The 72,089-nt window shown below is 36.1% G+C and overlaps 1 protein-coding gene across 4 annotated transcripts; it reads left to right on the forward strand.

Annotated features, from left to right (window-relative positions):
* Positions 1-19,857: 19,857 nt before the first annotated feature.
* LOC115223363 (innexin unc-9) lies at positions 19,858-46,278 on the forward strand. Of its 4 annotated transcripts, XM_029793870.2 has the most exons (4): positions 19,859-20,230; positions 25,067-25,072; positions 29,416-29,473; positions 43,200-46,278. In XM_029793870.2, exons 3-4 carry the CDS (start codon positions 29,469-29,471, stop codon positions 44,362-44,364), a joined length of 1,170 nt encoding a protein of 389 aa, XP_029649730.1. In that variant the 5' UTR covers positions 19,859-20,230; positions 25,067-25,072; positions 29,416-29,468; the 3' UTR covers positions 44,365-46,278. The 4 variants fall into 4 exon arrangements, with proteins under 4 accessions (XP_036354388.1, XP_029649740.1, XP_029649730.1 ...); XM_036498495.1 differs by lacking the exon at positions 29,416-29,473 and having other exon boundaries at positions 19,858-20,230; XM_029793863.2 differs by lacking the exon at positions 25,067-25,072.
* Positions 46,279-72,089: the final 25,811 nt, after the last annotated feature.

Consider the following 72,089-nt stretch of genomic DNA (forward strand, 5'->3'; position numbering starts at 1 on the left):
TTATATACATTTTCATATTCTGAAGTGGCAGTGGTAGTGGTAGTGGTGTGGTGTGGGGGGGGGGGGCGGAGGAAAAATGTCTCCGTCATTGTTTTTCTCATCCGTACAAACATTCATATACATATGGACGTACGTGCATACACGCGCACACGCACACACACACACATTCACTTACATACATGCATACATACACAGAGGCACAGTAAAACTTTGTAAGACATCTCACAGATTCTCCATTTGAGATTCTTTAAGTGACTATATGTACATATTCGGTCGTGTGCGTCTGCAGAAACTCATATAAAAAGTAATGATGCGCGCGCACACACACACACACACACACACACACCACATACACACACTTCTACGCACACGCACGTACGCACGAACATCCAAGTGCTAAAGAGATGTCTTCCGCCTGTCTCCACCCCAGAAAAACCACTCTTTGAAAAAAATTTTTTTTTTCGACACAAACAATCCCTTTTCGGCTACGGGAAATACGAATCTGCAAAAAAAAATTGGCAAAAATCGGCATTTTAAAATTACCCCCACCCCTATTTCCTTCATTTTTCTCTTTTTTCAGAATTATTTTTTTCAAAATATGCGGAAAAATATGGAGATTATGATGATTCTGAAAAACATTTCAAAAAATTTTTGTAAATTTTTTTCTTTTTAAATATGCGGAAAAATACGGACATTATGATTCGGACAAAAATTTCAAAATATTTCTGGAGTTACGGTTACGGTTAGGGTTAGTGTTGGGGAAAAAGTTAAAATTGATGAATTGGGGAGAGGGGAAAAAATTTAACAATGCCGATTTTTGGCAATTTTCCGGAACCTCCGAGTCCGAAAACGGGGTTTTTTTGGCAAAAAAAATTAGATAAACAAATTTTGGAGAAATTGGCGTGAGGGATGGGCGGAAGTCTTTCAGAAATATCTTCACACACTTTTTTAAGTGTAGGCGTATACACCTGCATATATGCAATCAATCACATAAAAAAACGGTGACAGTTCTAACTTAGAAGTTTTGTTTGTTAGTGACTGTACTTACATAACCACATAAACAGGGTGCGGTGAATATATTGTAGTCTAAATTACGCAAAAACGAAAAGAACACTGTCATCTCATTTTAACAGATACTTTTACCAAAATTACATTAAAATATCTTGAAATACTAAGCGCTAAATTTATTCCATAAAATCACCATTGGCTTCACAGCCTCCAGACGACTTCTGGATGGTCTCCTTGTTTAAGTTGCTGAATGCTGTAATGATCCTTGCTTTCAGTTCAACTTTCGTGTTACAGGGAGTTTTGTTGGTCTGTCGCTCAACTGCGCCCCGCACATAATGCAGTCTGGGGAGTTAGGTGGCTAAATGTTAGTGGTTATATAGTCGCAGAAATTGTTCGACAGCCGTGACTGGGTTTTCCTGCTTGTGTGACATGACGCAGAATCCTGTTGCCAGACATGCAAGACACAGGGTCTTCTAGTAGCCACCCTCCTGATCCAGGACAACATTACCTCCTGCGGGCACTTGATGTAGGCCTCCGTGTTGAGTCTGAGGCCGTGTGGGAAGATAAATGGAATCATAACATCACCATCACTAGTGATAACTCCAAACACCAAGATGTTGACTGAATGTGTGTGTATATGTCAGGTCATTTTCGAGAGCTACTATTAACATGTAACCCAGTACAACCTTTTGCATGGTCGGGTCGTTGGCGACTAAACCGGCAACCCCACCAAGCTTGCTTGGTGAGAAGGGTGTTTATTGGACACCATGCGGGATGAAAAACAAAACTCGTCAAAGGGAGGAGGAACTCTTGAGAGTCAACGGCCATCCAATAAATGTCTGAAGGCTGTATCATGCGCGGGGACATAAAAATAATCGGACTGAATACCCCGATTGCGCGGTTAAACCATTGGGAGTGAAGGACTCCTAGCCTTTGTTAGGGCATCCTTCTAGGAGAAGGTACTCAGGTAACTGGGATAACTCCGACATAAAACCTGCGGCTCAGTGGTTACCGATGATGTTGACTTGTTCTTCTTTTCGGATTATGGCTGCTGTTGCTTAGTGAGTGGGATTGACTCAGTACACAGCCTTTCCTCACTTTAAAAAAAAATCTTCTTGCACAGGCATTGCACGATGACAACATTGATTAAGCTTCGTGCAATGGCCATACTCGATAACGAGGGGGCAACCACCATGTATGTATGTATGTATGTATGTATGTATGTATGTATGTATGTATGTATATATATGCATACACAGATGTGTACGTATAAAGAGAGAATGGGGAAAAGAGTGAGAGAGTGAAAAGAGAGAGAGAGAGAAAAGAAGTTTTAATGTCTAAGGCCAACATTATGCATGGACGTTACAGCATTCATTGACTCAAAATACCAGTTAACGCTCCAATAATTTCTTAAGCGAACTGGCAGCCTGAACTACCTTGCATGCAACTTACTAAATCTCTTTGTGACAGTCGGCTCATAAGCAGTATCTCCAGGGACAGTAAAGAGGGTACTCTGTTGCTGATGAAATACCAGTACAATATTAAAACAAGTCATTATGAGCCCTTTCAACACGCATTTCTTTTTCTTTATTCAAATTTTGACGCCAGGCCAACAGTTTCGGAGGAGTGGGTAAGCCAACAGTTCCGGAGGAGTAGGCAAGTCGATTACATCGACCCCTGTTTTCAACTAATACTTATTTTTAATCAATTCCCGAAAGGACGAAAGGCATTGTCGACCTCAGTGGAATTTGATCTTAGAACGTGAAAACGGACAAAATGCCGCTAAGCATTTCGCCCGCCATGCTAACGATTCTGCCAGCTCGCCGCCTTATCATTGTCTAAGCATATTAGTTATAAACTTATAAAAACTCTTGTTGTACAGTGTAGTGTATGTCTGTGGACGTTATGTGTTTGTGGACGTCTATGTGTGTGGTATGTGTATACGCGCGCTATGTGTGTGTGTGAGTGCGTGTATGTGTGTATGTTTACTAAGTTCACACGATCGAAGATATTGTGAGTCTACATTCTCGAAGAACTATCTACAGTTATGTTACTCACTACTAATTTTGGATTAAGAGCAAAAAGCTTGATCTTTCGCTACCTTAAAAAAAATTATAACGACCGTATATTACAATTTTCACCTTGCAAACCTGAGGCATCTGTTTGAAGATAGTTTTGTGCTAAAAATGTCTAGGATCCAATAATTATGTACAGTAGACCTCCTCTAATTTGGACTTTTTCATAATTCAAATTTTATTTGTATATTCGATGCAGAGTTGCAGTGAGACACTTTAAATACTCTTAGTCAGGTATTGTACTGAAATGCTAATCTAGGTTTTGTGCAATTGAAGTAGATTAACTAATGATAATTCCCATTGACTGTATATTCTATTTGTTTTCAGACTACCTTATTGTATTGAAAATAGTGTAAAGCAACCCCCATCATAATGGCATATGATTCTAAATGAAAACAAGTTACACTAACGTTACTCAAAAAACGTCAAATTGTAAAAAAATTAGATACAGGAATTGCAAATAGTGATATATTGAAAGATTATAAGATTGGAAGGAGCACATTGTTCTACATGAAAAAGAACAGGGAGGAAATATTGAATGCTGCTCCTCTCTCTGAGAATAAAAGAAGACAAATCAAAAGAAGGATCCTTCATGGACCAAAGCAAATTTGAATTCGATAAAATATTACATGAATTGTTTTGATCGAAGCGAAATGAAGGTAAAGGACCAACGCTAATTGCCAAAGCAAAGACTCTAAAGAAAAAGTTGAATATCACAAGGGGGCATACGGCAATTAGCAATTTCAGGTGAACTACGTCAATTTATTGTGAAAAATAAAAAAAAATAATTGAGTACTATGCTTTAACACCAGATAATATTTACAATACTCTTTACTCTTTACTTGTTTCAGTCGACGGGGACGTAAACACACCAGCATCGGTTGTCAAGCAATGCTAGGGGAACAAACACACACACACAAACACACACACATACACACACACACATATATATATACATATATACGACAGGCTTCTTTCAGTTTCCGTCTACCAAATCCACTCACAAGGCATTTGTCGGCCCGGGGCTATAGCAGAAGACACCTGCCCAAGATGCCACGCAGTGGGACTGAACCCGGAACCATGTGGTTGGTAAGCAAGCTACTTACCACACAGCCACTCCTGCGCCACTCCTTCATCACAATGCTGATGAAACTGGTATAAATTGGAAGTGCTTACCCACAAAAACTTCTAGATAATGTGTACCATAAAATCTGAGGTGGTATTTCAGCCTCTAAACTCAAAAGAGCAAGTTACAAGTGATAGAGGTTTGTGATCATGAAAATGCTGGTGTCCCAGCATGGCCGCAGTCCAATGACTGAAACAAGTAAAAAAAACTTTAGAAAATTTTTAGAAAATATAAAAAACAGAAAATAACCAAAAAATATAACCAAAGAGGTTTTGTCCGCTTTCGCACTTTAACTAAGGGGTTTTTGTTTTAGGGGCTTTTGTCCTATGGGGTGTTTGTCCGGATCCCAGAAAATATATCCCTCAAAAAGCAAAGCTTTTATTTAATTCTGTAGCCTGAAGCTTGAGAAAGTATATCAACTAAGTTCTGTCTTTGGGTTTAACATAAAGAATAAGTCTTCAAATGAGACTTTATAATATAAGAACATTTCTTCAGAGTGTATATGAACGTCCCGTAGACATTTAGACTTTCATTTGCAAACAACCATGTTAGCAAATAAAAGAGAACTTTGAGTGAAATCTTCTGTTTAAATTTTACCAAGTATTTTGAAAAGAAAATATTTACTTTAGCATTAGTTCGTTCAGATATTTGAAACGGTAACTTCAAGTAAGATTTGCTATTTGGAATATAACTTCATTTTAAATTTCATGACCTTCAGCTGACATTTGGTGGAAATTTCGGTTAAAACTCTATTCGTATTTACTGATTTACAATGTTATCGCGAATATAATATGACGTTCAACATGTATTTTATCCTCTTCTATAATGCAACCCCATGTACAACCATAGTTAAATTAATATTTTCTAACAAAACAAACGAAATATCGCTGCAAATTTTGTAACAAAACGCAAAACCCTAAAAACTAAAAAAAATGTAGCCTAGTGGTGTTATGGTAAGAATTTTGATTCCGAACCACATGGTACCGGATTCAGTCTCATTGTGTGACACCTTGCCCAAGTGTCTTCTACTACAAACTCGGGCCGATTAAAGCCTTGTGAGTAGATTTAGTAGACTGAAACTGAAAGAAACCCGTTGCATATGTGCATGCATATATATATATATATATATATATGACATTAAAACTGAATTACTCTCTCCAAACACATCAATATATATACATATATACATATACATACATACACACGCATACACACACACACACACACACATACATATATATATATATATATATATATATATATATATTATATATATATATATATATATATATATATATAGAGAGAGAGAGAGAGAGAGAGAGGAGAGAGAGAGAGAGAGAGATAGGTAGATAGATAGATAGATAGATAGATAGATAGATAGATAGATAGATAGATAGATAGATAGATAGATAGATAGATAGATATGAGGACAGGAGGGACGGACGTTTTTGAAATGGCTATTACTCAGCCTCAGGGGTAGGGACATATGTCCGACAGGTAACATTCGGTCTGTGATGTCTTAGTATGTCTTTATTTTTTCATTTCAGGTAAAGCTATGGCGCTGTGTACGATAGAGCATCGCGTGTTTGCCTACGACAGTAACGTGAAGACTAATGAATCTGTCGTGAGTTTTAGCGCCACTTCAACATTCACCGAAATCAGTCTTACGTTGGGGGAATGCACTTCGTACACGAGGTACACTAATGAATAGGAGACCGGTGGGGGCGCCACGAACAGTACGGATCCGGAAAATGTAGAACACGTCAGACAAGCTTTGATTCGGATTCCGAATCGATCTGCTCGGAGACATTCCACTGGATTTGACATCGGTAATCGATCGATAAGGTGTATTTTGTATGAAGACCTGCATTTCCACCTGTACAAATTGGTCATTGGGCAACAGTTAAACCATGAGACTATGCACAGAGCAATACTGGAGAGAATGGAGATCAAATGCTAATTCAATACGAACACATTGATGTCAATAAAATTTGTTTGCAACTAAAATTAATGATTTTGTGAATTTTTCAAAAACGTCCCTCCACTCTGCCCCACCCTGTGTGTGTGTGTGTGTGTGTGTGTGTGTGTGTGTGTGTGTGTGTGTGTGTGTGGTGTGTGTGTGTGTGTGTATGTGTGTGTGTGTGTTTACATTGCCGTAACTTAACGAAAAATACTGATTGAATAAGTTTTTTTTTTGTTTGTTCCTTCTCAAGCCATGCCTGGCTCATAAGAGCCGGTTTCCTTGGCGTATAGGTTCCCCACCTGCACAGGACGCCGGTCTGTCACAGATGAGCTGCAAGATGCAGCAGGAAAGAGTGAAAGAAAGTTATGGCGAAAGAGTCTGTTACCTTCTGCCGGAGTCGCATGGAGCTTAGGAGTTTCGCTCATAAACACACACATCGCCCGGTCTGAGATTCGAACCCGCGATCGCGAGTCTGCTGCTCTAACCACTAGGTCATGTGCCTCCACTGATTGAAAAAGTATCAGGCTTTAAAAAGTACTTGAGTTGATTTGATCGACTAAAATTCAAGCATAGCCACAGTCTTATGAAATAAGTAAAAGATAAAGATAAAAGAAGATAGTAAAACTTAAACGCTAAAGTTGGCATGGTTCCTATTTGGAGTCATTAACATTTCATTCAAAACAATTTAACGAAGGTTGTAGCACAGGTTAAAGAAAAAAGGTCATTGCTTATAAAATGAGTTCATCCCTTAAATTCCCCTCAAAGTTTGATCCATTTTAAATAACTCGAGCGATTGTTCTTGATTTCAGTCTATCACAAATGTCCCATCCTATATCTCATGACTTTTGAAACAATTGTATCTATGGCTACATGGCGATCCTTCCACAGCAGGTTATCTTCTGGCATTTAAATTTTCACTGATGTCAATCTTTAAGATCGTGTGGAAACCATTTGTTTAGGTATAGCTTTTCAAAACTCAACAAGGTCAGACTTTTTTTTTTGTTTTATAGAATACTTCCTGCTGTTATTTCCGCTTCATCAAACGCTACCCATGATGTACTAAACTCGTCCTTAACCCTTTAGCATTTAAACTGGCCATATCAGGCCCAAATATTCTACGTTTTTTATGTATAAACTGACCAAATTCAGTCTCTCACACCTACCATACAATGTCATTATAAAAATATACTAAAATATATATTTCTTTATTGCCCACAAGGAGTTAAACATAGAGGGGACAAACAAGGACAGACAAACGGATTAAGTCGATTACATCGACCCCAGTGCGTAACTGGTACTTAATTTATCGACCCCGAAAGGATTAAAGGCAAAGTCGACCTCGGCGGAATTTGAACTCACGACGTAACGACAGACGAAATACGGCTACGCATTTCGCCCAGCCTGCTAACGTTTCTGCCAGCTCGCTGCCTTATTCTAAAAATATACTAAAATATACTAACACGTCACTGAAATCTAGAAGCAATGAGATAATGCATGATTAATTCAAACCAATTTGAATAAATAAACATTATGTTTGACAGAATAATCTGAATGCTAAAGTGTTAAATGATTTGTTAGAATCAAAATCAAAGCAGTTTTCAAACCACATGGAATTACCATAAGTAAAAAGGGCTGATTTGCTCGACTACAAATTTTCAAGGCGATACTCCAGCATCGCAACATTCCAGTGGCTGAATCAAGTAAAAAATAAAAGATCGGGACTGAGTTTCGTTTCATATTTGCTGAGCAAAACGAAACTGCAATAAAATGCTTCTTTTCTCTTTTGTCCTGTTCATCTGACAAAGATTGTTTGATTTCCTATTTCATCCAGAGGTCTGTTCCATGGCACACGAGAGAAGAAAAAAATATATGCTTTATCCGTCTTTCCAATTTGACACAGTTCAAAGTTATCTTTTAGCTTATCTTTATCACTTACATGTTTTAGTCATTAGACCGCGGCCATGCTGGAGCACCGCTTTGAAGGCTTCTTAGTCGAATGAATCAACTCCAGTACTTATTATTTTAAAGCCCGTTTCTTATTTTATCGATGTCTTTTGCTAGACCGCTAAGTCTAAACACACCAACATCAGTTGCGAAGCGGTGGCGAGGAACACACACACACGCACGCACACACGCACGCACACATGCACGCACACACGCACGCACACACGCACGCACACACAGAGGCTTTTTTTTTCAGTTTTCGTCTACCAAATCCTTTTAAAAGGCTTTGGTTAGTCCAAGGCAATAGTAAAAAGCACTTGCCCAACGAGCCACTCAGTGGAACTGAACCCATAACCATATGGTTGGGGAGCACATTTCTTACCACAGTCACGCTTGGTTTCTTGCTTTGAATTTACAGTTGTGAAATAACACAATCTTTGTATCCAACTCCGAGGAAAGATTCTGTGATAATTTTGTTTTCTGGAGTAGAACTAAACAATGTCTTCTGAAGAATCTCCAGCATCACCCATTTGAAGATTTGAAATACTGCCTAAATTCATATTTCTCGTCTATTTGCACTTTCTTCGCTTGTAATTTTACATGTAGTTTTCTTTCCCAGTATGTCCATCTCTTCAAACAAATCTTTTCCCTGTTTTGGATAGTAAGTTTACTTTCTCATTCGAGATTGTTTACTGCTTAGCATTTACTGCAATATTTCTACCAATAGTTTTATGCTGTTTTTAACAACAGCAAATTTCTAGAAGCTGGACACTTGTTCTTTTTAGGAAATTGTATGATTGTGCCAACATTTGAAATCATTATTATTATTATTATTATTATTATTATTATTATTATTATCATTATTATTATTATTATTATTATTACTATTATTATTATTATTACTATTATTATTATTATTATTATTATTATTATTATTATTATTATTATCATCATCATTATTATTATTATTATTATTATTATTATTATTATTATTATTATTATTATTATTATTATTATTATTATTATTATTACTTTGGTTTGGCTCAGGTTCGGTCTTATTCCCGGTAGGATTCATGTGGGTAGCGGGTTACTACATGTAACCTTAGGTATCCACAAGTTTTCAGTAGTCTTTCTAGTGCTTAGAACCCTCCTAATAATCCTTGCTGTCTCTAAGAGATAAACTTTCTACCGGGTATTCTATCCCAATCTCCTTCAATCATTTGTCTATATCTTTGCTTACTGTTCCCAATGCACCAATTATTATAGGCACGACCTTTACTGTTCACATGCTCCAACTTCTTCCTATTTCAAATTTTAAGGGATTGTATTCAATTTCTCGTCCTCTTTCTTTACGATCCTGGAATCAAACGGGAATGATAGATTGATCAGCAAGCAACTTCGCTTTTCCTTATCTATAATTGTTATGTCCGGCTTATAATTTTCTAACTTCTTGTCCTTTTGAATAGGTAAGCCCTACAAAATCTTATATTTCTCCGACTCAAGAACTCTTTCCACTGGGTGATTGTACCACGTGTTTCCAGCTTTAAATCCCCATTTCTAGCAATTTCCAGGGTAAAACTTTTACAATCTTTTACAACTTTAATTGATTTATTATTTTACATCTCGTCCTCTGCAATTGTCCGCCATATCTTGGGCCCTTGTGGCCAATAAAAGAAATCATCATCATCATCATCATCATCATCATCATCATCATCATCATCACCATCACCATCATCATCATCATCATCATTATTATTATCATTATTATTATTATTATCATTATTATTATTATTATTATTATTATTATTATTATTATTATTATTAATGGTAACCTGGCTTCATGACATTGACAAAAACATTTTGGCATATTTGTCAAATAACATTTCCACGTGAGAAATGTCATAGTGCACCTGTATGAGACACTCGATTGTAACTTGTCATAACTATAACTTTCGCCATCATATCAAATTGCCCTCATAGCACGCTCACTCACAAAATTACCAGTTTATTTAAGTGTTAATAACGAATGACAGACAACAACAGTGTAACCTTGAAACGTCTGAAATATCTTGCCAGGTTTCATTTTTACGGTTACTGTTATTATGCAAGGAAAATAGATTCAAAGTGATTTTACTAAGAGCTTCTCAACAATTAAACGACAATTGATTAGTAAAAAAAAAAACGTGTTTGAAGGTCTATTGTTCTATGCGGGATAACTACGGACAGAACTATCTTCATATTGTCAGCACTGTTGGAGCCATCATGGTGGCTTCGTTTGCTAGGAAACAGTAGGCAAGATTTCCTCAAATCATAGTTTAGTCTTAAAATGCTATAAATACATTGGAAAATGTAATTATAGCAGAAGTACGTCCGAACAGAAGTCGAGATGACCAAAGTTTTTCATTAGAGTCATACTCAGTCAGTGCTGACTTAGAACTAAATACCAGCTGCAACAGCAACAACAGCAGCAGTAGCAGCAATATCATCACCACCACCACTACCACCACCACCAACAACAATAGTAATCAATTCTAATATAGGTGCAAGGCCTAAAATTTGGGAGAGAGCGTTAATCAACTACCTCGACCCTAGTGCTTCACTGGTACTTTATTTTCTCGACCCTGGAAAGATGAAAGGCAAAGTTGACCTCAGTGGGATTCGAACTCAGAATGTAAAAAGCCAGAACAAATACCTCAGAGCATTTTCATTTTCCCTGACGTTCTAACGATTCGGTCAGCTCCCTGCTGATTTTACCAACAATATACTAATAGCATGAAGGCGGCGAGCTGGCAGAATCGTTAGTACGCCAGGCGAAATTCTTAGCGGTATTTCGTCTGTCTTTACGTTCTGAGTTCAAATTCCACCGAGGTCGACTTTGCCTTTCATTTTATCGGGGTCGATTAAATAAGTACCAGTTACGCACTGGCGTCGATGTAATCGACTTAATCCGTTTGTCTGTCCTTGTTTGTCCTCTCTGTGTTTAGCCCCTTGTGGGTAGTAAAGAAATAGGTATTTCGTCTGTCTTTACGTTCTGTGTTCAAATTCCACCGAGGTCGACTTTGCCTTTCATTCTATCGGGGTCGATTAAATAAGTACCAGTTACGCACTGGGGTCGATGTAATCGACTTAATCCGTTTGTCTGTCCTTGTTTGTCCTCTCTGTGTTTAGCCCCTTGTGGGTAGTAAAGAAATAGGTTTGCGTTCTGAGTTCAAATTCCGCCGAGGTCGACTTTGCCTTTCATCCTTTCGGGGTCGATAAATTAACTACCAGTTGCGTACTGGTGTCGATGTAATCGACTGCCCCCACTCCCCCAAAATTTCTGACCTTGTGCCTAGAGTAGAAAAGAATATACCAATACCATGAACAACTGCTAAAGAGTTGCTGAAGTAAAAACCTCAACAACAACAACAACAATAGCAGCAGCAACAACAACAACAACAACAGCAGCAGCAGCAACAACAACAACAACAATAATAATAGCAATAGCAACAGCAATAGCAACAGCAACAGCAACGACAATTAAGGTCTGAATAACACAACTTAAAAAACTACGTCTAATGATAATAAAGGAAATTGAACGAGAACTATTATGTTAATGCTGAATCTCATAACTACTGAGCCTTGAAATGTCATGTGATACTGTCAGTATGGAAAATGTTTATTCAGATTGCCTGAAACACGGTCAGAGAACGTATTAAATTGAGCAATTTCATTTAACAGGTTATCCAAAAGACCAGCAGGAAGTGTTTCATCTCTAAAGGCAATGAATGTCCCACAGAAAGCTACAGAGATTTCCAAAAAAAATATGACCACCTAGTAAAACTCGAGCAATCTTTGCCTCAACAAGAGAAGTTCGACCTGTTAGAAACAGCAGCAAAATCTCTCTATGATCATTTTCCATGTCGTCTTAAAAAAGACAACAGAAGGATGCATTTGCATATGCAACCCTAGTAACAAAAAGGCGGGGAGATCATAGTTGGAATGTCTTTGATCATAGGCCTTGATGATCAGGGTTAAGGTATTAACTTTAAGGGACTCAACTGGTTTCAAATTTTGGCACAAGGTCAGCGATTATGGGGGAGGGTACAAGTTAATTAATCGATCCCAGTGCTCAACTAGTACATATTTTGTTCTATATTTTAGAGATGAAGAATTATATACATAATTTACATTTGACGGATATTTGTCCTCATCTTGTTTGTTGTTAACACAACGTTTCGGCTGATATACCCTCCAGCCATCACCAAGTGCATATGGCGTAGTGTTTAAGAGAGCGGGCTACTACCTCCAAGATTCCGAGTTCGATTCCAGAAAGGGACCTGAATAATAATAATAATAATAATAATAATAATAATAATAATAATAATAATATCGAAAAATACTTTAGGAATGAGAGCCCAGGTTCAAAATTTCCCCAAGACACCTGAAGAAGGTTGGAGGGTATATCAGCCGAAACGTTATGTTAACAACAAACAAGATGAGGACAAATATCCGTCTAATGTAAAGAAGATTCAAGGGATTCAATTTCCTAGCTGAAATACATTAAGCCTACACCTAGCCTCTCGTTTTACATACATATGTGTATGTGCACATTCTAGAAATGTCAAATATGAATTTAGGAACTTTACTTTATTTACATTATTTACAATTGACGGATATTTGTCCTCATCTTGTTTGTTGTTAACACAACGTTTCGGATTATATTATCTCCAGCCTTCATCAGGTATCTTGGAGAAATTTCGAACCTGGGTTCTCATTCCTAAGGTATTATTATTATTATTATTAATAGTATTATTATTATTATTCAGGTCACTGCCCGGATTCGAACTCGGAATCTTGGAGTTAGTTGCTCGCGCTCTTAACCACTACGCCAGTGGGACTGGACTGAACCCGGAGCTATGTGGTCCGTAAACAAGCTACTTACCACACAGCCACTCCTACGCCTATATATATATATATATATATATATATATATATATATGAGATGAAGTGTAAAGCCAATCCTTGGTATATTCTAACTCGGAACACTGATATTTCGAATTAGATATATTAAAGCATTTAACTCTTTCTGTCGTGGTCCATTTGTAACATAATCAAGCAAAAAAGTGTTTGATGGTGAAAATCTTGTCGGGTGATAAAATTAACACGTTTTTCTTTTATCTTGTGTTTTTATGATCGATCATTTTAACACAAATCAACGAATTTTGGACTGTAAACTTTGATATCAAGTTCTAGTTTCCGGTAAGAAAATGACGTAGTTTACAAAGTAAGCTCCTGCTTTGCCAGTTGCACCTGCAGCTTGGTTTTGATCCCTGTTGTAGAGAATTCATATGGGATGCTAGTGATTTTTCCATTACAAAGTAAGCTCCTGCTTGGCCAGTTGCACATGCAGCTTGGTTTTGATCCCTGTTGTAGAGAATTCATATGGGATGCTAGTGACTTTTCCATTGCACCACTTAAAGGAGGTGACTGAATGTTAGACGATGATGTTGATCTGTCTCCCCGTTTAACATCAGCACTTGGCCGTTGGGTGCCTTTAGTAGAATCCACTTTGTTAGTAACATTCGGACCAGATCTGCAGTTTGAGGAGGCATTTCTCCTTCACCCCACCACATCAGTTTCAGAGGCTCTTCTTTCTGGAAACTTGAGACGGTTTCAGTATATCCGCGCTAAAGCAGAAACAATATACGTTTTAAATTGCACCAGGAAAATTTCCCGAAAGCAGAAAGATAAAGTTACATCATAACTGTTTTATTTCATCGTTTCTTCGTGCTCAGAAAACTAAATATATACAGTACCGTAGAGTATATATACAGTACCGTAGAGTATATATACAGTACCGTAGAGTACGTAATTGTTTTGATGCTTTACGGCAAATTCTTGCTTACATTCTCTACGAATAGCAACTCGATGAATTAATTGTTATAATTGACTAAACGTGGTCAGGTTATTGTCTTTGAACGTGTAATGCTAACTTCTGCAATGACGAAATATTAGCTTAGATATAAAGTGGGGTGAAAACTTTTTGCGCAATAATGGGAATGGATTTTAGGAACATGAGGCATGATGAGATCCATAAAGCTATAGATAAGATGAAAGGTGGCAGGACTAGACTAAACGAGTATCCTCATAGAACGGGAACGCTAAACCTCTACGTACTCCACTGTTTCCACCACTAATTTTAATCTCGATAAAAATGAAACCTCTTGAAACTACCGTATTTGGTGAGATAAAAAACGCACGGACATATTAGACGTACTCCAATTTCAGAAGGGCATGTTCAGGAGAAAGAGCGTCAGGGACAAAATAGCTTATGAGAAGCCCAACTTTGCATAGAGGGCCCGAGGCATCTTACATGCCATCATATACACTATTTGATATTCACTTTCGTTATAATTGCTCGTAATTTTAGTAGTTTTAGTAGAGGAGAACGTCATGCTGACGAAGGGAGTAATGAAGTCGTTAAACTGAAAATTAAGCGAAGTTAATTTTCAGGCTTGGTTGAATTTTTGAGAAGATTTTCGAAATCTGAGATAAATATCAAATGTAGAGCTTAGCCTGTTCATTATATGTGATGATGAAATACAATGGAAGGTTTCTAAAGCGTACATTATGTACTCATGTATATTAGAGTAACAAGTTTCTATTAGTAATTTGGCCGTCAGAGCAAACAACAAAGATTTCTCATTCTGTCAATTGTTTTCTCACCGTGGCAGTCTGAAATCCGTGAAATGTGATGAATTCTTTGATGAATCAGCTAAAACAACACTTTTTTCTCATAAAGTCATTGGTTTAAGCCTCGTAGCAGGAGGTGTTACATATCACCTGGATCAAATTGGCCGCCCGGCTTCTCTGATTCCGGAATGGGAGGAGGAAGTCCGGGATAGCTCAGTACATTACGATATTATTAAGTATCAAATAGAGGACAGCTCACGTCTATAAGTAACCAGAGGCTTTAATGCACAATTTTTATTCCTATATAGGTATATCCCACAAACAGGATACCAAACAATTCCACAGGCAATTCTACAAGCAACTCTCAGCCCCATCCAAAACCTCCAGAAAATAATCAAATTAATTTAAGAAACAAGACCCTCTAATTAAAAAAATATGAATTACTCCGAATTGCATTATCTTTATTTCCCCCAAATTTAAATAAGGCTGATGTTATTGGGGTTATCTACTTTGACTACTGTCATTTTAAGATTTTAGACACCCCCAGAAATGAATTTTTACCTTCTAATCTCAGAGACAGTATCAGTGATAGAGATTCTACTGTGTATATGCTTGTATATATATATATATTCGCAATGATAGATCGTTAGCCACTATACTTTTTTCTATTTCCTCTCCCTGTTTATTTCAGTTCCTTTCTGTCGAAGAGTAGGCTCGAAACATAAAAGACTTTCTCATTTCCCGAACGTTAAACTAATACACCTGTTTTTTGTTTACACACTCGTCTTCGTCTTTTATTTTTTTGTGTAAATTCTCACTATATAATAATAATAATATTAATAGTAGTAGTAGTAGTAGTAGTAGTAGTAGTAGTAATAACAATAATAATAATAATAATAATAATAATAATAATAATAATAGTAATAATAATAATAAAATGACAATAAAAGAATGAGACTTCGATATTAGGTAAATAGAGGAATTATATATGTGTATATGTGTATGTATGCATATATTTTTTATATATGTATGTATGTGTGTGTGTATATATATATAATTTAAAATGAGGGTGAGAAATTAGATATTAATTTAATTAACATCGATTTCACACCAGTGGTCTAGCATATAAAAAAAACTGAAGGTTCAGTAAAATTGTATTATATATATATTAGAGGGAAACCTCTACGTGGACACCCTTATGCTAGAAATAGATCCGCTACGGTTTCACCACTAAGAAATGTTTTGGTTGTTTTGCTGAATTTTTCTTGAGAACATTTCTTAGTGGTGAGACCGTAGCGGATCTATTTCTAGCATAAATGTGCCCACATAGTGGATTCCCTCTAATATATATATATATATATATATATATATATATATATATATATATATATATATATATATATATATATATAATGTATGTGTGTGTATACTTGCATATATATACACTGATAGTTTGCCAATTAAAGCACTTTTACTGTCTATGGCTTCCTGATGTCATCCATAGTATTGATATAAATGCCTCTGGATCTACCTCAGGAATTCCTTAATGTCCATCGAGAATATACCAAACGAGAGAAGCAGAAAATGGGATTCACAAGATTCTTTTGTTAATCATAAGGGTCATATCGACGTATTTTGCGAGGTACTTTTTGAAAAGTTACTTGATGAGACATAGCTACACTGAAGGATGCACCACTACCAGTTGTGCAGTATCTCAGCCGCGAATGACCGATGCAAGATGGGTTGAAACGATCGTATGGATTAATAAAGCACCTTGAAGGGTTTTTTGTCGAATGACCCCAGTACTTCTTAAAACCTGGTTCTTATTCTATCGGTCTCTTTGGCCGAACCGTTAAGTTACGGGGACACCAACACTGTTTGACAAATGGTGTTGGTGGAGAAACACAAACACAAACACACACACATACACACACACACATACATATATATATATATATATACAACGGGTTTCTTTCAGTTTCTGCCTACCGAATCCATTCACAAAGCTTTGGTTAGTCCGAAGCTATTGTAGGAGATTTTTATTCAAGGTGCCATGCAGTGGAACTGAACATGGAACCATGTGGTTGGAAGCAAACTTCTTACCACAGAGCCACACCTACACATATGTGTGTACCTATACGTATGTTTGTGCGTGTAGATATATCGATTTGTCGTAGAATGTTGTTGTTGTTGTTGTTGTTTAGGCCAAGATCAATCCAGTTAGACCAAGCAAAAGATCAAAAGTCGTTCTCAAACATAATGATCATCCGTTCTCATTTTAGAATGGATTTTTCGTTTCTTTTACTTTTGCAGAAATCGAGTAGAGAAGCTAAGCTCTCGTCATCTTAACGTATAGATAAGTCAAGTTGATCTACGACTTTCCTGTCGTTTTTCTATTTTTCAGACATTATAAGTGGGACTACATTATGCAAAGCCTCCCTGGTTTAAGACAGTTGGGTGCGATGAGAAAGATTTGGTTGCTATTTCTAACAGCTTGAACGACCACCTTATGGCTTCCACTTTCACTTGGTGCATAGAGTCTGGTGTATATCGTTTGTGATTGATGAACCAAACTTAGTATATATTAGCATATACTGCATTTTCCAGCAGACAAATGAAATTTTTCAGGCCAAAATTTTTAACCAAAAGATGGTAGGTTGACTTATACACCAAAACGACTTCGGAGGACCAAAAATTCCATGTGAAATGCAACGGTAAATACGATATCCATTCACTAAGATAAGGGTTTCTAATTTTGGCAAAAGGCTAGCAGCTTTCAGAGTTTGGGAGTTTAGTTGATTACATCGCCCCCGGTCGTTAGCCTGTACTTTATTTTATCGACCCAGAAAGAACGGAAGGCAAAGTTGACCACGACAGGGTCTGAATTCAGAACGTATAGAGCTGAAAGAAATGCTGCTAAGCATTTTGTTCGACGCACCAACGATCCCGCCAGCTCGTTACCTTATAGTTTCTAAACTAACTATTGTTTGTTAAGCTTCTAAACTAACTATTGTTTGTAAAGCTTCTTCTCGTATAATAATAATAATTACTTCTAACTTAGGCACAATAGTGGTAATTTAAAGCGGATAGGTTAGGCGATACCATTAACCCCAGTACTTTACTTTGTACTTCATTTTATCGACTTCCAGGAGAATCTCGGCGGAATTTGAACCCAGAATGTAAAGAACGAGAGAAAATACTGCAGAGTAATTTTTTCCCGGCGCTCCAGTAATTTTGCCAGTGTTTCTACAGAAGTGAGGACACCGCAGCTTAACTTCACCTAAGTTCTCTTGAACATGCAACGATGTATTCTTTTTCTACTACACTATCATAAAAGGTAAAAACCTCACTGAAAAAGTACTAAGAATACATGCTCACCTCCTGTTTCTCTTATGTCTTTACTTGCTTCAGTCATTGGACTGCAGCTCTGCTTACACACCACCGAGAATGATTTCAGTCGAAGAAATCGATCATCGTGCTTTTTTAATTCTTTTTAAGTCTAGATCTTAGTATTTTGGTTAATTTTGCCGAAACGCCAAGGTACGGGTATAGTTTCCGTCAACCAAATTCCTTCACAAGGCATTGATTAATCCGTAACTATAGCCAAAGACACTTCCTGAACTCGCAACGACGCACTTGCAAGACGGACTTATCAACCAATCAACCATACATGCAAATAATAACAATGCTCCTTTCTACTAAAGGCACAAGGGCTCAAATTTGGGGGAGGGGGTAAGTCGATTGCATTGACCCCAGTCCTCAATGGTGCTTATGTTATCGACTCCCGAAAGGATGAAAGGCAAAGCTGACCTGGGCGGAATTTGGACTCAGAACTTAGAGACGGACGAAATGCCGGCGAGCATTTCGTATGGCATGCTAACGATTCTGCCAGTCTAAATAATAATAATAATCCTTTCTGCTATAGGTACAAGGCCTGAAATTTGGAGTGGGGGACAGTCGATTACATCGACCTCAGTACTCAACTGGTACTTATTTCATCGACCCCGAAAGGATGAAAGGCAAAGTAGACCGCGGCAGAATTTGGCAAATAATAAAAAAAATAGTAAATGACTTTTAAACGAGTCACTGCTCTTTCTCTCTTTCTCTCTCTCTCGCACACACACAGGGCGTCTCATAATGTCGTAATGATGGGGCACAACACAGGGAAAGAAACAGCGCAAACCAGCTGATCTGTGGCATCGTACTATTATGGCCATGAAAGGGAGAGCCCGGAGATGCTCTCTTGGAGTTGGTAGCCGTCTGAAGGACCTAATATTTATTTCTTTACTACCCACAAGGGGCTAAAGATAGAGGGGACAAACAAGGACAGACATAGGTATTAAGTCGATTACATCGGCTCCAGTGCGTAACAGGTACTTAATTTATCGACCCCGAAAGGATGAAAGGCAAAGTCGACCTCGGCGGAATTTGAACTCAGAACGTAACGGCAGACGAAGGACCTAGTATTCAAACCTTGAACTCCTGTACCATGGTTATGTAGTATATACTTTTCTTAATAAATGTTTGTTTCAGTCCTAGTTACTTGCGTTCGAAATGTGCCCATCCGTTACGAGACACCCTGGATGTATTTACCTGTGTGTGTGTGTGTGTGTGTGTGTGTGTGTGTAGTGCAACCACAAGGAGGTTCAAATATAAACAAATGAATTAATGTAATATAATTTAACAAAAAAAAATAAATAAATGAAGCAGTTGGTCACTCGACCTGCTGCAATTAGTATTCAAATTTCCTTCAAATCACACACTTAACAGTCTGAAAAAAAAAAGGAAGGAGATATTAGATTATGTCGTTTTACAGAAACTTATGTTCGAAAATAAAAATATAAATGACACTGTCACGACTGGAACGCCTGTGATATTGGGTCTACTAGATAAGTATAGACAGTAACAAACGTGGAAAAGGCCGGAATGAAACAAATAGACCGAAAGAAGAAATAAGAGGAAGAAAGACAGGGGTGGTAGAAACTTTTAAAGAGGGTAAGAGGAAAGTTGATAAAAGTGGAGGTCTGATAAAAAAGCTGAAGGAAATGAGAGAGGGAGTAGTATGAGTAAGAACATAACAGAAGTAGTAGTATGAGTGAGAAATGTCATTGTTAACAAAAAGTGTCGCTTGCAGAGAAAGAGAGAGCTGATCTGTCTTCGTCGTCGACGAGCGTGTGTTTTATCTACGAACTACTTTCTGTTGTGGGTTCGTTCTTCTAATGTTTACAAGCAACGTGCATAGACGATATTCTCTGAGGGGGGCTTTCCAAACATGTGCACTTTTCTGAAACTCCAAGCCAGAAGAGAAAGAAGCCGCGATATTGATGAAGGAAATTTATGAGATAGCATTTATTCTCAGCCATCCTTCTTAACATAAAAGTTTTCTTTACATAGTTTTATAAAAGAAACTTGCGAGTTTAAACATCAGTAAGAAAACATGTAAGTACAGTTTGTATACCAAAGACAATACATTTAACGTATGGAATGTTCTTTATTACATGCATAGACTAAAGTTTTTGTTTTGTTTTGTTTTTGAACTTATTAACACCGCCGCTACAGTTCTCTTTAATCAATTAATTTACCTGAGCTCTGACTGAACTAACATTTTAGTACCATTATTCCTATAAAAGAAAACGTTAGAATTTTTTTTTTAGCATTCGACTATATAGTATCGAACGATTAATCCCAACAAATTAAGCGAGTTCTATGAAGAAGAATGCTTAAAGCTCAAAGATCCATCTTTCCATTTTATTTGTATCTGAATATAAAATTAATTATGTAGCATGTAGAATATTCTCCACACGCATACATATATATATATATATTTAATATAAAATTGTACTCCCACGAAATCACAAACAATATTACTATCAGGACAGTTAATTGGTGAGTTTATTATTTACAAATCTATAGAATTTTGTACAAAATCTCAGAGTTATAAATTTAGTGATTTATTGGAGAAGGAGAGGGATTTCCTGTTAGTATGGCGTTTAAGGGTCAAATATTTCATCGGGTTCTGATTCTCAATAATAGGTAGATGGAAACTTATGAATGTAAATATTATAACACGTGTCTGACGTTTTTAATTTGGCGTAGTTTGTATTTTTTACGTTGAAGGTTAATTACTATTTTATTGGCACTACAAACTCAGCTCATTTTTTTTTTTCGATAATTTCTTAAAAGTATTTTTGACTAGGCTTTCATTTCTCACATTTTAAAATATTTTTTTATACATACTTCTCCGTCTTTTTTAAACTATATTTTTGAAATAAAGAATCTGAACAGTAATGGCGATGACGATTCTTAAGGGCTGCAAGTCTGGTTATTGCTGCCTTCCTCCCCTTAAAAGTTTATCAGTATTTATCTGATAACCAAATCTATTGTATCTCATTGATAACAAAATATTCTTTGATAATGGGATATTCAAGGTTAAGAAGAGATCTGAATAGTATGATGTAAGCATGTTCAGAACAATAATGGTATTTTCAGAGAATGTCCTGTTAGTTGAATTATAAATCGATTTTTTCGCTCCCTCCTCATGCATTTCCCGCATGCTTCAGCAATGACTGAGATGAGGGACTGAGTCGATATATTCCCCTCTTTCCACCTGCACCTAGGGATTTCTGTCAATTTTTAGAGAAGCTCTCTGAGCAATGTAGACTGACAGTAGAATTAATGAAGAATATTCGGTTTTACTGTCGTCTACATGTATCGCTTTAATAGCAAAATAGCATTTTCGTTTTATTCTTACTATGCTTAATAATTCCATACTTTGTTTTTTCTGGCGACTTTCAGAAGTTTGATAAACAAATCCTTGCGGAAAATTTTCCTCCCATGTAAGGGAAGAAAGAATTTTCATTACCATCATTTTAAAAAATGCCATTATTTTTATAGAAAATTGTTTTTAGAAATTTACATTTATAATAAAGTTTTTGTCAGGCTGCAGCTCTTTCCTGAATTCCGTCTCCTTTGTATGATTGATAATGGTAAATATCGTGAATCTGGAACATGTTATAGACACTTAACAACGTGGCGGTGGTTAAAGAGCTTTGTGAATGAAAGGGATTTGATTTTCACGGTTGTTGTATGCCACTGTATGTACCATTTGCGATATAGACAGTCAGTTGTAAGAAAAATTCACTTTTATCATACAAGTACTGTAGCCCAGATTTTTGTTTTTTTAATTTTTTATTGTTCTGACAGTTAAAATAGACTTCTCCCTAAAATGGTGTCATATTGACAATGGCGCCCGGCAAATAAGTGGAGGGTAGTAACAAAAGATTAGGGTCTAGTCTTCATCTATTTTCAGCTTTTAAGTTATGTGTGCGAATTATTTTTTTTGCGATTTGTTAAATCAAATGGAAGTAAACGTAAGCTATAAACTGTATAAAAATGTACATTTACAATGCAGTTTCCTTAATAAACTTTTTTTTAACGTCTGTACTTTTTGGCGCGTTTTTCTATGCAGTATTATTGTAAAATTAGTTTTATTTTCAATTTTTATTTAATTTCATGTAACCTTATTTACTTCTCGCTCTAAAATGCATTTAGAGAAATTCTGTCCCGATCACATTGATTTTAAGTTATTTTAAATAATTAAATGTGTTGAAATTTAAATATTTTCAGCATAGTCTGAAAAATTTATTCCTGTATTTTTTCCTATAATTTACTTATATCGTTGTTGTCCCCTCCGTCCAATCAAATTTATGTCCGAATGTTAATTAAAACTGATTTCTAGAACGGCTACAACACGTCTAAATATATGGACGTATTTTGTATCTAAATGTAAATGCATTGTGATGATGCAGTTAACGTATCCTGGAAGTAACTTTAAAACTGCTCGTTAAACTGGTAATATCGCAAGTTTGTCACGTTCCTATTCAAAACTATTAAAAGTCCAGCGTAAAGTTGTAAAAACACTTACAAAACATGACAAAGTTTTAGATTACGAACTGGAGATCTAACAACATAGCAAATCGTCTCTAGGGTCATCTTTTTCATGTAGAGTGTATCTGTTTTAAATAAATAAACCATAGGCTCGGGAACGGGGGATACAAACGCAGTCCCTAAATTTTTTTTTTTGGTCGGTGGGCAAAAAAGACAGAAATGTTTTAAGCATCTTAGGTTGGACCCGTGTTTGCAAATTCGTCCCTGCACTTGCGAGCATTACAGAAGCCCTACAATGTTCCTTGTTTTAAAGAGAGAATAGTAGAAACTATACTGGAGGGATTTGATTATTTCGTCCCTTTGCGGGCGGAGTTTTGGAATACCTATATTTCGAAGTACCAGAGAAAAGCAAGAGTTGTTTTCTTTACTTTCCTGTATACTTCTTCCATACAACGGAAATAATCCTGGAAAAACGATTATCCAAAAATTTCTATTATGCATTTTTGCCGTCTCCCGTGCTCCTTTCATGATGTATGGGGCTTCGAGGTGGGGGCAGTTACTTAAAAACTGTTATCTTTTAAGAACTTGGGTAACTAGGGTTGACTCATTGATCGTCACCCATATGTAGTTTCATGTCTGTTAAAAATTCATCTTCATAAAAAATTTTCCAAGTCAGTGATAGAAACAATTCTGCCCAAAATGCTTCATGGTATTGAAATACATCTTTTCAAATCTTGGCGAGGTCGACTTACCTTCCAAAATTTTTCGAATACAGAAGACGAGTAAATCGACATCCTCCCATGTTGCTGATTGTGTTAGAAATATCGACCAATGTTCGAAAAATTGTAATCAAAAAGATTTTCTTTTGATTTGTTTCATCTTGCTAAGATTTTACTTTATACCCGGAACAACCCCAGGCACAATTATATTCATCAACATAGTATTTTGAAGCCTAGTCAATTTTTCAAATATGACTGCAAAGTTCAGAATTTGTCTCAGTTTCCTCCTGTTTAGAATTAACGATCCTAAGTTTACGAGATTCGATTGTAAACAAGATTGCTTATATAGGCCTTGTGATTAAGAACTTAGTTTTAGGTTCTGTTTCGCTATCCGGCATCTTGGGCAATGTCTTGAGCGAATTTTGTTGGCGGAAACTGTGGAAGCCCGGCGTTTGTATATGTTAGTGTTTACCCCACCCCACTTGACAACTGATATTGGTTTGATTACGTCCCCGTAACTTAGGGTTTGGCGAAAAGATTGATATAATAAGTACTAGAATTTATAAAAAAAAAAAACTGCCTAAACCCGCGAAGGCGGTGCCCAGCTTGGCCGTAGTCTGTGACTGCAGCAAATATAAAAGATATCTTGCTGTGATAGCGCCACGAAGGCAACTTCATGGCACTCCTAACATTGCGTCGTTATTTGCTTAGCTTACTATACATCTTTATCTTGAAACAAAGGGTAAACCCCTTTTAACTCTAATTTAGGACGCTAGATTTGTTTCATTCTCAAACTATTTGAAGGTAAGACAGAAGTTGCAAAGTTCTGCCGTATTGCGTCTTCCAATGCCCTGACAGTCATTGTTATCGTATGTATGCCTCGCTCGTTCTAGTTTTGTCGAGCTTGAACTTTAATCTCGTTATAAATGGCTAATGTTCATATTGTAATCATCAGAATCTAATGGAATCCTCCTTTAAGCATTTTTCCCATCAGAATTTTCTGACAAACAATTACGATCGCTTTGTGAGAAAAATTCAGATTATCACCTCTAGGATCAACCGTTCAAAATTCAAGAATAAATACATGCTTTCTTTTGAAATAAATGTATGGAAATCTTTTCTAAAAAGTATCTAGAAAGTTTAGGTAGATAACTAAATAAGCTTATTATCGTTACATTTTATCGGACTTGGCAAGAAATGCACTTTTTAACTTGGTAATTCAAAAATGTTTTCCTCAAGTAGTCACAGAGTATACTATTTTAATAAGTATAACATCTATAATACAAATGTATTTTGACTTGTTTTCTAGATTTCGTCATACTTTGACAGTAACTAAATAAAAAATCTTAAAGAATAAATCAATAAATATCACGCTGAAAATTGGTATTTAAAATAATCCATGTGGACGTGTGTGTATTCATTCTCAAACCTTGCTTCTGAAGTGCCCTGTAGGAAGCAGGTTTAAAAACTTTCTAAGTACAATTTGTTGTTTAATATTTACTTTTTTTTTGCATAAATTTCAAATATTAACGCTTTAATATAATTTAATCATCAATTGAATTAATAATTATATATTTTCTACTCTTGTTTCATCATTATTTTTCAACTTGCGGTTCTTATATGCGAAAATGATTTAAATTTTCATTTTTCTGTTATATCTTTTCCTCAGGAGTCAGTAAGTAGTTTTCTTTCTTTTTTTTTTCTTTGTCACTATTTTGTTTAATTTAGAGTTATGTTCAGCTCTCTTTTGCCAAAAATATTCCATTCGTAATATTTGATAAACCAGAATAATTCCTGGTACATAAGGCAAGCTTTGCTGTTGCATGCATGCACTATCTATTGAGATATTTTTAAAACTTTATTAATGTTTTTGATTGTTCAGTGCGAGGAAGAAGGTTAACATTTCTCTTAAAGCTACTGAAACGGAGTAAATTATCGGACTTCTTTAAAGGTACTCCAAGGCCAGATGCGATGTTAAATTGAGCGACAGATTAAGTCTGCTGCCTGCCCAAGAATGCGAACGGTTGCTCCGAACGGTTTCCTCACAATTCCCGTCGTCTCTGTAGAATACTCTTGAAAGTTATGCATATTCTGTGACATAGCTACAGTTTCATGTCTCCCCGACTTTGTTTCTTCATATTTATTAATGAAACTATGCAGGGATAAGTTTTGGAGTGTGTGAATTACAACTATGCTGATAAAAATCATCAGTTAATGTCCATCCTCCATGTAGACACGGTTTGGATAGGATTGATGAACCGGAAGACTGCGTCAAACTCCAACGTCTGCTTTGGCATAGTTTGTATGGGCTGAATACGGCCTAACTCAAAATTTTGAGTGTACTGGGTGCTTTTCTTTTTACTTTCGGATCAATTTCCTTCAGGCATTATTAATATTCAATTTTTCTTTTAAATGTTATCAATATAATTATAATATCCATGAAAACTTATTTCTGCAAACTTCATTTCAAAATGTACATTTTAATGAGTTATGTGGAAACTGTCGAAAATAGGTGAGAATGATCCGAAACTGCTAAAAATTTTGTTTTTCTTAAAATACGTCTTTGCAAAATTTCATTAAGAAATTACCATTTTTCATTGAATTACGAAGAAACAAAGTTGGTGATTATGGGCTAAAACTGTAGGTATGCTCTTATTCAATGAAAGCATTATTATTATTGTCCCAGTTAAGTTCATGAAAACTTGGAATGGTGTTTTCCCGACTGTTGAATGCTGAAAATGTATTTAAATTGAAAAAGTTCTTTGGCAAATGTTAAGGAAGTCCAAAACAACGTTTGTGTATAATTTGAAATGTTTAACACTTTTTAAAGATATGTGATATTTGCGTGCTACTTTACTGATCGAAACAGCGAGAAAATGAAAGTACAATACTACAACCTTTTATATGTAATGACTTATTTTCATGAATGAATGACAGACAGTTTCACTATGAGGTCTTCAATATGAATGAATTCTTTCATTTTGAACTACTTTCACTTTGAACTTCTTTCACTATGAACGACTACTTTTCACTACTCACTATTTCATTTACTGAATGCAACAATTGTTTCGTTCAAATTGTTCTGTCTACCAAATTTCACAAGACCTTGTTTGACCTAGGCTGGCATGAACAATTACCTGTGGTACTGAAAAGAAGAATCGAACACGAAATCATAGTTTGCAGAGAGCGTTTCTTAACAACACAACCAGCCAGCAATACTTTTTGCATGAAGAATTGGATGTTTTCAAATACAAGTTTAGATTGTTTTCTCCAGCATTTCATCAAGTTTACTGAGGAATATGTGATGCACCAAAACAGCTTATGAACTAATATTATACGAAGAACTACGAGTCCTACATAATCTTGGGAGAGACCTTTTAAGATATTTACAAGCTAGGCGAACTGAAAATGGATAATTCTGTTTCTCTGCAGAGTTCTTTTTAATTTCTTAAGTTGTCGTTTATGTGTTGATGTCTTCTAGTACCTAAGCTAAATAGTTATTTTGTTTTTCATGCAACTTGTGCTTATAAACTTTTAGCATTCATTGTCTTAGGCTATTCATTAAACATTGCGTTTTTCTATTTTGAAATCATAATGTCACATATTCAGGTCGTCAAGGTTGATAGGTGTCATAGTAGATACAACTGAATTAATTTTTCCAGTTCAGATAAATTGCTTCTTCCTGCTTTAGCCATTGCAAAGAAGTCAATCTAGTTTGAAAAGCAGAAAGAACTTTTACAAAAAAGTAACAATAAAATAATTTGATTTTATTGAAGGCTGTGTCTGGGAAGTTTGCTATTTATTTAGTCTCATGAACTTAATTTTTAAAATCATGAGACTGACATTTTTAGAGAAGAATTAAACCTATATGTTATTGGCAAAGAGATACTACTATATTAATTTCAAACTTAGACCTAATTTCCAGTATGAAGGTTACTATTGCTAGACTTTCAGATGTACACATGCTTGCTTACATATGTGCACCACTGTATTTAGTCCAAAGCTTTAAAGTATTGTAGAAGTAGATTTCTTACTTTAGACAACATTCCATGAGGAAATATTAAATCTTGAATTATTTCTCTGGCGAGAAGCTAGTAATTTCTGATGAAATTTGAAGAACACTTTCTAATAAAGATCAATGAAAGGCAAATGGTGTACTTAATGTAAGACCTGTCATGCCAAATTATCCAAGCCACGTCAGCATGGAATGTGGACATAAAATGATGAAATTACAATTTGAGTTTTAGTTATACACTCAAACTAAACCTGCTTTCCATTTTCCCTGACCTCTCTCCAGTTCAAGTGTGGGTGTTCAAGGACAACAATTTTACAAGATTAGATGAATTTAAATTGGAAAGACAGAGAAATATTCATTTGAATGAATCAGAAATTTGACCGTTAGATTATTATTAATCAACATTTGTAGATTATCTGAATAATTTCATAACCAGTTGATGAGGTCACTTTGCAAAATGTGTGGAATTCATTTTCATGAGTAGAAGACGTTTAAAAAAAAAATAAATACTGAGATTAGATTGTAAAGGGGCATTACGTATATATTATACCTTTTCAGTAATGCTTGAATATTGCAGAGTTTCTCTAGATTGTCATACAAAATTGTATTTGGTTCTAGTTGGTGTTTAGAAAGTTTAATAAAGTGTTATTTCTATATATGGCGTCTGTGCAGAGGAAATATTTTGGATGTATTTTATGAGTGGTGGTGGGTTTTTTTGTTTTTAATTTCTTTTTATAAAGTTTAAAGGTACAACCTAAATCTGTTATAAAGCTGGTAATAGATAATAACTTAGGAGTAAGTAGTAATAAAGGAATATTGGTTAGTCCACATTGCTCTGTAAGGAGATTTGGGCTGGCTTCTCTAGCATATATATTCCTCCTTGGACAGGACGCCAGTCCATCACACAATCATTTTTGATAGATGAGTGGACTGGAGCAATGTGAAATGAAGTGTTTTACTCAAGAACACAATGCATTGCCCAGACTGGGAATCAAAACCACAAACTTATGATCATGAGTCCTACACTGTAACCTCAGTAAAGGAATATAGTTGCTCTGAACTGGAGTTCCCAGATGAATTTTGTAAAGTAGCACATTTTCAAAAATTGAATGATGGTCTAGGCCCAAAATAGAAATTTTACTTGTGAATAAAAAAATATGTAGGTATGTTTTTAGTTGAGTTAGTTAAACAAATTGAAAAAAAAAAAAAAGTTGATGGGGTGTCAGTCTTGAAAAGTGATGTAATTCACTATTTTTAGTCCAATCTTGGTATTTCTTTTTTGAACAGGAATACCTGATTCATTTGTGTAGGAAAATTTAGTGTTAGTTGCAGGAAAACAAAAGTCTTGAATTACCAAAGTAACCAAGGAAAATCACTGGAGGTTCAATAATTCTGAAAGCTTATCTAAAAGAGATTTGACAACGATATTCCAGTAGTATGTTTTGAAATATATTAAAGATATATTTTAGGAAGATGTTTGGCTTATTACGATAGGGCTGTGCCCATCTTTCTCCAGGTCATAATTGACTTCTTCCAAAGAGAGAATTAATCCCATCACTTGACTGGTAAAAGAAGTGAAGTTGATCTTGGGACTTGAACTCAATGTGCAGAGAGCCAGAATAAATGCTGCAAAACATATTCTATCAGATGCTTCTGTTTCTTAGAATCAATCATTAGTCTTGGTTTCTGGTGTTGAGACAGTTGGTTATTGAAGTTTACACAATCAGAAATTCAAAAAGCTCAAGTGTGTAAAATAAGTCAGAGAGGTTGATGGATATGTTTAAAGGAATATCATTGCAAAACGCTTCAATTATAACACCAAGTCAACACTTCTCCAGCAGATAGGCTTATTGCTTTTATTTCAGCTGGTGTTATATTTATAATGTAATAGTTATTTTTTGCACTCTATAGTAGATGTAAGAAATAAGACTTGAAATGTTTAATTACTAAGTTATTATAGTCTTTATTTTATCATGAATTTTAATTAGTTATTTTTCTAACAGTTAGGAAAATATCTGTATACACTCAATCCTAACCAGCCCTTTTAAATAAAACAATGGGGTAAGTGAAACTCAACTTTTCTCCCATGTAGAATGTTTAGTCAATATAGCTTATTCTGTCCTGGCTCCTTCTTCCTTCTGCTCTCTCTCTCTGTCTCTTTCTATATACGTCTTTTTATATGTGTGTGTGTGTATACACACATACATATATATACACTTCTCTCTGCATGCTTCTAGTTTGAACTGTTTTGGCTTTGGATTTAATTTTTCTCTTACATTTAGTTATTCTGCTTAATAATGTTGCTCTTCAACTAGTTCTCTCTATACCCATTCATATTTCTTTGCTATATCTTCTTAGTAACCATTTGAGAGAACCTGTGAATTTTTAATAAATATGAAGATGCTGTCGTAAAGTTAATTCTAATAAAGCTTTCAGCATAATTACATTTTCAGTATTTTCACATACTAAGAGGTGAAAAGTTCAAGTTATTAGCCTTCATGGTGGTCAATATTCCTTATCCTATTGTGAGCATTTTGTTGTCTCTATGAAAACTATATCTCTGCAGCTCAAGTTTATACTTAACTGGAGGGGTAAAATGGTTTAGGTATCTAGGATTTAGTTTCCTTACAGGTTTTGTCTACAGAATCAAGTGTGCTAGTAACCTTAAGTCATAGAAGCATGACTATGATATTAGAATAAGCTCAGGATTTAACATATTTATTGCTATATTTATGTTGAAATGTACTTGCTTTGTGTTTGTCAATTATTAATACAATGAAGAATTTAATGAAATAACTTAAGCTGGTGTTTGCATATGTTAACATGACATTTTGATGGAAAGTTTTAATTTAGCATTTAAACTGGTCATATCTGGGTCAAAATATCCCACATTTATGTTTAAAATGGCCAAATCTGGCCTTTTATACATACCTTACAATGCTATGCTAAAAAGGGACAATTACATTGAAATCTCAAAGCTACAAGACAATGCATGTTTAATTCAAGACAATATGAGTAAATAAGCATTACATTTGATTGAGTAATTTCAATGTGAAAAGGTTAAGTCACTTTGAAACAGTAAATTTGCATCAGAATCATTAGTGATCTCAGATGGGTTGGTATCAAATGTATTAAATGCTGTGGTATTTAACCCATTAGCATTCAGATTTTTCTGTGAAATATATTTATTCATATTGCTTTAAATTAATCATGAATTATCTTGTTGCTTTGAGATATCAATTGATGATGTGATTGTTTATACTTTTAGAATAACATTGTAGGGGTAGATGTTCAAGGCTGGATCTAGCCAGTTTGAACATGAAGCAGGTACAATATTTTGACCAGATATAGCCAGTTTAGATGCTAAAGGGTTAAATTTATAGGCTTAGTGTATATAAATTAGGTTTAATGTATATACTTAACTGTAGTAATTGATTGCTGATTTTTGATATGTAAAGCTATCCCATTAACTGCTCTCCTTTGTGTGTATGTGTGTGTTTCAACTGGCATAAAAATTTACCAGGTTTTATGACCTAAATAGTTACTGAACTGGTACTCAAGATTGGCACCTTTTCATTTAAACTCTACTAACTTTAAATCTGAGCTGTCTATTAAGTGAAAACAATATTGTCAGATGCTTCACTGCATGTCTTGCTCCACTGCCTGCCCATTATGTATTATTACTGCATGTAGCAGCTCTAGATATTGGCTTACTTTTTAACCTTTTAGTTTAGTTATTATATGTACAAGTATCCCTACCACATTAGCAAAACCACTACTGCAATTGTGTTTAAAAATCCTTCTTCCAATCAGCAGCATTCAACAAAACTATCATCATCAAGGCTATGATGTAATGATGTAGCTGAATATTACTTAGAAGAAAGATTTTCTCTACTAATCTCTTCCCCTTTTTAACTTCCCACTAGAAATAATACTGTGTTTAGGTTAAATGAATTTAAAGAAAAAGATTATACTGGTTGAGTGAGGGTCACTGCTGAGCTAAACATTTTGTGTGGTTTACAGTGCATGTGCATACACACAATTTTTGAACAGTGGAACTTAAGTAGATGAAGCTATATATAAAATAAACATGCAAATATTGGGTTATAAAAGACACTTGAATGAAAAATTTGACTGCTACCCATGTAGTTTACTATTATGCCTTAGTTTCATTTTAATCTTTATAATCTAAACTAATATGTATGTGAAATATATATATATATATATATATATATATTATATATATATATAAATATCATTTAACATCTGTTGTCCATGCTGGCATGGGTTGGATGGTTTGACCCAGCTGGCATGCTGGAAGGCTATATATATATGTATATGTATATATATATATATATATATATATATATATATATATATATATATATATATATATATATATAAAATTTCTGACATACCTGTTTTTAAACAATAAAATGATTGTTTAATATTTGGTATTTAGGAAGCCAATATAAAAGCCTATGAACAGACCAATTTATTTATTTTTGCAACATAACGGATTTTGAACAATATGCATACATAGCTTTCCTATAGTTTTCATCTACCAAATTCAGCCACAAGTCTGAGTGGCCTCTGGCTACAGCAGAAGACACTTGTGAAGCTGCTGCACAGTAGGTTGGAACCTGAAACCACTTGGTTGGGTAGCAATCTTCTAAACATGGTCACTTCTGTGACTATGAAAACTGCATATGATAACTATTAAATCCAACTTAACATGAATGTGTTGTTAGAATACTGAATACTGTGTTATCAGCCTTGTTAGCTCCTCTCATATTGGCACTTGGTACCTAAAAGAACACACAAATCAGATAAGAATTGCCTGTCATGTGTACCAAAATTCCCATATTACAATTTCATTCTCCTGGAAATCACCAGTGAGAAGCATCTAGTGAATACTCATTCCATCGGTACTAATGAAATTTTTTTTCTAAATCTGCTGCCTATTTGTAATACTAATGTCTTAAAAGACGCTGGTATTTTATATATTGTAGCAGTGAGATTTGATAGGCATGTGGTAACCGGATGCTTTCCAGTTTTCTTGTAGAATGAAATCACATATGGAAATTCTGCTGCTCATCACAGACAATTCTCATCTATGATCTGTGTGTGTGTGTGTGTGTGTGTGTGTGTGTGCTTTTATGCCCCGAGCACCTATATGTGAAGATCTGCAGTAACGATGGATTGCAAATCTTGTGCTGGTGTCACATAAAAAGCACCTGGGCCAGTGCCACAAAAGTGCTTGCGGTTTTGCATTAAAGTGCTTGTGCAGTGACACATTAAAAGCACACACTGTAAAGTGGTTAATGTTAGGAAGCACATCCAGCAGTAGGAACCAAGACATTGGTGCAGCTCTCCAGCTTGCTAGCTCCGGTCAAACTGTCCGACCCATGTCCAGCATGGAAAACCTGTTAAAGGAGCATGATGTTCCAAGACCGCCATGTTGGACATAATGAAAGTGAAAAATATTGGGAAAATATTTTTCAATTGCTTTCAAAAAGAAGTAAAATATAGACAAACAACTAGTGTTTATAAGTTCAATTATATCTTCCCAGTCATGAAAATTCATGTGAAACAAACTTAGAATTTATGTAAATACTTAAACCATTATAGTCTGGCCAAATTTGGTGCACTGATTTTAATATGTGAGCTTGACTACAAAGATTATTTGTTCTTTATTTTTTTATAGGAAAACAAAATTAGTATTAAAAATGAGAACAAAAAGTTTAAAATATATTCAATGCTTTATATTTGTCCAAAATTTTATGATGGAGAGCTGGCAGAAATGTTTGTTAGTTTGCTGGGCAAAATGCTTCATGGCAGTTCTAGTTCAGCATTGGGGTTGTTGTAATCAACTTAGCTCCTTCTCTGAAATTGCTGGCGTTGTGCCAAAATTTTAAACCAATATTTATACAAAATCTTAAAAAAAAATTCTTTACTTTGCAAAACATGAAAGTTGAGATGTACTTTTAAGAAGGAAATGATTTCTCCTTCCTATATAAATGAAGCAACAGACAGAGTAACAAGATCTCGTTCTGTTACAATATAGTTTAATAGGAATAATATGAATTCTGTAAAAGGAAGAAGTGGAAAAAAAAAACATCGACTTCACCAATTGAGAAAAGTGGGTAACCTGTTTGCTATTATATTTACACCTTAGTTGCAACATACTGCATGTCGTCTCGTACATACATGTCAGTTGCTGATTTTCACATCATTAAATATGTAGCGATTCCTTCATAGCAACAGGTGCTGTTTAACCCCTTTGATACTGATGAGACAGCTCTTGGGTTCTATGATGCAATATTCCATAAAAGTGATCTAAAATTAAAACCTATCAAATTTTCATATTTGTTCCAAACACCACCTTCATACCGAGTTATCTTATCAAATTAATTCATTATTCTTAAAATTGAAACAAAGGCAATGTATTTCAGCAGAAATAGAACAAAAGTGTAGAAAATTAAAAAAGGAACAAGCTGTTATGTAGCTTTGTTGACTTCATATTTTTATTCCATTTGATCTGCAAGACAAAAACACAAGAATAGGAACCAAGCACATATATTACTGCTTTACAAATAACTTTAAATACTGGGTTTATGTTTACATTCTAAGATACACAGAGCTTGGTAATCCTTTTATAAATGTTTATTATAGCCATATTTTTCTCTTCAAATTTTGTTATCCAATGAACTTCTTCTTCCTAGCAGATCTTTTATTTTATTACATGGTTCTTTCCAAGTATTGGCCACTGACATGAAATGCCAGTGGTTACATCTAAAAAAAAAAAACTGCTTGAATCCTAAGTGGACTTCCAAAAATATTTTAAAAATCTAGTTAAATCTTAGCTTGGCTGTTTAGAAGAATAGAACCCCTTCCTCCAAAAAAAATCCCACTCAAACCATTCCTCGCTCCCCCTTTGTGAGTTCTTCCCCAATTCCAGGGTAAGAATCACTAGTCTACATTGTGTCACAAAGATAACTGAAACAACCTTGTACATTGGAATCATTTGAAAACAGTTTGAAAACAAAAACATCTTTGCACTCTTTCAGTCTTATATCAGAGGGAACATTGACTTCTTAAGTTTTATCTGGTGAAACTTTGCTCATAACATTTATTCATTGATAAAATATTTTTGTAAAGAAACAATAGCTGATCAAAAAGTAAGGCAAAATATGGAAACATAGACGCCTTTTAAAAGATAAGCCAACCCAATTTTGTGTAGAAGTATCTAAATGAGCCTAGTTAAATGATATGAATATTTTTGTATCTTTTGCATGTGGGCATGTATATTCATACATGTTTAAGAAGCTTGCTTTCCAACCATGTGGTCTTGGGTTCAGTCACACTGCTCAGCTCCATGGGCAAGTGCCTTCTGCTATAGTCTTCATCATCATCCTTCTATGCTGGCATGGGTTGGACGTTTTGACAGGACCCGGCCAGACAGGAGCCTGAACCATGCTTCTGTGTCTGTTTTTGGCACGGTTTTTATGGCTGGATGCCCTTCCTAACACCAACCACTCAACCGTGGGCTTAGGGGCACAAATGCCTTGGTTTCGTCAATAGAAAATGAAAAGATCAGCTACCTATATATATTACATCATCCCATAAATAATATGGGTTTTTATACTTTTATTTTTCAAAATTAAGGTAAACAAAGTTCTTTCTAAGTCTAAAATATGCTCTCCTTCATTTTCTACAATGATCTTCCATCTATCTGGTAAACTTGCAAGCACCCCCTTCCAAAATTCGCTTGTCCATGGCAAATACTCCTCCAGTACTGTTCTGACCACATCTACAGAATTCATATTTTTCTGTCCAAATGATTTTGAAGACTGTGAAATAAATAAGCAGATGGAGCAGGGCATAATTTCTCATTCAAACTGCTCCAGCCTTCAGAATGTCATGTGGTCGAGCATTATTATCCTAATGGAAGAACACCTTTTGTCTTGAAACCAAAGATTTTTCTTCTAGCATTGACTTAAGCTGCTTGCAGTAGATCTTCTTTGTTATTTAGTTTGGGGTTAAAAGTTCAAAGTGGACTAAACCTTTCATGTCCCACCAAACAGATAACACCATGCATGGGTGAAGACCTTCTTTAGCCTGAGGTGCTGACGTTTCTCCTTTCCCTACCCACTGTCTTTGGCGCTTAACATTTTTATAGGGAACCCATTTTTGGTCACCAGGCACTATTCAATCCAAAATAAGGTTCATTCGTGAGACATGAGAACAAAGAAGTGCAAACATTCACACTCTGTGTGTGGTTAACAAAAAAGACTGATAGAATAAGAATAAACGATGATGATGACTAAGAAGTGCCAAACTTAAAAAAACAATAAGTACTGGGATTGATTTGTTCAGCTAAACCTTCCAAGGTAGTGCTCCAAACATGGCCGCTGCCTAGTGACTGAAATAAGCGAAAGATAAGATGCACACACACGTATATACGCAAGATGGACTTCTTCCATTTTCAGTTCATCAAATCCATCCACAAGGTTTTGTTCGTTCTGAGGCAATAAATAGTAGCTGACACTTGTCCAAGGTGCAGTGCAATGGGACATGGCTTAGTGGTTAGGGTGTTGTTGCACCCATGATCACTCCTGATTTCAATTCCTAGACTGGGTGCTGCATTGTGTTCTTGAGGAAAACTCATCTCGTGTAGCTCTGTGATTACTTCGATACCTGGCATTAGTGCACCTGTTTGGACAATGTCGATTTGATGAAGGGAGTGAGCCAATGTGCAGCACATACATTTGATCACTATAAACAAATCATCTGTACAGGTCATTAGGCAAAAGCTGAACACTCATATGTTGTCTCTAGGAGAGTCCATGTGTGAGTGTATTCCTTTATTCTTTCATTTGTTTGTCATTTGATTGTGGCCATGCTGGAGCATTGGCTTTAGTCTAACAAATCGCCCCCAGGAATTCATCTTTGTAAGCCTAGTACTTATTCTATTGGTCTCTTTGGCTGAACCACTAAGTTACTGGGATGTAAACACACCAACATCGATTGTCAAGTGATGGTGGTGGGGTGGAAAACACATGCACACACACACACACACACACACACACACACACACACACACACACACACACACACACACGACGGACTTCTTTCAGTTTCCATCTACCAAATCTACTTATGGTTTTGATTGGCCTAAGGCTATAGTAGAAGACACTTGCCCTAGGTGCCACACAGAGGGACTGAACCCAGAACCATATGATTGGTAAGCAAGCTACTTACCACACAGCCACTCCTAAATGTCATTCATCAAAAGAAAATAATTGTAATTGAACTGTGAGCAATGTTATTTAATTGTATTGAATCTGTGAAGAAGTCATGCATGAATATGGCTAGATGGTAATGGGTTAATGAGTTCCTTAATATATCTTAGGAGATCAAATTGATAAAATCTACTTCATGAGAAGTTCTGATAAAATAGCTTTCACAAAGCCCCGATTGATATTCACTAGTTTTTATATTTTTTATATTTTTATTGCTACTCCTGGCGCAAGAGTGGCTGTTTACCAACCACATTGTTCTGTATGGCACCTTGGGCAAGTGTGTCCTACTATAGCCTTGAGCTGACCAAAGCCTTGTGAGTGGATTTGGTAGACAGAAATTGAAAGAAGCCTGTCGTATATCTCTCTATATATAAACGGCAGTTTGTCTGTGTATGTTTCTGTGTGTCTGTTTGCTTGTACCCTCACTCTGACCACGGCTTTCAACCGATTCTGATGAAACTTGACACACACATAGCCCAATGTCATAATTCAAAACTAACGCAGCGAAAATTTTGAAAAGTTCCCCCAGTTCTGAAAAAGATCGATAAATTCAACATGGGGTCGACAATCAGAAATACAAACCAGAGATGGTCATGGGGACGCAACTCGACCTTTTTAATTATCAAAAAAAATTTACCATCTTTTTTCCCCCATTTTTTTGCTATTTTTGGGCTATAACTCTCTAAAAAATCCTTTATAGTTATTTCCCTTACAAACCCGAGCAACGCCGGGCGATACTGCTAGTGTATATATATGTATATATTCACACACACACGTGTGTGTGTGTGTGTGTGCATATGTGTTTGTCCCCTCACCATCACTTGACAACCAATGTTGGTATGTTTACATCCCCATAACAAAACTGTTCAACAAAAGAAACCAATGGAGTAAGTACTAGGCTTACAAAGAAAAAGTCCTGGTGTCAATTTGTTCAACTAAAGGCAGTGCTCCAGTATGACCGCAGTCAAAGGACTGAAACATAAAAGAAGAAAAAAGGATAGAATAGTGGCTGCTGTTCCTCAGAGCTAGCTGGACCCATAACCTCCTTGTCTCGTGTCCCTTACTAACTCATCTCTCTACTCTCTCACCCGTGTCCCCAATTTTGCACTAAAAATACTCAGAGTATTAACACTACCACATCCCCAGAATCTTAAATTTTTTGCCAATGTTTACCTGCAACAATCTAAACAGCATCATCGTCACCAATTTATAAAATCTTGCAAAAGTCAGGGGCTCTCTCCCTTCCAGACACCAGTTAAAACAATGAAAGAAGTCTTCACTAGTCATATCTAGTTGGTTTTAATGTAATATTTGAGTTCAAAATGTAATGTGACTAGTTTACGAGAGACAGTAGTAAGGTAGTTGTAGTTGCTTGGTTTAGTTTAACTCAAGGCTAGATAAAAAGAAGAAAAAAGTTTTTTGTTTTTGAAATTGGCTTGGATTGAAAAATTAGTTTGCTGTGTGTGTGTGTGTGTGTGTATGAATAGACTAGACCACCTTTTGAGAAAAGGTTACTATTTGCTGTTAGCTGGTTGTCAACTTGTCAATGACTTTTACAGTCAGCAATGGCTGACACGTTGCCATTAAATGCAATTGGACACATTTAAATCAGCAGCTTTTGGGATCTCTCCAGTTGCTTTTGAAAAACAAAAACAATAGAATAAAAACGTAGGGGGGAAAAAATTACAATGTAAACATGTGGTCTGTGTTATACACTAAATTTTCTCAGTTACACAAGAGCAAATATTTCTCCCAGGTGGTGGTGATGTGATGAAGTAAATAAATAAATGATTGACGTGCTGTTTTAATTATTAAGTATTCGTGTGAAACTATTTCTAAATAATATCAATGGAGTGGGGGAATTATGTAAAATAAAGTTAATACTTTTTAGATCTTTTGTAGCTTGTATTCTCAATGTAATAGATTTTAAATGTTTATAAAATATGTAAATTCCTATAATGATTCTATTTCGGAGCTAAGGAAAAATCATTTCCATTGTAACAGCTATTTCTAATGATTTTAAGAAATAACATTGCTAACATATTTAAAAGATAGTAGGTCTCGCTTAAATCGTTTAGGTAGTCTTTTTCATATATATGTAATTACATGTGTACATATGTAGTATATATATATTTATATAATGTGTGTGCGTGCAGGAATAGCTGTGGATAAAAAAACTTGTTTCCCAACCATGTGGCTCATCCCACTATACATTTTTTCCAAATGTTTTCTAGTATAGCCTTAGGCTATGTCTTGTTTCAAGTCATTTGACTGTAGCCATGATGGAGCACTTTAAAGAACCTTTGTTGGATGAATCAACCCCGTCCCAGTAGTTATTTTTTAAACCTGATACTTATTCTATTAGTCTGTTAAGTTATGGGGATGTAAATGCACCAACACAGGTTGTGAAGCAGTGGTAGGGGACAAACACATGCACAACTAGCTTCTTTCAGGTTCTGTCTACCGAATCCACTCGCAAAGCTTTGGTTGGCTTAAGGCTATAGTAGAAGACACTTATCGAAGGTGCCACACAATAGCAAGCTTCTTATCACACAACCATGCCTATATATATATATATATATATATATATATATATACACACATACTGAGGTTGACTAATTTGACTAAAACTTAAGGTGGTGTTCCAGCATAGCTGTAGTCCAATGAAAGAAACAAAAGATTATATATTTATAAATGCACATGCATGTGTATGCACACATCATTCTACATGTGCACATATAATTATATAGAATGATTTAAGTTTTGTACACTAGAACCAGTATGTTGAACTCCATATGCATTATTATTAATAAAACTTATGATGTAACCAAATTTTTGAACAAACTCATTTTATTTGTTATATATATATATATATATATATATATATATATATATAATATATATATATATATATATATATATATATATATATATATATATATACACACACACACATATATATATACACATACATGAACATATGGACCAACAAAGAGCCTTTGCATATGCACTCAACATGCAGGAAATATCATCATTGTAGTTTAACATCCACTTTCCATCTGCTTTCCATGCTGGCATGAGTTGGACGGTTTGACTGAGAACTGGCAAGCTGGGAGGCTGCATCAGGCTCCACTCTGATTTGGCAGGGTTTCTACACTTGGATGCCCTTCCTAATGCCAGTCAGGCTGCATCGCCCTCAGCTACGCTGAATGGTGATTTTTATGTCCCAACAACATGGGTGTCAGTCAGGAAGCCCTGACATGACTATGATTTCACTTGGTTCAACAGGTCTTCACAAGCATGGCATATTGCCTAATGATTAAAGGGTGCTTTTAAATGGGCCATTTATGCAACACTGGCATCTTCTGCCCACTTGTCATTTCCTCTGTGAAGTCCAATGTTCAAAGTTCATGCTTCACCACCTCATCTCAAGTCTTCCTGGGTCTACCTCTTCAACAGGTTCCTTCCACTGTTGGGGTGTGACACATCTTCACACAGTTGTCCTCATATCACATGACCATACCAGTGCAGTCATCTCTCGCACACTACATCTGATGCTTCAACTTTTCTCTCAGGACACTTCCACTCTGTATGCACGCTGACATCACACTTCCAGTGGAGCATACAAGCTTCATTTCTTTCAAGCTTACACATGTCACAGCCCATGTTTCATTGCTGTGTGACATAGCTGTTTGAACACAAGCAAAATACAGTCAGTCTACCTTTTACTCTGAGTGAGAGGCCTTTTGTTATGAGTAGAGGTAGGGGGTCTCCAAACTTTGCCCATGCTATTCTTATTCTAGCAGCTACGCTCTCGGAGCATCCATCCCCACTACTGACTTTGATCACCTAGGTAATGGAAGCTTTCAACTACTTCTAGTTTTCCCCCTGGCATATGATGGAATCTGTATTCTGTACATCTTTGGTATTTATTGCACCTGTGCATCTTCCACACAAAAAAAACTATTTTCCCAGATAAGCGTCCTTTAGTATTGCTGCACCATTTCGGTGTCCATATCTTACACCGGGTACATGCCTTTTCTACACATTGAGCAAGGCCATCTACCTGAAGGGGTTTGCAATTTGTCTGCCTTCCTACTTACTAAGACTTGGTTTGTGCTAGATTTACTCTAAGGCCCTTTGATTCTAGACCTTGCTTCCATAATTGAAACTTCTCTAGTTCTGGCAGTGACTCAGCTATTGGAGCAATGTCACTCGCATAGAGGAGCTCCCAGGGATAGCCTGTCTTAAATTCCTGTGTTATTGCCTGGAGGACTATGATGAACAAGAGGGGGCTGAGCACCGATCCTTGGTGAAATTCTACCCAGAACTCTTAGCCATACTCCTTGTCAACCTTCACTTTACTGACAGCATCCCTGTCGATGGCTTGTAAACTCTCTCCCTAATTCGTTGGGCTATGACCCTCTCTGACTTTCGTCACCTGATCCTACAATTTGATAGCTCTATTTCTATAATACATCACCTTTACCTTTGTAGCAGTTGACTATGGTGCTGTTACACCAGTCATTGGGTATGACTCCTTCATGTTTCACCTGATGGACTATACAGGTGACTAGACTATAGCCCACACCCAGACATTTTAAGCATCTCAGCAGTGATTCCCGATGTGGTGGGGGCTTTCCCTGCCTTCTTACCCTTAATTGCTTATCTACCAACGGTACTGTCAATTTGAATAGCTGGTCCCCCTGTTGGGTTGACATTTGGCAGACTCTTTCACCCACTCATTCTCTTCATTTAGCAACCAACCTTGTATCGTGGTGTCTCCAAGTTGCTCTTTTTGCAGCATCATTAAACGCAAGTGAACTGTCATCCATGTGGACATATTTCTCTCCTATGGCATTATGATTCTCTCTCACACTCTGTCTTGCAATAGAAAACACTTGAAATCTCTAGTTCTCACAACACAGAACATTGGCAAATTTTTACTTATCTGCTACCTCTCTGGCTAAGTAAACCCGTGTCTCCTAGCTTCACTTCTGGCGATCTGCTACAGTTCCCTGCTACCACCACACACCTTCAGTCCTTCCATGCCTGCTTCTTTTCCCTAATGGCCCTTCTTTTCCCATGTCACCTTAGGTCAAGTGGGGACTTTGCATCAGCCACAGACCTGGTCAGTAGCCCTCAACCGGCTGTCCTGTAAGAACCCCCAATTGTCCTCCACATTGTGATGCTATATCCTCTTTTTCATCAAAACCCTGTCCATTCAGAGGATCCTTAAGCTTCCAGACCCTTTTTTCCCCACACTGGTCATCTTCTGGGCAGCCATTTAGTCTTGATCCTGATGTCACTAACTACTAACCTATGTTGTGGGATGCATTCTTCACCTGGGAATGTTTTGGCATTTATAAGTAGCCATCTTTCTTGTTTCCTGGTGAGAATGTAGTCAATCTGTCTAGTGTGCCCATCAGACTGGTAGGTGAACAGGTGACTGGCTGGTTTCCTGAAGATGGTATTACAGACCATAAGATCATTTGCATCACAGAACTCCAGCAGCCTGGTTCCCTCCTCCTTGCAGGAACCAAATCCTTTGCCACCATGTACACCATAGAAGTTCTCTGGATGTTGTCCAACATGCCCATTGAAGTCCCCAGCCATGAAGAGAAGGTCCCTGTCATTCATCAACAAGGTGGTCTGCAAGAGGGTGTCATGAAATCGTTCTTTCTGTTCATCAGATAGCCCTGGCTGAAGGGCACAGGCCAAGATAATTGTTGCTAATCCATGTTGCAGACTCTGACTACCTCGATTACCTTATCAATCCATTTCTCAGCAAGGAGTATATCCACACCCTCAACCCCATCAGTGTTACCTTCCCAGAAAGTCTTATACCTATGTTCTTTGCCTGTGAGAAACCTAGAACTTCCTCTCCACCCTACAGCACAAATCTACTCATCTCCATTCAAGCATCTGAACCATCTCACCAGACCTGCTTTCCACAAATTACTGTCTGAACGGGAAGGGACGGACATTCAATAATAAAATATGCTCTATTTGAGAAGCATGCTACTGCTAAAATGCTTTTGCCTTCCTCCAGTGCAAAAATCTAAGCTACATAATCTATATCTATAAAAAGCCATGTCACTACAAAAATGTGATCTTCAAAATAGCTTGTTATTAGCTAGTTATATTAGAATTTTAAAATATTTAAATTAACTTGATAAATATTTATTTCATATACCATTCATGACAGGTGGTGAGTATATTTCTTTTTTATTTTTTACTTGTTTTTAAAAAAAATTAATTTTTCTTAAATTTAAAAACAAAAATTTTTAATCAAATTTGTAAAAGAAAATGTTTCAGTATATTTTGCATAAATATTCTTTTATGCTTGTAACTATTACATATCAACGGTTGATTGTACATTTTTCCTACATAAATGTTTGCCGTTTGATTATTGTTGATTATTTATCAGATGTGATTATAGCTCAGAAATATTAATTTGCTTTGTTTTTCTTTCATTACAGGGTGTGGGGTGTGTTCGGATCTTTCTCCACCTTCTCCCGTCTAACTTCAGCAGCCAATGATGACTGGGTTGATCGCATGAGCCATATATACTCATCGGTTGTCCTTGTTCTCTTTGCAATAGTAGTCACTACAGGCCAGTTGGTTGGTGACCCAATACACTGTTGGTGCCCAGCCCAATTCACAGGAGCATATGTTGCCTATACCAAATGGATATGCTGGATTTCAAATACTTACTATATTCCAATGTCAGACACGATTCCTGTTAATATTAATGAAAGAGAAGACAGACAATTAACATATTACCAGTGGGTGCCTTTAATTCTTCTTTTTCAAGCTCTTTTGTTTAAAGCCCCAAATTTGCTCTGGAGAATTCTTCATGGCACCTCAGGCGTTAATTTAGACAAGCTTTGTGAATTAGCAGAGAAGACTCAATATGGTTCACCTGATGATCGCAAAAAAACTATCGAGCACATAGCATATTTCATGGATCGTTGGCTTGATTCTAATCGTATTTACCATTGTAATTTTGTTGTGAAAACTCGCCAAAAGTTTGCCAAAATTTGCTGCTGCTTCTGTGGTAAACGTGAAGGAACATATTTATCTGGTCTTTATCTCACTATTAAAGTCTTATATCTTGTAAATATCATTGGACAGTTCTTTATGTTAAACAGTTTTCTATCAACTGATTTTGGCATCTATGGTTTCCAAGTGATGCAACACTTCAACGAATATGGTGCTTTTAAAGAATCACCACTATTTCCACGAGTCACTTTGTGTGATTTCAGTATTCGACAAATGACTAATCTGCAACGATTTACTGTCCAATGTGTCTTGCCTATTAACCTGTTCAATGAAAAGATTTTTATTTTCCTTTGGTTCTGGTTTGTTTTTGTGGCCGTTTTAGCTTCAGCAAACATGATAAGTTGGCTCTATTACATGATTTACCGACGTAACAATGCAGCATACGTTAAGAAATACTTGAAACTTTCAGCTACTCCACTAATCAATAACGATAAAAAACAATATAGAAACTTCGCAGATAACTATTTACGCAATGATGGAGTCTTTGTCTTAAGAGTAATAGGTAAAAATTCAACTGATCTAGTCTTGACAGATTTGGTGAAACAGTTATGGAAGATTTTCAAAGAGAAGCCAACTAGTTAAGAATGCTTCCTTTAAATGAAGCAATCACTTTAAATTGTAAATGCAAACCAATAATTTCAATAAAGGAACCCCACCAAACAGTTTGATATTTATAATAGTTGTAAACTTCTATTTCAAGGCAATCTGCAGAAATTTTCTGACACTTCCAAAAATATATCTAAAAATTTTTAACCTTAACTAGTATTCATTTGTTTCTTAAATAAATAAATTTGAAATTAGTTTCATAGTTTTATATCACAAGACTGTTCTTCCATATTCAAAGAACTGTTAGTAATTTCTGTAGTTGCCATTTTATATACTCAGCTTATCAGATTTTCCTGTTATGTAAAATCCTCTGTAGTGTTCCATAATATTCTATGTTGATATTTTTTCCATTTCATTTAGTGAAAAAAAATCAAAAAAAGTAGAACTTTTTTTTAAAATTTTTGTCTCATTGCATGATTTCACTTTGTGTTTTTTTCCTTCTATTCATTTTTTCCATACCAATTTATGTATTTTGAATTAAGACATTTATACATTACATATTCCAACTAAGGCATTTATTAATATCCATTTGTACTTGTAGAGTGTAGTATAATACTATGCATAAAAATTGTGGTGTATATTCTATTAAGCTGCTATCTAAAGCATAATTTTAGAATATAAAACTGTTGTGATAAACCTTCATCAAGTTACTGATTCTTTTTTTTTCTTTCTCTCCACTGGTCATACATTTTTAAAAATAAAATATCGGTAGTCCATTTTTAAAAAATATATTTTTGGGACTATTTGCAGGATATGCAACATCGATCCATTGTGTGAATTATTAAATTTTTATTCATAGTGGTTTTGATTTTTTTTTTTTTTTTTTCCTGGTAAAAGAATTAGAAACTCCCTTCTCATTTGTAGCTGGTATCTAGCTCAAAATTTCCATAATAATTATCAGTGTTTTTAATCTTTTCATTTGAGATCAACAGACCAAAGAATACATTTTACCCTTCTCCAGTAATTTGTTGGTGTAAGAAATGTCATTTTCACATAACCTGTCTGAAATATCCTGTACCTTCATTTATCATCATGTTTAATTTGAAACACACAGTGCTATGGCTTTGCTGAGCACTGCAACAATTTGTGTAATTTCTGGGGACTTGTATATTAAATTGTGGTTTTTTTTTTGTTTGTTTACTAGTTTTTCAGTTGGTTGATTCATGTCTTTGCTATTATGCAAAATACTTGTAAAGTTAACTAGCTTATGTATAAGCTATATCTAACTTGGAATAGTTGGGCATTTGTCCTAGCTTTGCAGTATCTGACACATTCCATTTTGGGATAATGTGTATCTAATAAAAAGACTACATTACTATATATTCTACTATAGTTATTTGTGACAATACAATCATCTTATCAAATCTAAAGATTTGCTAACCCCATCCCTTTTGTGTTTCCAGCTGGGTTGTCAACATCCAGTCTCATCACGCAAAACTAGTTTACTGCTGTTTGTTACAAATCACCTATTTCCGGGTTATATTTCCCACCCCACATTCCATTAGCTGGAAATGAATGGAACCATTAAAAGAGCATTTAACACTTGGTTAAATGAATATTATACAAGTTTTCAATTTTAAAAACTTTTTTAATGTTTAAAACTGGAACAATTAGCTTAGTCTGTGTAATAATGTCTTCATAATGTACAAGAAATTGTATGCATATCTGTTTCATTGAACTCCTTTACAAGACACTTTCCCTTGTACATTATTACCCGTCCAAATATCTTTATTTTTGTAAAGAATTGTTCCTTATCTTCATTCCTCTTAAAATATATATATATAGCTGTGACTGGTGAAATCTCACTATTTCTGTAATGATTTGGGCTGGATGAGGGACCAATTTTGTAAAGTAAACTGTAATTTTGTATTAATAAAAGATTTAAGAACATTTTTTGCCTTTGTATTGTTCTATGTGTTGTGCTTTTATTACAGATATTATGTTGTTTGCACTAGAGGCACCTTGCACAAATGTATTCTGCTCTAGCCCCACGTCGACCAATGCCTTGTGAGTGAATTTGGTGGAAGCACATCTTGTGTGTTTGTATTCTCCATCTCTTGACAATTGGTGTTGGTTTGTTCATGTTCTAGCATAATGGTCTGTCTGATAATGTAAGCACCAGGTTTAAAAAAGAAGGGTTTGACTAAACCCTTCAAAGTGGTGCCTCAGCATGGCCACAATCCAATGACCAACAAATTGAATATAAAAGAATGTTGCTTTTTATTGATTTTTTTTTATTTTTAAAGGAGCTAACTGAATTTTAAATAATTGCAGAGGGAAATTACTCCCTTTAATGTGCAAGAAAAGTTGCCAAAGTTTTTCATTCCTCCTGTCCTTCTGTGGGGAGTGTGTAATCAGCTACATCAGTCAGAATCCTTACATTTTAGATTTGTCAAAGCTTTACTCTTCCGTAACTTCTATTGAACCAACAAAGGATCTTTTGAGGGGACCGATTGTCGTTCTAACTTGTTTTACTCAGCCATATATTACATATGTGTGCTAGCATATGCACAGACAAAATTGTTACTGATAAAAGTGCTCTCTTTCGTGTCTGCATATAAATTTTTTTTTCTTTTGTAAATGGTAAAATGGAACAGTCAACTTATACTTACAACATTTGTAAGTTTTTTAGTTTTCATGTTGGTTTTTGTCTCAGCCTTGGTCAATACACTACGTTAGTTTGGTAGTCTGCTTTGGATAGCAATTGTTATTATTAATATAAAACCTTCAATTTTCTATTAAAATTGTCATCTGATCTAATTCTGTCGAAGCCTTTACTGTTGGTTTCTGTTCATATAAATATGGCATTTTGTGCCAGCAAAAATTGCATTCACACATTTTGCTTATTAAGGATTTTTTAAAACCTTATTTTCAACCCTTAGTTGTAATTATACAACTGTTTGTCATTCATATATATATATATATATATATATATATATATTTTTTTTTTTTAACAACCATGTTTCCTGGACCAACTTGATATACATTTAACTAACATCACTATTCTTAAGACTGCTGAACTGATATATATATATATATATATATAATATTATGTGTATGTGTGTCAGCTGAAAGTGATTAATTGGGCATATGTCGTTGCTAACACTAATGGCTACCAAAGTGTAAATATGTATTCTAGAGTAGTTTCTTTTAACTCTAAACACCTAAATACATTTAGAAAGGCTTGTGTATATCTGACTAAACATGTTTTTCATTTAATATAAATATATATACACATATATGAATGATTGGCAGAATCGACCTCAAAATTGCCTTATGGTGGTATATATCTCTTCTGAGTTTACATCTTATATGAGTCAACTTTGTTCCCTGTTCTTACAAAGTCGACAAAGTGTCAAGCTGAAGAAATTTGATTAACTATACTTGAATATTCGAATTATGTTTTTGATGTTAGAAATGAATAAAGACTGCAATAAAAGAGAGATTCAGTACATTAAAATATTTAGTTAGGTTTCACGTTCAAATTCTCTGATACCGAAAGTAAAGGTCAAGGGAATAACTTATGGATTATAATTTAAACCAGTGGTTTCCAACCATTAAAAAATTTTTTTTTGCCCCTTTGATAACTATTTTACTCGGAAGGACCTCCATAACCATTCTATGTTTCTAGGATCCTATTGGTAAAATTAAATATTATTTGGAATTATATAAAACATTTAAAATATTTTGCATATTGTTTAATCAACTTAATAGACATAAATTTTGACAACAAAATCTTTTGTGGACCCAAGTTGAGTACCACTAATTTAAATGACTGTGCTGATCTAGTTGCACAAACTTAAAAAGAGATGCACTTGGTTAATACTTCACGCTCTACAACCAGAATTAAGTCTCATTCACTTTTATTGCCCTTAAATTCTATTCTACTTTCTCTTAGCACCACTTCTCCCATTTTTCTAAAAATCTCCAATTTATATTTCCTTCATAACGCCCATAAACCCAACAATTCTAGACTAGTTGCACACCAGAGCTTATGTTGAGAAACCCAAACACCTTTATACTCACTCAGTCTTATGAGTTAAAGGGACCAAATAAAAGCCAAAACTTGTAACGCCTTTTTCTTTCCGTGGTGTCTCCTACCAACTTCTCTTCTTTCTCTTCGCCATTTTGCTGAGGATGACTAATGGCAGTCATTCTCTGCAATATAAGTCTATTAAAAGCGGCGAGCTGGCAGAAACGTTAGCACGCCGGGTGAAGTGCGTAGCCGTATTTCGCCTGCCGTTACGTTCTGGGTTCAAATTCCGCCGAGGTCGACTTTGCCTTTCATCCTTTCGGGGTCGATAAATTAAGTACCAGTTACGCACTGGGGTCGATAAAATCGACTTAATCCGTTTGTATGTCCTCTCTGTGTTTAGCCCCTCTGTGGATAGTAAAGTAATAGGTATTTTGTCTGTCATTGTTTTTCTGAGTTCAAATTCTGCCGAGGCTGACTTTGCCTTTCATTCTTTCGGGGTCGTTAAATTAAGTACCAGTCGAGTACTGAGGTCGATCTAATCGACTGGCCCCCTCCCCGCCATAACATTTCCGGCTTTGTGCCTAGAGTTGAAAAGAATATAAGTTTATTAGCTTTAAGTTTTTGACAGCCTCTTCCATATTCCAATCTGGTACCACGGCCCACCTCCATCTAATTCTTCAAAACTGTTTCTCTTGATTAATTTTATTACCAGGTTAGCAGTACAGCTTTATAAGGCTGAGATTCTCCTCTTTTCCTCCATATTACCTAACTTCATCAGTGGCCGTATCAAAATCCAAAGTTCACTCATTTCACTGGACGAACCCCAAATAATATGGCTTCGCTTTTATCTGATGGATGATTCCTTGATTCATCTCGCAGTTTCTATATTACAATAAAACTTCGTTGACCTTGCCAATGTCAACACCATCCGTTCTTATATACATAGGTATAAAGTAAATCAAATTATGTATAAATCCAAACTTAACCAACAAAATAAGTCAGTCGACCTAACAAAATTGAGTCATTTACATCCGTAGAAGTGCGTTGGATAAAATAGTCTTTAACAGAACAAACAACTAAAGTAGCAATGAAAAAAAAACCTTGACTTTATCATGCATCTTAATATGTTGCATTAATATGAGAGAATGCTACGGCACGTCGACTCTAATTAGATTATGATAGCAGACGATGGTGAAAACCTTGCAACATAGATAAACATTTCAGTACATTTCAACACTAATGTGGAAGGGTAACTTGGAAGTAAAAGAACAAAAACAAATGTTAGAAATATGCACATTGAACTCTTATCTTCACCAAGTAAGACGTGCTAGGTGAAACACTTACTTGAGTACACCCGAACACCACTGGGGAAGATACTTCAATACTCACCACGCAGTAATGTCCAAAAACTATAAAAATAACGGTGTAGGCATAGCTGTGTGGTCAAGAAGCTCGCTTTGTAACCATGTAGTCTTAGGTTAAGTCCAACTGCGCGGCATCATCGTCAAGTGTCTTCTGTAGCCTTGGGCCGGTCACATGGCCTTGTAAGTGAAATTGGAATATGGAAACTGTATGGAAGCCCGTTGTATATATCAGTGTTCTGCAAAATTTTTTCACTTGCAGTACACATATTCTTTTCAAAATTCGGCGGCACACCTGGACTAAAAGTATAGGGAAAAAATTATATTCAGGTTACACTGCGGCACATCTAGCACCGTCTCGTGGCACACCAGTGCCGCGACATACCGGTTGCGGAGCATTGGTCTAAATACGCACATATCAGTATATTTGTTGATGCTCCCCGCCGTCGCGTAACAACCGGTGTTGATTTGTTTACGTTCCAGTAACAGCGGTTCAGCAAAAGAACTGATAGAATACGTACCAGACTTATCAAACCTCATAAATACTGGGGTTGATTTTTTTCGACCCAAACTCTTCAAGGCGATGCCCCAGCATGGCCGAAACAAGCAAAATGTAATACGGGATGTAAACTACATTTACATCTCAACCAATCCACATGTGTAACTATGCTATTTACAACTTCACCAATCCCCACTTTTAGCTGCGCACAAGGTATAACAACCACATCGTAAAAATGTCTTTTTTCGAGAGAAACAGAGAGGGAGAGAGCTCTAACGAGATGGCAAACATTTAACCAAAATATATCAAAAACTTTTCTAAAATCTCAGGAAACACAATATACAGGTCTTCTCTGAATGGCGCTTTCATCAGACACGCGGAAAGCAATTGACAAATCCTGCTTTCATATTTAACAACTGAATATAAGGCGGGAAAAGCAAGGACAGTAATGATGATAAGGTATTCAAAAGATCAGAGCATTCGGGACCGCCCCGCAAAGGTACGAACAGGGAAGAAATGGAAAGCGGTAGAGGAGTAGGGGCCGAAACCGGACGTGGTTCCTCCTGATGATGTCTTGAGCTAACTGGATCCTATAAAGGAGCTGTTGTGGTAGTAGGCCACGAAACACGGTTGAAATTCCTGTCTTGTGCCCTTTCAATAAATTTCTTGATTCATTGTCTTCTTCCTTATACAGCTCGAACTCTATTCATAGCCACCAAATACGTTTCTCATTTTCTCTCGAACCTTCCTAAGCGTTCAGACGAAAATCTAAGGTTTTCGTTTGAAACCTTAGTAGATTCATCTAGCCTGGCGAGCAAGCAGAATCGTTATCACTTCATGCAAAACACTTATCGACATTTCTCTTTTAAGTTTTGAGTTCAAATCGTGTCTAGGTTAAATTTGCCTTTCATCCTTTTGAGGTCGATAAAATAAAGTACCGAGCGAGTATTTGGATCAATCAAACTGACTAACATCTCCCTTGACTGAAACTGCTGACCTTGTTCCAAAATTTGGAACCATTATTTTTCTGAACTTTATTAAAACGAATTTTTGACAACGAAGGCTGTTATTAGTTGCCATGCATCTTAGTATCTTATCTTTGATGTACTCAGTTCTGTTGGTCTTAACATAAAACTCTCCTTCGTCGTAAATTAATATTTTATCTCCCTGCTTAGGAATTTTTGTGTCACTAGATGTCAGCAGAATCTCTCGAGGATTAACTTATTACGTTCAGCATTGCAAAGAATTGCTAAGATATACTTAAATGTAGGACAGGTTAAATTAGTTTAGTCCATATGTCTAGTATAGTGAAGAAATGCATTTTTATCTGTTATATCAAGAAGATAAAAAAAAAACAATGCTCTCGCTGATCAGCATCGTGTTAAAGTAATAGTGTTTGTCGTCTATGAAATAGAGATGACCTAGGCGTAGGAGTGAATGTGTGGTAAGTAGCTTGCTTACCAACCACATGGTTCCGGGTTCAATCCCACTGCGTGGCACCTTAGGCAAGTGTCTTCTACTATAGCCTCGGGCCGACCAAATCCTTGTGAGTGGATTTGGTAGAAGGAAACTGAGAGAAGCCCGTCGTATATATGTATATATATATATGTTTGTGTGTCTGTGTTTGTCGCCCTCCACATCGCTTGACAACCGATGCTGGTGTGTTTGTGTCCCCGTAAATTAGCGGTTCGGCAAAAGAGACCGATAGAATAAGTACTTGGCTAACAAAAAATAAGTCCTAGGGTCGATTTGCTCGACTAAATGCGGTGCTCCAGCATGGCTGCAGTCAAATGACTGAAACAAGTAAAAGAGTATACATCAAGGCGCCGCAGTGGATATCTTGTAATATTTTAATTCGATCCTGTTGGTGCGTCTGAATTAAAATTGTGACATATTAATGACTCTGTGATTCAGTCATGTACCAAACTTTGGAGTGGTCGTTTATTTAATCAGAAGAAATAGATAATGTTATGCGTTAACAAAAAACTATGGCGCAAAAGATTACTTTGTAATTCGCCCTGTATTGGCAGCGAGCTGATAGAATCATTAGCACACTGGACAATATGTTTAGCAGCTTTTCTTCCGGTTCTTTAAGTTTTGAGTTCATGTTCCGTCTTGGTCAACTTTCATGTCATTCATCCCTTCAGGGTCGGTCAAATAAAATACCTATTTTTTTATTACCCACAGGTGGCTAAACACAGAGGGGACAAACAAGGACAGACATAGGTATTAAGTCGATTACATCGACTCCAGTGCGTAACTGGTACTTAATTTATCGACCCCGAAAGGATGAAAGGCAAAGTCGACCTCGGCGGAATTTGAGCTCACAACGTAACGCAGACGAAATACCGCTAAGCATTTCGCCCGGCGTGCTAACGTTTCTGCCAGCTCGCCGCCTTAAATAAAATACCAGTCACGTACTGGGTCGATTTAATCAACTTTTCCCCACTTCTCTCAAAAATTGCTGTGCTTGAACTCGGCAATGGACTGGCGTCTCGTTTAAAGGAAGCGTCCATGTCATGGAAACTGGCTAACTGGCCTTGTGAGTGTTAGGGGGGCAAGAAAAGAATTCAGTCTGCAGGATGGTAGTTATTATTGGCTTAATTCAAGTTCAACCTTAACTGAGTCGACCTATGATGAAAAGTGTTCACCTCCTCTTTGTTTATAGTATAATGTATCTTCAATAAACATATATCCTTTTCTGTTCAAGGTCACAGGAAGATGCCATTTCTAACGCGTCGTGAACTCTTCATTGACTCACGCGCAAAGAAGTTTCGATCCCAGCCAAAATTAGTCAGATTCCAGTTGTAAAGCAAAAGTGTCCAAATTTAATACATGAAGGATAATAAAAAGGAAAGTTAAATTCTAATGAAATTAATTTAGACCCTTGAGATAAAACGTCATTAATTTCTTTTTTTTTTTTACAGAGTAAAATAAGAAATCCAGTATATTTCAGGGAAGAAGACACAGGATGCGTTGTTCTTACCTTGTTAGGAAAGGGCAATGGGTTGTTGTGTTATATATTTGTAACGGCATCGGATTTTTGTAACCATAATTGAATTGTAAACAATATTAAGATGATGTCGGCTGTCAGCGGATGCAACGATAAAAAAATATATCTAGACTTAGATATTTCGATATTTTGATGTTTCATTACCCCAAATTTTTAATTCAACAAATTTATACCAAATGTTTTACGAGTTTAAGCGTAAATTCAATGTGTTATATATGCAACATTGATTCTTATATATTTATATATTTTTATATGATGTTTATATATTTATATATTACTATATTTTTAAACGTCGGACTTTATATCAACCTATCTACCTACCCATCTTTCTATCTATCTCCATTGTAATGAAACCTCAACCCCAAAAACAAAAACAATGTTCTCCGCTTCTAAATAACCCCACCGACAAAAAATATCTGTTTTATATAAATGAACAAGTTGTTTGTACATTCACAAAATTCTATTTGAAAAGTTCGAGAAATGAACGAAAGCGCTAATAATAATGAATAAATAAAAAGATTTTTTCCAAAATTCTGACGACCTTTTTTCTAAATAATATATATATATATATATATATATATATATATATATATATATATATATATATATATATATATATATATATTTGCTAGTCGGCATCTATACGAATTTGCGAAATAATAAAGTATCCGCCAGAAAAATTTATCCCATTTTTACTCTCTCTCTCTCTCTGTATGTGTCAGGTCATTCCATAAGTTCTGTCCGAGTTCATCTTATTTAAAATTGAATGAAATTTAATAGTATATTAGAATGCCCAATGGAATTAAAAATTATTTTTATGCATTTGTGTACATTTAAACTAATTAAATATTATTTTACAGAACAATAAAATTAAAATTTCTTTGATTAAAACACTTTCTAACATGGAAGTATCCAAAGAGCATTTGAGGCACATAATGCTTTATGAGTACAAAAATGGAAACTCTGCAGTCGAGCAACTCGAAACATACACTCAGTTTATGGGAAAGAATGCTTGAATGAAAGAACTTGCAGAAGCTGATTTGCAAAATTCAGAAGTGGAGATTTCAGCCCTGAAGATGAAGATCGAACAAGACGTCCAGTTGAGTTTGATGATAAGCTCCTTGAGGCATTATCAGTTGAAGAATTGGCAAAAAAGCTTAGTTCAAACCACACAACTGTTCATCTTCATCTTCAACAACTTGGAAAATGGATGCCCCTTGAATTGTCCACAAATCTCCAGTTGACATCTGCTCTTTTCTCCATTCTCGCGAACTCATTTCACCCTTTTTGAATAGACGAAAAATGGATCTTCTATTGAAATGTTAAACGTCGTAAACAGTGGCTTGGTAAAAGAGAAAAAGCTCAACCACAACCAAGAAGGAAACTTCATGGGAAAAAGGTTCTCTCTATCTGGTGGGATTACAAAGGTGTAATTCACTTTGAATTGTTACCACCTAATGCAACAATCAATGCTCAAGTCTACTGTCAGCAATTAGAGCGTTTCATCCAAGCTTTGAAGAAAAAAAGACCCGCTTCAGTGAAACGAAAATGAGTGATGTTTCATCAGGACAATCCGCGACCCCACACCACAAAGATCACATCACAGAAGATCGAAGAGCTTCGTTGGGAAAAAATTCCTCATCCATCTTATTCTCCTGACCTTGTTCCTTCAAACTACCATTTGTTTCGTAGTTTACAGAATCATTTGGGGGACATAACTTTCGCAAGCCAGTGGGAGGTCGAAACTGACATTTCAGAGTTCTTCGCTTTGAAACCAAAAGAGATTTACATTGATGGGATTAAAAAGCTTGTAAATAGATAGAAGGAAGTCATAGATAATCAGGGAAAGTACATTGATGATTAAATTTCAATTAAATATAACATTTGATCCCTTGTTTTCTTTATTCAAAATTCGGACAGAACTTATGGGATGACCTTATATATATATATATATATATATATATATATATATATATATATATATATTATATATATATATATATATATATATTATATATATATATATATGACGGGCTTCTTTTAGTTTCCCTCTGCCAAATCTACTCAGAAGACTTTGGTCGACTCAAAGCTATAATAGAAGGCCCAAGGTGCCACGCAATGGGATTGAACCGGAACTATGTGGTTGGGAAACAAGGACTTTCTTTAGTACTAACATCGTTAAACAACGTATCTCCCTCGACTTACACGATTTCGAATAGCAAGGTGATTCGTGGTAACGATTTACCGCGTTAATCGAGAGAAAGAACTCCATCAGAATGCCAACAATGCGTCTGAAGAATAAACTCATTCTTCGAGATTAGAAATACTGATGAATTTTAGACCCTCTATGCAACTAACTCTGGACTAGTAAAATTGATGAAATTACCACACATATAGAAGCACTTCGGACCATATCCTCAAACCTGAGGATTCTGCTAACTGACAATGATTAATTCACTAATTAACTATGTCCACTGTCTTACCGAGGCGCATTTTCTTTTCTCTGCGACGTCTAATGTTGCTGTTTCAGCTCAACATATGTTCCTCAAAAGTAGCAAACTACACATCCTTCCCACTTCCCGTACATGTTAAATTTCACGTTTTTCTTGTGGATGTTGACCTATCGGAACATTATCTACACCGTGTCAAGCAGGTTTTGCAAATACCATGAGACCGAGCCCCATTCTTTAATTAAGGAAGAAAAAGAAATTGACAGTATATAATTTACATGAAATTTTGTTTCTCTTCCTCTCCCTTTTTTTCTAAACAATGTGTTAACTAATCTCTGTTTATACGTGGATTTCATTTGTTTAAATATAATACGGTTTTAAAATTTGAAACTAAAGATATAAGAACTGAATTTGCAGGTAAAAGTCACTCGGTAAACTCACTTCCTGAATTTTTAAAGGTCATTTTAATAAAAGAAGAAGAAAAAAAAATTTGGGGTGAAGTTGTAGATAAGTTGAGCTGTATACTTAACGTATACTTAACGAGAGCAAATAAACTGTTTACAGAATAACGAATGATTTATATAGAGGGAGATCTGCGTTGTTCGGCGATGATGATTCGGTTGTTCTATCAACTGCATTACCTGTCCTCAGTTAATTTATAAGTGGCTGAGCATTCTACAGTCACTTGTACATACCCTTAATATAATGCTCAAGTAGAATGCTCAAGTATGATATAATTGTATCTTCTAAATATAGGTACAATCCACTCGACGGGCCTCTATAAATACAATATCTGTCAGTTAAATTTCACTTACAAAGTATTTGTGAAGCAACAGAACGCGTAGAGAGAGAGAGAGATAGAGAGAGAGAGAGAGAGAGAGATAGAGAGAGAAGAGAGAGAGAGAGAGAGAGAGAGAGGAGACAGCACATTTGTGGATTAGAGGCTAGAACGTGTGAGTGACTTTCTGTAGATGCGATCTTCGATGTCAGCGTTTATAGTATCACCACCGTTCCAGATATGGTAACAGTATTCCATTGAGGATTACACCCAAGTTTTGCAGAGGATTAGTAGTTGCTACAGTCTGAAGTATATTAGTATATTCTGGTTCTGAAGAAAAGTCTTTGACATGTAGCTTTTACGATGTTAAAAGGGTGCGTTTGACAGGGGAGATCACTCCTAAATATAAGGCTTAACATTTAAAGCGATCGCGAAGGCTTTTAAAACTATGTGCTGTTGATGCTCAAAGACTGGTGGATAAACTGTGATGGTGATGATGATGATGCTTGGTTGTTATATTACAGTGACTGCTGAGGGAGACAAGAATAGCATGACCTCATTGGCGGATGTTTTCGAGAAACAGAAACTAAGTAATATGAAACTAAATAAATGAACAGAGAAGAACGATAATATTTTATTTCAAACTCAAAATTCATTTCGGTGTGATTTGGGTGAGGAAGTATTTTCTAAATAAGGAAGCTCTCTCTCTCTTACACACACACACACACACACACACACACACACACACACACACACACACACACACACACAAACATACATTTTCCAAATAAGGATATGTTTACTGTTTATTTCCTTAAAGCATGTATGACGTCAAGTTGATTGACTTATATTGCTTACTTGAGCAACAAACGTTAGCACTAGCAGATAATCGAGTTTATAGAATTTTAGTCTCCTCGTCCCAGGGAACGATAGCACATGTCAACCGTTGTTAAAAGAAAAAAAACCAAAAACATTTTTGTAAATCAGAGGCTGGTCGTCAGGAAGTCAAAGTTCGCCCAGGACATGGACTATAAATCTTAAAGCCGACGAGGGTCATCACCAAGCATCTCAATGAATCGGAGTCCACTTATCAGACGGGCGATGCCGAGGACGTCGGTACATGATGAGAGAAAGCAGTTCATATCCGATAAGTTCCAAGAGAACGGTGTGATCCGGTCGAAGTAATTGTTGAATAAATTCTGAACACATTGAGAATTGTGCAATTCTTTGATTTTCTCCGAAGAGAACTTCGATCAGAACCAGAAGGTGAACAGAAGGAATGATACATGGTGTTGTGTGGACCCTATCAAAGTACAGACTGTGAGGCACATTGTTTCCATCGTCTATCATGATCCTGTGTGGGTCATGAGCAATGAGGGTCATGCAATGCTGCCTTACGTATTACAGGGTCTCAAAGCCAATATCACCAACTACATCGAGATATTAGATACGGTACTTGAGTCACGAATGGAGGGCTGGCCTGAAGAAAGCTGCTTGCTAATGTTTGGCCCCAAATTTCACGATTATGTGACTGCTTTCATGTGATCTTGCTCCCTGGAGCACCCTGGATTACCACGGGTAGGGTATCTAAAGAGAATGGCGTTGGTGACCAATCGGCAGTTTTGTAATACCAGTGACTCATTGAAGGTTGCTATGTAAGTGCGGTGATGTAACAAGAATGAGATAAAAGCACCTAAGTTTTCTTTGATATTAGAAAATCTTTTCAAAAGATCTCATATTCAGTTTTGTGAATTTCCGTCGTTAAAGGGTGAGGATTCAGTTGCTTAATCAAATTAATTACCTGTTCCTGAATTAACATGTAAATGGCTGAGGATTCCATAGACCTTCAATGTACTTATCAAACGGAATTAGCATGTGTGATAAGGATGTACCATTTGGAACAAGCTGTTTAATCCATCTACAGGTGTTCAATACAACTTCCATCTATCCAATGTGACTCACAAAGTTTGGGGTCGAGAAGGGGTTATAGAAAATAACATTTTCCCAAGACGCGTCGCAGTCGGATCGAAGTCGAAACCTTGAGTTCGCGAAGTGAACTTCTAAACAGTTCCGCCACACATTAAATTTTCTCTGTGTGTCTTTATGTATATACATATATACAATACATACATACATACATACATACATACATACATACATACATACATACATACATACATACATACATACATACATACATACATACATACATATGTATGTATATATATATGTATGTATATATATATATGTTTGTATATATATATATATATGTATACACACACACACATATATATATATACATATGTATAACACACACGTGTGTGTGTGTGTGTGTGTGTGCGTGTGCATGCATGTATGTGTGCGTATATATTCATTTATTCACTTACTTGTTTCAGTCATTTGACTGCGGCCATCCTGGTGTACCGCCTTTAGTCGAAAAAATCAACCCCAGGACTTATTCTTTGTTAGCCTAGTACTTATTCTATCGGTGTCTTGTGCCGAACCGCTAAATAACGGGGACGTAAACATAGCAACATTGGTTGTCAAGCGATGGTGGGAGAAGAAACATAGACACATTCACGCACACCCACTCACACATACACATGTATATACGACGGGCTTCTTTCAGTTTCCGTGTAATAAATCCATTCACAAGGTTTTGGTCGGCCCGAGGCTATAATAGAAGACACTTGCCCAAGGTGTCACGCAGTGGAACTGAACCTGGAACCATGTGGTCGGGAAGCAAGCTTCTTACTACACAGCCACGCTGCGCCTATATATTATATATATATATATATATATATATATATATATATATATATATATACATGCGCGCGCACACACACACACACACACACGCACGTATATATATATACATTGTATGATCAATAACTGGAGTGTTACCATAGTAACGAAGCTAAAGCCCACAGAATAAAGCCGACCTTGAACTCTGTTGTGCGTGTGCACTAAGTTTTAAAGTTCTTGCTCCTACAGCTGTTTACAGCAGTGCTTGGAAGGAATGTGCGTAGCGTGTGATCGTTGCACTGACCATGACAGAGAAGGTTGAGCATAGAATGTGTATCAAATTTTGCCAAAAGCTTAGCGATACCTGCTCAAAGGCCCACGCAAAGTTTTCAAAAAGTTTTCATTGCTCTTGACGCAATAAAGGGGATCTTGTGCAACTTAAACCCGAGTGTCTTTTTTGTTAGCTGAAAGCAGTTTTGGCACAAACTTGGCAAACACGTGTCTCATACCCAAATCTTCATTGATAATGGACTGGACTGAACCGTAACTAACCTGCACATACTCTGATAACTCACGGATGGTATTTCGACGATTTCCCCTCACAGTTGCACGCACATCTGTGATGTTTCTCTCAGTTCCGCTGGTTGCAAATCTCTCAGAACGTTCGTCAGTATCGACATGTTTTCTACCATTTTGGAAACGTCTGAACCACTCGTACACTCCTGTGCCGCTCATACACTCCTCTCCATACACTTTCTGCAACTTTGCGCAGGCCCCTGAACAGGTATCACCATGACAACTTATTCTGTCATGGTCAATGCGACGATCACACGCTACACAGCTTCCTTCCTGGCACTGCTGTAAACAATCGAAGTGAGTTAGAACGTTAAAACTTAGTGCGCATGCACAGCAAGGGCAATCTTTGCCGAGCTGTTTTACATACACTGCGTGCTTTAGCGTCGTTACTATGGCAACAGCCCGGATACTTATTGATCAGACCTCATATATATGTCAACCAAATTTGTTAGGTTGGTATATGTGTAGAGATGTGTACTTAAAACGCGATAAATAGTCTTAATTTAGTTATCTTTGGTCAGATTTGGTTCCGTTTTAGTTTATTTACTTATTTCTTATTTATTTTATATAAAGTTTATCTTGCGAGGAAAATAGCAACCTGCAAAAAGATAAGTCCCGAAAGTTTTCAGAGCCAATATCTGTTTATCATGCCACAAAATCAAATGCCAGCTGAATGATGATGAAACACTACAAAATATTTTTTCTTCAGGCTTTAGACTGACCTAACATTTTTTCGGTCGAGAATTGGTAATTCTACCAATATTAACTCTATAGGTGATATAATGGTAACAAGACATAGAGCAATGATTTTAGGGCTTTGTGGAAGGCATTCACAACGTATACATTCTGAGTTCAACAGAGGTCAATTCTACTTAGTCACTGAACTAAGTATTTGTCATGTTCTCGGATCATCGTCTATTATATTCCTTATTGTGATGAACTATGCCTTCGTGCTTTGCCCTAAATTTGGGTTCCCCTGTTACGAATTTAGAAAGGCATGAGTATGTCGTTAAGAAGCTCGCTTTGCAACCATATAATTCTAGGTTCGATCCCATTGCATGGAACCATGGCCAATTGTGTTCTACTATAGCCCTGGACTGACTAATCGAACAATGCTCTCTGAGTGAATATTGATAGTCGGAGACTGTGTGGAAGTTCGTCATATATATGGATTTGTGTGTGTGTGTGGTATTCCGAGCTGTCGTCCTTTCCACACTCCTCTACGGTTGTGAGATATATGTGTTGTATCAACGTGACTCGAAGAAAATCAAACGTTTCCAACGGCTCAAACTTCGCACAGTCATGAGTATTCGATGGAAGGACTATATTACCAATCAAAAGGTTCTTCTCCGGACCAGACTGCCCGGTAGTGAAGCTACCATGGCATGACACCACCTCTGCTGGTCGGGACACATCATACATATACCTCAGTGCGTCTCCCGCGTCAGTTCCTCTTTGCAGAGTTGACCTCAGGCACCAGACCACGTGGAGCCCCCAAATTTCGTTTCCGCGATCAGCTCCATTGATCCAAATACTTGGGAGACAATCACCAAGGATCGCCCAAAGTGGCGGCATTTCATCGTCAAGAGAACGGACCCGATGGAAAATAACAGACGTCAAGAAGCAGAGTTCAGACATCGAGGACACGAAGAGCAACTTGCATTTCCTTGTTTCCCGCCAACCATCTGTAATAAATTCCCCTGGCTCTTCTATATCACCCTTGGCCTGAGCAACCAATCAAGCACCGGCACCCTCCGCATCCATCTGGATGAAGAGACTCAATCACTCGCTACAGATTAACGACTCTATGTATAGAGTGTTTGAAATGATGTACAGATATTGTATATTAAGAAAAAGGAGGCAGTCAGATTTTGTATAATTCTTTATATAACGTTCCATGCTGGAGCACCACCTTAAAGGCGTTTAGACGAAGAAATTGATCCCAGGACTTATTCTTTATAAGCCTAGTACTTATTCTATCGGTCATTTTTGCCGAACCGCTAGGTTACATTCTCTTTCAATTCCAAGACATGCTTTGCAAGACTAGTCGCTTACTCTGGTGTATTTATATATAAAAATTATTACAGACACGTACAGTGCCGAATCTAATCTGAGGAATTGCTACTGAAAAGATGAGACTTGCTGTCCGTTGGAAGGAAAATGTCTTGGAAAAGGTATTGTTTATAGAGCCAAAGTGCAAATAGATGGCTCGCAGGAATATAAAACATACACAGGGTCTTCAGAAAATTCATTCAAGACTCGATTCTTTTTCCACTGAAATTCTTTCCGATACTCCGAGCAAAGGACAGCGACTAGTCTTGCAAAACATGCCTGGGAATTGAAAGAGAATGACACTAATCTTTTCAATGTAACCTGGGAAATTCTAGAAAAAGTATCAGCATGAAATGTAATCTTTGCCTCTCAGAAAAGTTCTTCATCTTGTTCCAGGATAAAAACGCTTTGAACCAGAAACGCGAGCTCTTACATTCCTGCAGGCGCGCCACAAAATTTAAAATGTCATCGACAAAATACCGTATGGGTAAAATGTTTTGACTTTCGAAATATATTTTTTGACTGTCACATTTGAATTCGACTTTACACGGTATAGTTATTTTGCATCGCAACGCTAATGTATATTTCAACTTCATTTTTAGGAAACTTTTCGGCTGTTTTATAAATTTAATTTTGAGCTTAAGCTTTGCCGAGGTTTATTTTCTATTATTTTATCTTTAATTATGTTATTTTACATTTTATATTTTAATATTATACACACGTGGCAGTTTTAAAAAAATTGTTTGCATGTATACGTTATGACGTAGATATATCTATATATTTATATGTATGTATTGTATGTATGTATATGCATGTATGTGTGTTTACGTATGCATATGCGTTTGTGTGTGTGTGTGTAAATATATATGTATATATACATATGTGTGTGCATACATATATAGATGTGTATGTATATGTGCATATACTTTTATATATGTGAGCATGTATTTGTTTACATATTTTTGTATATTTGTATACGTTTCCGTATGTGTGTATATTTGTATGCATATTTACACTTATGTAGTTATACATGTAATTTTATGTGTGCGTTTTTATGTGTTCGTTGCGCAAACTATATGATGTATCTAAACGCTGTTGGTTACTTGCGAGCGGCATAGCTTGGCGTACATAAATTGTTAGTAGTAATCCACAAATAGCGATAGATGATGTTGCAAGAGAAGAGAATTAGAGCTAGTGAAAGTTGTAGGGTTTTGGGACGTTGTCTCACAGTTGCTGACAGTAAATTTCATTTCTCTCGCTGACCATTGTCTTTAGTAGCTGCATTCCTTGTGATCATGATTCTAGCAGTCCGTTCCCAAACTAATCGAGTCGTCACGAGCTGCCTCGCTCAGTTGTCGCCAAGTGACTACTTGGTTGAGTCGCCACCATGTAACTGAACTCGTTGAGTCGTCACCGACTGATTTTTGCTTGGGGGTTTTCTTGCCTTTATAACTATCCAGAAGGATAGATATATCATTGAGAACAATAGATTTAGTTGGTGGTCTTGTTATCTCTATTCTAGCTTTTGGTGGATTAGAAGGGGTTAGAAAGAGTCAAGTGGTGAAGGCATTATTTCGGCCTAGCTAAAGGCATCTGGAAAATATAAGACTGCTATCAGAGAAAAACCATTGTTCCACCGTAGGAAAAGTTCTGCTGCAGTGTTAATTTAAATTTGGCTATCGTAGATCGAATCCAATTCATGAATGCAAGATCCACTACACACACACAAACACACACACACACACACACACATATATATATATATATATATACTATTGTGTCTCTTTTGTTGCCTTATAATTTAACACATATATATACTGTTGTGCCTCTTTTGGTGCCTTATAATTTAACACATCGGTAAAATTTCCACCTATTTCTTTTTTTTTTTAATTTTATAGTTTTTATTTTTTAGCAGTCATATCAAATCCTCATCAGAGGTTCACACGCAATTTCGCACCTTCATATATATATATATATATATATATATATATATATATATGTATGTGGTTGTGTGTTGTGTGTGTCTGTGTGTGGTGTCTGTGTGTCTGTGTGTGTGTATATGTGCATATATTATATATATATATAATATATATATATGTATATAATATATATAATATATATATATATATATATATATAATATATATATATATATATATATTATATATATATATATATATATATATATGCTGTTGTGTCTGGGGAGAGTCATTCTCTTTTAGTGCAAGAAATAAGTGGAAATTTTACCGGTGAGTGTGTTGAATAATAAGGCACTAAAAGAGAATGACTCTCCCCAGACACAGCAGAATATACTTCAACGCACGAACTCATATAAAGAATCTTGCAAACCAAATCCCAAAACGAAATATATATATATATATATGTATATATATAAATATATATATATATATATATATGTATAGCAATAATAAATCTCTGAACGAGATGTAAACAGTAACCGCTCGACAATGTAAAGTATAATAGCCATCTCAATATGGCGAACCACTATCCTTTTCATCGTAAACCGGTGATTACCGTGCGTTGACAAGAGGCAAATACCTCGAAACTGCGGTCCGTGCGTATCACTTAGGCTTACGAAAGAGGGATGACTTCCCTTTGCAAATACCATAAGAGCACAGATAGTGTGCCTAAAGCCAGCTGGAGACGATGATCCCTTGGGACTAAAAGCTACAGTAACACCCACCCTTAGTGGTTAGCCATATTGAGATGGCTATTATACTTTACGTTATATATATATATATATATATATTATATATATATGCGACTAGCTTCTTCCGGTTTCTGTCTACCAAATCTACTCACAAGGCTTTGGTTGAAGACACTTGCCCAAGGTCCCACTCAGTGGGACTGAACCTGGAACCATCTGATTGTGAAGCAAGCTTCTTACCACACAGCCACGCCTATACATATATATAAGGGGTAAAGGGTAAAGACCCCCTTCGGTCATGAATGACCATGGGATTGCACCTAAAAAGTTACCCTCCTAGTCACAAGTCTGGGCAAGGTGGTTTATGGAAGACCAGCAGTCGCCCATGCATACCAGCCTCCCCTCTCCACGCCACCAGTGTTATCCAAGGGAAAGACAAAGGTCGATACAGCTTGGCACCAGTGACGTCGCAACTCATTTCTACAGCTGAGTGAACTGGAGCAACGTGAAATAAAGTGCCTTGCTCAAGAACACAACACGCAGCCCGGTCCGGGATTCGAGCTCACAACCTCACGATCGTAAGCTCGACGCTCTAACCACTGAGCCATGCGCCTTCAATATATATATATATATATATATATATATTATATATAATATATATACATAAATACTACATACATACATACATACATACATACATACATACATACATACATACACAACGAACTTCCACACAGTTTCCAATATATACATGTGATATACATGTGTGTTTGTGTTCGTCCCACCTCCACCGCTTGACAACTGGTGTTCAGCAAAAGAGATCGAAAGCATAAGAATTGATGTGTTCGACTAAAACCTTTCAAAGTGGTGCTCCAGCATAGCCGCAGTCCATTGACTGAAAAAGTAAAAGATAAGATTCTTGATATCAATCATATCAGATGTAAAGTGGAGGCGCGTGGCTTAGTGGTTAGGGTCTTGGATTCATGATCCTATGATTGTGGTTTCGATTCCTGGACTGGGTAATGCGTTGTTTTCTTGAGCAAAACACTTAATTTCACGTTGCTTCCGTCCACTCAGCTTGTAAAGATGAGTAACCCTGCGACGGACCGGCATCCAGATGAGGTGGGGAATTTATACGCTGCAAACCGGCCCTAATAAGTGAGCATGATTCGAGAAGGTAATTATATCAGATCTCAAAAGAAATACGTGACAGAATCCACGAAATGCATTGTGGTGTTTATCCAGTAACTTTTACTTTCCCTTCTCTCATTTGCTTATGTAGACTTTCACCCTTGCAAGGCAAATAATACACGTAAATAGCTAAGGAGTGGATTCGCATAAAAGAAGTCCACTCAATCCCAAAGAAATTTGTGAGCTTGTCCTTGTGGTTGAAATCATTATTATTCTTGCTCTCACAGTCAGAACTCGTCCGGTGGCCTAATCGTCTCTTTTTTCCTTTTTTTTTTTTTACTCAAGAGAAAGGAAGTTTTGGGATGGAAGTGAAAATTGAAAATAGGATGTATGCGACATGAGTGAATAATATCTCAACTAAAAGGACTTCAGAAAATATTTACTATAGAGAATAATGTAAACGGCATGGCGTAGAAATAAAGAGACAGCTATAATTAACGAAATGGGCGTATATATATATAAGTTTAAAAAACACATTATAAAAGCACAAACAAGTGGGAAATAGACACAAAAGGTCGTCAAATACACACAGAGGGTCACACACAATGTCGCACCTTCATACATATACATATATATATATATATATATATATATATATATATATTATATTGCTTGTTTCTCCTTTTCCGAGATTTAATAGTGCTTACACACACAACAAACACACACCACACACCACACACACACACACACACCCACACATAATATATATATATATATATATATATATATATATATATATATTATATATATTCATATATATATTAATTTATATATATATATATATATATATATTTATTAATATATTATATATATATATATATTTACATATATATATATATATATATCTTATATTATATATATATATATATATATATATATAATATATATATATATATATATAATTACTATTATTATTATTATAATTATTTAGGGATATTACTCGAGTACACAGAAAAAAGATATTCAAATTACATGTACTAAAATGAACATCTCTCAATGTTTCATTCGTATATATATAAAAGTATTTTTAGAGATAGAACCACCTTTAACTCAATCAACACAGAGATTTTATACCCGACCATTCCATAAAATGTTAAATATTAAATCTTATACTAACTATATCTATTCTGAATCCCGTATTTTCCGTTTATAAGACTACGCGTGTTTCATGAAAGTACGTCGGTATTGTTTCATGAACTAGATACCTCGCATCTAATCAATACCGACGTACTTTCATGAAACATGCGTTGTCATATAAACGGGAAAATACGGGATTTAGAATAGATGTAGTTAATATAAGATTTAATATTTAACATTTTATGGAGTGGTCGGGTGTAAAATCTCTCAGTGTTGATTGAGTGAAAGGTGGTTCTATCTCTAAAAATACTTTTACACACACACACACACACACACACACACATACACACACACACACACACACACACACACACACACACACACACACACACATATATATATAGGTACAAAATTCAGGTTATATATATATATATATCTTATATATATATATATAGATTATCAAGATTAATCAGCTGAAATTGCGAGGATGATCCTGTTCTTGACTAAGGATAGAAAGCTTCGAATGACCCGTCCTTGTTTTTTTGTATCGTCTATCTGGAGTTTTTGTATCATCTAGTTGTCCGGATGTTTTGCGTTCTTTCCATTTTGTATATATATATATATATATATATATATATATGAGAGGAATGAGAAAGGTACGGAAATCAAGAGAGCGAGAGCGAGAGAGAGAAGAGAGAGAGAGAGAGAGTAGAGGAGAGAGAGAGAGAGAGAGAGAGAGAGAGAGAGAGAGATTGAAAAGGGCGACAGTATGAGATTTGGAAGATATGTATGAGCGGAAAGAGAGAAAGAGAGAGGGAGAGATAGGGGAAGATTGGAAACATGACAGTAAAAGTAAGAGAAAATGGGAAAGTGTGAAAGTGAAAGAAAAAAAAAACAGAAGGAAAACATGATATATGTGAAAATTCGAAGACCATGTGAAATACTGCTGATAGCGTGTGTATGTGTTTGTGAGTGATAGTGTTTTCGTGTGAGTTTAGACGTGGAAATCTGTGCGTAAATTTGAGTTCATTTGAAAAGACAGGAAATGTAAGGCCAATCGATGTGTTTCTCTAATGTCAGACTGTTTCACTTTGCTTCCTGTTTTATTCAAAAGGGGAATGAGTCTGTCGGGAAACTTGCAAAATATCAACACCCAAAATACAGCATATAAATTGATGTCAATTATTTTTAGCCGTCTTCAACAGATATTTCTCTCCAAACTACAGGGCATCATAAAAACAAATCGGCGATTAAACATAATTTATATTGGATAAAAAGAACGCGTCAGGTTTATTGGAGACACGGTTCTGTGATCAGTAGAAAGCACGTTACTTTGAGGCACAGAACTAATTTTCGTAGTCTTTTAGAGCCTTCTTTAACTGAATGTCAGAAATAAGAAGGGTTAAATTTGTGCATCCAATGTTCAATATGAGATTTGGAAGATGCGTATGAACGGTAAGAGAGAAAGAGAGAGGGAGAGATAGGGGAAGATTGGGAACATGACAGTTAGCTTTTACTTTTTTTTTCTGTAATTAGACTGTGGTCATGCCTTGAAGGATCTTAATCGAATGAATCGACGCCAATGCCATTTTTCATTAAAGTCTGGTACTTATTCTATTGATCTCTTTTAAGTTAAGGAACGTAAACACACCAGCATCGGTTATCAAGCGATGATGGGGACAAACACAAAGAAACACACACACACACACATATGCATGCACGCACACACACACATACGCACGCACGCACACACAACACACACACACACACACACACACACACATACATATCTCGGTATGTATATATATATATTCACTTATATATTGTTGGTATATCTCTACTGAAGAGTGTAAAGTAATCTTTATTACAGAGCACGAAATCTTAAGATATTGGATCTTCTTGCTCATTACCTCGCATTCGACCTTGGGTTATAAAGAGAAAACAAAATTAGAGCGGATTGTAGGTATTTGACATCTACTTCTAGCATATTGGCACTGGCATTCCAGCGCCCTTAATTATAATTATATTTTTGTAATTGCATACTCAAAAATTAATTTTACCGATATGGTCGTTTTTATACGCTAGCCACATTTTAATGATTATATTTCCAACTTATAAGATATATATATATATATATATATATATATATATAATATATATATATATATATATATATATATATATATATATATATATATATATTATATATTATATATATAAAAGTACAAAGTGAGATAGGGGTATGAGTGTAACCCACTATGGGATATCATTTATCCAATATACTGCCAGTGAAGTATTTGTATTATTTTTATGGTATTATCTTACTTATTGATGTATATTGTTTTATTCTGTTTTACTCTGTTGGATTTGGATGTTCCTATTTAATTAGTTAATAAATTATATGAATTGGTATTATCTGTAAGTTGATGATTGTAAGGAATCTATTCCTCCATTTTCTTATTTTGTATATATATATATATATATATATATATATATATATGCGCTGGGCTTCTTTTAGTTTCCAATCTACCAAATCCACTCACAAGACTTTGGTTGGCCCGCGGCTATAGTAGAAGGCACTAGCCCAAGGCTCCACACAGTGGGATTGGACCCGGAATCATGTACTTGGGAAGCAAACTTCTTACCCACTTTCCTACGAATGCTTTTAGTTCATATTCTGTCTTTAGCACTACATATTGTTCATAAAGGACACACACTGCTCATGGCTTCTCATTACGTCGACACTTTATCTGAATCATATTTAATGTATATACACTGTCAATAGGCCAGTTACTGAATGAATATATCGTACGTGACTAATACAGAACCTACTTCTCTAAGACGTGAAATAGTTTTAAGCTATCTTACCACTTCCTCTGACGAGAAAATACATAGAAATACTAGAATAAAGAAGGAAAGTTAGACGGTCTTGGCATTTGTCTCCATGACAAAATTAAACACAGATAAGAAAATCGCAAGGAATTCTTATATTTGGCAAATTTAAATATTTCTGATCTCTCTCTTGTAATGACGTCTTGTAATGACCTCATGTGCAAATTATTTTCCAGTCTTATCAAGCTGCGTAACCTCAATATCATTAGAGATAAGCCTATAGAAGTATATGGTTACGACATGCAGTTATTGACAATAAAAGCTTACCTTTGTTAATACCCACTTCTTGTGTGTGTGTGTGCGAATACAATATTGTATGCAAGTATAAGGTAGGGAGTTGACAGAATCGCTAGCGCGTCGGACAAACTACTTAGTGACATTTTTTTTTGGTTCTTTACGTTCTGAATTCAAATTCCATTTGACTTAGCCTTTCATCCTTTCGTTGTCAAAGTACCAATTGAGCACTGGGGTTGATGGTAATCGACTATCTTCTTCTCCCAAAATAGCTTGCTTACCAACCACATCGTTCTAGGTTCAGTCCCACTGCGTGGCACCTTGGGCAAGTGTCTTCTACTATAGCCTCGGGCCGACCAAAGCCTTGTGAGTGGATTTGGTAGACGGAAACTGAAACGAAGCCCATCGTACATATGTATATATGTGTGTGTGCGTGTGTTTGTGTGTCTGTGTTTGTCCCTCCAACATCGTTTGACAACCGATGCTGGTGTGTTTACGTCCCCGTAACTTAGCGGTTCGGCAAAAGAGACCAATATAATAAGTACTAGGCTTACAAAGAATAAGTCCTAAGGTCGATTTGCTCGACTAAAGGCGGTGCACCAGAATGACCACAGTCAAATGGCTGAAACAAGTAAAAGAGTAAAAGAGGTTTTGCACTAAAACTTTAAACCAATATTATAAACAAGTGTCATTTGTGTTGCATATACATATTCTAGTCAGTAATTTAACTGCTTCTTTTTCGTAGATCCGTTTATAGTTGAACTATCTTTAAACAACTTATAATGAAACCTCAAAATCTAACATAAGAAGACTGATTTAAAAAAAAAAACAAAAACAAAAATCTAGCTACAATAATAGCAAAATGCTCGTCACATTAGATTTATTATCTTTTAGTTTTTGTTTCAGTCATTGGACTGCTGCCATGCTGGGGCACCCCCTTGAAGTGTTTAGTCGAGCAAATCATCCCCATTACTTATTTATTTTTCTATGTCTGCTCCTTAGTCTATCGGTTTCTCTTTCCGAACAGCTATATCACAGTAACGTAAACAAACCAACACCGGTTGTCAAGCGGTGTTAGAAACCTATGCAAAATTCACTGAAGCCACCAGTTATCTGTTTAGGCACAGGAGGACATATTGGATAATGTAGTCATAGATATGCAAAAAGACGGGGTGCTCATGATAGTCATTACCTTTGACCTTGCCTGCCTGATCAAGGCTGACAACAACAGCAACAACAATAACATCTACTACAACAAGAATAACAAAAGCGAAATCAACCTCGGCAATTTAAGAATTGTCGCTCAGTAATTTCGTCCAATCTGACGTGCTACCGATACCCCCAGCTCGCCATTTATATTCTAACATTAAAGAAACTTAATTTTTAATCTTACGAAATCTTTCTGGAGCTAAAGGTCTAGATGGTGATTAACCAACGTTATGTTTCATAAACGAATCTACGGTAATGGTAGTGCTGTAGATTCGTTTGAGCTAAATAAACTGAGAATTGCAATGTTCATTCGTGATGCTTGATACTAAATAACATAATTTTAAATACTTAACCGTTGATGGAGAGAACACGACTCTAACGTCGAACTAAACCGTACAGCTGTGTCTTGTTGAACGTTAATATATGTGTATGCGACGGCGGTGAGCTGGCAGAATCATTACCGCGCCGGACGAAATGCTCATCGGCATTTCGTCAGTCTGCATGTTTTGAGTTCAAATTTTGCAGAGGTCGATTTTTGCCTTTCATCCTTTTAGGATCGATAAAGTAAGTAACAGTTGAGCACTGGAGTCGAGGTAATCGACTTACCCCTCCACCCAAAATTGCTGCCCTTGTTCTAAATTTGAGATCAATGTATGTATATGCGTTATTGTATGCAAGTGTAAAGGCGCATGGCTTAATGACAAGGGCAATCGACTCGCGATCGAAAGGTCGTGAGTTCAATTCCCGGCAGCGCGTTCTTTCCTTGAGCAAGACATTTTATTTTTTTGTTGCCCCAGTTCACTCAGCTGACAGATGTGAGATCTACCTGTAGTTCAGAGGACCAGCCTCGCAACACTTTGTGTTACGCTGAATCTCCCTGAGAACTACGTTAAGGGTACGCGTGTCTGTGGAGTGCTCAGCCACTTGCGCATTAATTTTACGAGCTGGCTGTTCCGTTGAAACAATCATTGGAACAATCAT

Source organism: Octopus sinensis, linkage group LG2 (assembly GCF_006345805.1).
Source record: "Octopus sinensis linkage group LG2, ASM634580v1, whole genome shotgun sequence".
Taxonomy (NCBI): domain Eukaryota; kingdom Metazoa; phylum Mollusca; class Cephalopoda; order Octopoda; family Octopodidae; genus Octopus; species Octopus sinensis.